The sequence below is a fragment of the Gossypium hirsutum genome, chromosome D05 (genome assembly GCF_007990345.1).
Source record: "Gossypium hirsutum isolate 1008001.06 chromosome D05, Gossypium_hirsutum_v2.1, whole genome shotgun sequence".
NCBI classification, from domain to species: Eukaryota; Viridiplantae; Streptophyta; class Magnoliopsida; order Malvales; family Malvaceae; genus Gossypium; species Gossypium hirsutum.
In genome coordinates this window covers 33,094,598-33,166,686 of record NC_053441.1, presented here as the reverse complement: position 1 = coordinate 33,166,686, position 72,089 = coordinate 33,094,598, and the positions used below count along the sequence as shown (strand labels likewise).

Sequence of the window (72,089 nt, the reverse complement as noted above, 5' to 3'; positions counted from 1 at the left end):
TGGCAGTTTAAAATCATGTTTTTCATATGGTAATGGATTCCAATCGAGTAGACTCAGATGATGTTGAGAGTAAAGCGTAGGCCTCTGTTTGAAGGGCAGCGTCGTCTGGGTCTAAACCTGTGTTTGAGGGGTCGTAGAGGAGAGGCTAAGGAAGCCTTCTTCTAAATGATGAATAAGTGGTCCACTGAGTTTGTCTGAACTAATCTGGCTACTCAGCAGCCTCCACCCCCACCTTTTCCCTAACCAGTCCTCGTAGCTCCTCAAATTTTAGAACCAATACGTATGAGCAAACCGCCAGTAGATAAAATTTGAAAATATAGGGCCGAAGAGTTTAGGGTTACAGTTGATGATGACCTAAAGAGAGTCGAGTTTTGGCAAAATAATACGATCTGGGTTTTTGATGAATTATCTTGTACACCGTGAGAATGTGTTAAATGTGTTGTGTCTCTTCTGAAAGATACAGCATATTAGTGGTGGAACACTCTAATATTTGTAGTGCTAAGAGACTGGGTTACATGGGAATTCTTTCAGACCGAGCTCAAGAAGAAATACATAAGTCAATGTTTTCTCGATCAAAAGCGCAAAGAATTTCTAAAGTTGAAACAGAATCATATAACCATAGCCGAATATGAAAGAGAATTTATGAGACTGAGTAAGTATGCCCGTAAGTGTATTCCAATCGATATGGTTATGTGTAAACGGTTGGAAGACAGGTTGAATGAAGACACCAAGCTCTTAGTCGGGATACTTGAACTAAAATAATTTGTGGTTTTAGTTGATAGAGCCCACAAAGGCAAGGAGCTTAGCAAAGAAAAGAGAAGAGTTGATTCTGAGGTTAGAGATTCGAGAAAGAGGTCAACAATAAATCATATCATTCTTCATCTAAGAAATCCAAGGATTTCCATAATCGTTTGACCGCTTTAGTAGGGTATTCTAAAAAAGATCGTGGAAAGCGACACGCGAGTCCAAAAGCTCAAGCCACTTGAGTAGCGAGCATTGGTAGTGTCAAGAAAAATAGGCCAGAGTGTCAACGATGTGGAAGACGAAATTTTGGAAAATGTTGAATAAATGACAGGGCCTGTTTTAGATGTGGTTCATAGGAGCATTTTATTAGTGACTGTCCTGAGTTATTCGAGAAAGACAAACTTCTGACTACTCGACCAAGCAATACTGCTGCTAGAGGGAGACCACCCTGAAATATTGGAAATGTGAGTAGTAGCCAAGGTGCAACGAGAGATTCTGCAGTGAGGTCTGAGGCACGGACGCCAACTAGAGCTTACGTAATTCGCGCTCGCAAAGATACATCAGGGACTAATATTATCACCGGTACTTTTTCTCTTTATAACATTTTTGTAACTGATTTGATTGATCTGAGATCAACCTATTCTTATGTGTGTACAAGTTTAGTGTCTACTAAGTGTTTACCTGTTGAGTCCACTGAATTTGTGGTTAAGGTATCGAACCTCTTAGTTCAATATGTTCTAATTGATAAAGTATACAAGAATTGTCCTTTGATGACTCGGGGTTACGATTTTTTTGTCGATTTGTTTCTTTTATCGTTTGATGATTTTGATGTGATTTTGGGTATGGATTAGCGACTCTACATGATACTATTGTAAACTATAGACAAAAGCTTATTGTGTTAAAATATCAGAATGGTGAGACTCTTCGTATTGAATCTAATTATTCGAGTGGTTTGCGTATTGTGATATCGACTATGTTAGCACAGAAATATGTGAGAAAGGGTTGCAATGCTTACCTTGAGTATGTACTTGATACAAAGGTGTCTGAATTGAAAATTGAACCAGTGCCAGTGGTTTGTGAATATTCAAATGTATTTCCAGAAGAGTTACCTGAGTTACCACCGATTCGAGAGGTCAAGTTTGCTATTGAGTTAGTACCGGGAACATCACTGATATCGATAGCTCCATACAGAATGGCTCCTACAAAGTTGAAAGAGTGGAAAGCTCTGTTGCAAGAGTTAACAGATAGAGGTTTTTGATGACCGAGTTTTTCGCCCTGGGGTCCACCAGTTTTATTCGTAAAGAAGAAAGATGGATCAATTAGATTGTGTATCGATTATAGATAACTTAACAAGGTTGCGATTAAGAATAAGTATCCCTTACCGAGAATTGATGGTTTGTTTGATCAGTTGAGAGGAGTGACAGTATTTTCAAAGATTGATTTGCGATCTGGTTATTATCAGTTGCGAGTTAAAGAAATGGATGTGCCAAAAATTACGTTCAAAACTAAGTACGTGCATTATGAATTTCTTGTTATGTCGTTTGGGTTAACTAATGCTCTTGTAGTCTTTATAGATTTGATGAATAGAATTTTCAATCTGTATTTAGACAGATTCGTCGTTGTATTCATTGATGATATTTTGATATATTCCTGAGATGAGTTTGAACATGCCGAGGATTTGAAAATTGTGTTACAAACTTTGAGAGATAAACAACTATTTACTAAATTCAGCAAATACAAGTTTTGGCTTAGAGAAGTTAGATTTTTGGGACACATTGTTTCAGTGGAAGGCAACAGAGTTGATCTGAGCAAGATTTCAGCGGTTGTTGACTAAAAACCACCAAGAAACATATCCGAGGTCAGAAGTTTTTTGGGATTAGCTGGCTATTATCAGCGTTTTGTAAAAGGGTTCTCAATGATTGCTATACCGATGACTCTATTATTGCAGAAATATGTAAAGTTTGAATGGTCTGAGAAATGCCAATAGAGTTTTAATCAGTTGAAAGCATTACTAACCAAAGCACCAGTTTTGGTTCAGCCCGAGTCGGGTAAAGAATTTGTGATTTTCAGTGATGAGTCATTGATCGGTTTGGGATGTGTTTTAATGCAAGAAGGCAAAGTGATAGCGTGTGCTTCTAGAAAATTAAAGTCGCATCAGAAGAATTATCTGACACATGACTTAGAGTTGGCTGCGATTGTGTTTGCATTAAAAATTTGGTGACACAGGGAAAGCAAATGTAGTAGCAGATGCTTTGAGTAGAAAATCCTTAGTTGCTTGTGAGCGATGAATACAGGACTGACATTGTCTGATAATGGATCAATTTTAGCCTATTTAAAGGCTAAGCCGGTGTTTTTTCAGTAAATTTTTAAAGCTCAAAAATGTGATAATGATTTACAAACTAAACGAGTACAGTGTGAGTCGACTTCTGATTCAGAGTTTCAAATCAGACTTGAGGATTGTTTGTTGTTCTGAGGTAGAATTTGTGTGCCGAAAAATGTAGAACTTATACAGAAAATTTTACACGAAGCACACAGTCGTAGTTTGTTTGTTCATCCGATGAGTACTAAGATGTACAGTGATTTGAGACAGATGTACTGGTGGTCGGGTATGAAACGCGACATTTCTAATTTCGTGTCGAGATACTTAATTTGTCAACAGGTTAAAGCTACATATCAAGTACCTTCAGGATTATTACAGCTGGTGATGATACTAGAGTGGAAATGAGATAGAGTTACGATGGACTTCGTATTAGGATTACCTTTATCTCCGAAAAAGAAAGATGCTATCCGGGTTGTTGTTGATCGTTTGATGAAGTCTGCACATTTTATTCCGGTACGTACAGACTTCTCACTTGATAGATTAGCCAAATTGTATATTTCTGAGATTGTCAGATTGCACAGAGTACCAATCTCCATTATTTCGGATAGAGGTCCGCAGTTTACATCACGATTTTGGAAAAAAGTTGTAAGAAGCTATGGGTACACGGTTGCATTTTAGCACTGTATTTTAGCACTGCATTTCATCCTCATGTTATGTTTTAGAGTTCGAAGGTAATTGGGAAAAATGTTTACCGTTAGTTGAATTCGCTTATAATAATAGCTTTCAATCGAGCATTAAGATGGCAGCGTATGAAGCTTTGTATGGTCATAAATGCCGAACTTCATTGTACTGGACCAATCTTAGTGAAAAAAAGATACACGAGGTTGATTTGATCTGAGAAATCAAAGAGAAAGTGAAAGTGATTCGTGACAGTTTCAAAGCCGCATCAGACCAACATAAATCGTACACAAATTTGAAGCGTAAAGATATTGAATGTTAGATTGACAATAAAGTGTTTTTGAAAGTATCGCCTTGGAAAAGAATTCTCCGGTTTGGTCGCAAAGGTAAGTTGAGTCCGCAATTTATCAGATCGTATGAGATTATCGAGAGAATTGGGTCAGTGGCATATCGACTTGAATTACCGTCAGAGTTGGAAAATATTCGTAAAATGTTTCATGTGTCTATGTTACGACGGTACGGACCAGATCCTTCGCATATAATTTCTCTGAAAAAGGTTGAGATTCAGCCTGACATGTCGTATAATGAAGAACCAATCAGAATTATGGCACGAGAGATCAAAGAATTAAGAAACAAAAAAATAGCCTTGGTGAAAGTTTTTTGGCATTGTCATGGGATTGAGGAGGCTACTTGGGAACCCGAGGAAGCTATGAGAATACAATATCCTGACCTATTTTCTACTAAGATTTTCGGGGACGAAAATTCCTAAAGGGGGAGAGTTGTAACGGCCCCTTTCCAGTGAAATCAGAATAGTAGTTTTAGGACCACAAATCTAATGTCAAAAAATTTATTTTAATATTATTTTAATATCTACAGCACGATAATATGGCAGTATAAAAATTTCGTTAAGAAATTTTATCGTTTGCATGCTCAAACTGTGAAAAAAGACTAAATCGCGTAAAATGCAAAAGTTGTGTTCTATTAGCTAAAAGTATTAAATAGCTATAGAAATTTAAATTGGAGGTCCTTATATGTAATTAGACCATTAATTGAGTTAATGGATGTGCACGACTTGGTAATTGAGTAATTTTTAACGTTAGGTAAGGGTAAAATGGTAAAAAAAAGTAATTAATGATAAATTAAATAAAAGAAAAAACCCAAAAAGCTATCATCTTCTACCATTTTCATGCCTTAGTTGATTGTCATCTTGGAGAAGAGAAAAATTTTGTTCCAGCCATTTCCCTTGCATATAAGTGATCCTTTGTCTCGTTTTTGTTAATTTTGATGTTTTCTTGACCACTATAGCTTAATCTAGCTAAATAGGGGACTAATTTGCAATATGGTTGAAATTTTAGGGTTTTTCCATGAGATCAATTTAGTTGCTTTTGAAATTTAATTAAAGAATATGAGTCTTTGTTGTTAATTAAACAACTTTTGTTAAGGAATTTTTTAATGAAATTACCAATTAGGGGTTAAATTAATAAATGTGAAAATTGTGTGTTAAATGTCTAAACTTGTGAACTTTATGGGCTGCTATGAGCATGTAGTAAATTCGGCTAGGCTTAGATGTGGATGAAATTGCATGAATTTCATTTTACAAGCCTAAGCACTAAATTGTAAAAAAATTCAAAGTATAGGGGCAAAAGGCTAATTTTTCCATCTTATGAATTTTGGATTGAATTGTAGTTAAATTTGACTATATAGATCAAGAAAAGCAACATTTGGATTTAAATCGAGGAAAAGACAAAGTAGTGGACTAATCGATCAATTTCTTCCGTATTAATTCGAGCTAAGTTCGTATGTTAATAAGCATTAAATTACATGTGTTTTAAATTTTTTATTATTATAATTGTGATGATACAACTCCACAAAAATATTCAACGAAGTTTCGATGACGTAAGGATCTCGGTTGAACCTTAGGAATAGATAAGATACAAATAACATGTCATTATCAGGTTACCGTGCTTTGGGTACTGGTCTCGTACATCCTACCATTGGCTGAGTTTTTGACATGTGTTGCGGTTACTTTACAGCTTGTGTGAACAGCACTATGTAGCTACGTCTTGATTGGCTGCTTGTGTAAGCAGACCCAGTGATGGCTCGAGAGTGAGCATCTATATGAGATGTGAAATAGATGTGGTTTTAACCATGTATTTGCACTTAGTGTGCGAGATACCCGGTATCTGATAGTATTCCAAAAGGTTCAACGGGCACAGTGATGGTACGAAGTTATACGAGTTTGGTACGAACTAGTACAAATATTTATGTGAAATATGGGAAGTAATGCATATTTGATATATTCATACATGACTAATATGATTGTGAATTATGTGTTAGGCTTTGGGCCAAATGGAGTTAATCTATGTTTTAATTATACATATCTAAATCGTGTATGAATGGTAAGTTGTATTTTAGTTAAACGAACTTACTAAGCTTAATTGCTTACTATGTTTATTTTTTGTGTTTATAGAGCTTCGAAAGCTCGCTCGATTTGGAAGTGGTCGGAGATTGCATCACACTATCAAACACTCAATCTAGTACTTTGGAATTTGTATATTTCAGTTAAATGGCATGTATAGGTGTTTTGGCTAATGTAGCCTATATGTCTTGTTGTGTTTTGACCATCTAATTTGGCTTGAAAATGGTATGTGTTTGGTTATGTAAATATGTATAAATGATCTTATGGTATGTAGTGTATAGTTGTTATGTGAATGCCTTGTTTGTGTTTCAGTATTTTAGGTACCAAATGGTTGAAATTAAGATGTGGTATGCATGTTGAATTTAGGCACAATGTCTCATATATGTGAGTTTGACTGTTTAGGTATATTTTGAAAGTGTGATTAGTATGTTTCAAAGTGGTCAATGGATGTGATTATGGATATCCTGTTGTATGTGTGGATAGTTCATGTGATAACTTGATATTGGTTGGTTTTGAATGCTTATCTATGACATGGTTGTATGTACATTGTTGAGCTTAGGTTGGTACCACATTGGGTGAGAAATATGGCTTGGAAAATGGCCTATTTTTGTCCATACGGGTATAGACATGGGCGTGTATATTAGCCGTGTGTGACACACGACCGTGTGTCTCCTGTTACTTCTATATTTATTAAGTCAGTAGCTTCACACGGCCTAGCACACGGCCTAGCAAACGGGCGTGTGAGGCTATTTCAGAGTAGGGGTGTGCAAAAATTAGGTAAAACCGAAAAAATTTGATTAACCGACCGAATTTGGTTAATCGGTCGTTTAACCGAATTTTTTCGATCGGGGTCGGTTAATTATTTTTTGATTTTTCGATTAATGGTTAATTCGGTTCGAAACCGGTCGGTGAATCAATTTTTTTCGGTTTAACTAAAAAAATTAATAAATTAAATTATAATATATAAATAGGCCTACTATTCACCTAAACCCAATCCAAACCCAAGTATCCAACCCGACCCAATTACCCAACCCAACCCAATCATAAAAATTACAAATAATTTATGTGTTAATTTCAAGACTTATGCAATGTTTTTAATTATGTAGTGATTCAATTCGGTTAATTCGATTAATTCGGGTAATTCGAGTAATTTTTAACCAAAAATAAAAATATACAATCTTCGGTTAATTCGGTTAACCGACTGAATTAACAGAAAAAATTTTGGTTCGGTTAATTTTTTTAAAAAAATTTGGTTCGGTTAACGATTAAAAATTTTGAAAGATCGGTTAATTCGGTTAATGTTATTTCTGGTCGGTTAACCAGTCGGTTAACCGATTGAACACCCCTATTTCAAAGGGTATATAGCTTCACACACAAGCGTGACATGGGCTGGGATACGGCCATATTATCCCATTTCGAATGCCCACACAGCCTGAGACGCAGGCGTGTGTCTTGGTCGTGTGAGACACACGGCCAGGCCACATTGGCGTGTGTCCCTTGCACTTTAAAAAAATTCCATGTTTTTTTAAAAATTCCTTAAGTACTCGATTTAGTCCCAAACCACTTTTAATGTCTATTTAGGGACTATATGAATGAAATTGGATGGTTTTTAATTTGAATGAGAAATGAATTCAAATTGTATGATTGTTTGATTTATAAATCTGGTAATACTTCGTAGCCCTGTTCTGGCGTTAGATACGGGTTAGGAGTGTTACAACTCATATACGTATTGTAACAGCACGATTTTGACCCTAATCGAAACAGTGATTTCGGGACCATAAATCTGAGTCCTAAAAATATTTTAATATTATTTTCTGTGTTTATTATGTGTGAATTTACTTGTGTGAAAATTTCGTGCTTTAATTTCGTCGTTTGAGTGTTCAATTAAATAAAAAGATTAAATCGCGTAAAATAAAAATTTAGTGGTTATTTCTAAAAGGACCAAATAGTGGTTGTTCTTTTAATATGAAGGTTTCATGTTGCAATTTTGCCATTGAATTAATGAGTGGACGGCACTATGTATATATTATATAGTTTTTATAATAATTATAAAAAATAATATATTATAAAGTTATTATAATAAAAAAAACAATCATAAGTTTTAAAAAAAAAAGGAGAGCCATTAACATCTTTTAGTTTTCTACCAACCGAATGTAAAAGAAAAGAACAAGCTAAAGGGTTCGGCCATTGTTGAGTTTGATTAAGGCATGTAACTAGCTCGGTTTTTGATAATTTTTACGTTTTTGAGATCGTTGCTTCGTGATCTTCGAAACCCATATCTTAATTTTGTGAATTGTGGATAATTTTGAAATGTGCCATTGATGAATGCTTGAGTTTTATGATGTTAGTAGGTGGAAAATAAATATATGTTGTTAGATTTTCATGTTATAATTAGAAATTTTTGATAAAAAAGTGTATTAAGGACTAAATTAAGAAAAGAGTAAATTGAGGGATTAAAATGTGAAATAAATAACATGCAAGGACCTATATGAGACAAAGGAATATTTGGCCAAACTATAGTGTAATTGATTTGGAATATTTTGTGTTTTTGTACAAATTTGACTAAATTGTAAAAGTGTAAAATGTTAGGGGAAAAATTGTAATTTGCCCATTCATGTGTTTTTAGGCTAAATTGAATAGAATGGTGATTAAATAAGCTTAATTTGAATATGTTTAGATCAAGAATTAAAGAAATCAGATTTGGATCGGGGAAAGACAAAAGTGGTCAAGTAGCCGATTTAACAGTCGACGATATCCGAGGTAAGTCTATAAGCACATAAATGTCGTTAAATTTGATAATATATATATGTTACATGATGAATGGAATTTTTGTGAATATAATTGAGTATGGTCGAATGTATATTGAGCAAAGGAGCGATATTTCGAGTTCGATTCGATCGAGATACGTTGTCTAAAAGTCCCATACGTCTGGGACGTTGGCATCAACTTGTGTTTACGTGTAAGACCCTATCTGGGACAGTGACATCAATATGTGTTTGCATGTAATACCACGTCTGGGACGTTGGCATTGTACGAGTTTTCGACTATCCACGTATCCTTTTTAGTTCCAAGTGGTTCAACGGGCAATGTTAAGTGATGACCGAATGTGAAATCGAATTAATAATGTTCAGGTATGTATTTATATCATGCTATGAAATTTAAGGTAAGTTGTATATTGAATTGATGATTCAAGGTTGATTGATATATGAATAATGTGTGAGCAGGTTCGTGATTATAAGTGATTTGGTGGTTTAAGGAGATCGGCCTATTATTATAGTTTTAAATTACAAAATGTTAAGTATACTAGTATTTGAGTATTTGTGCATTAAGTTTTATAAAGTTAAATGTTTACTTATATTTGATTTGGTTGGCTTGGTAAAGTAGTTTGATATTAACATTAAAATGAATAATGTTTGCTTATGACTTACTAAGCTTAAATAGCTTACTGTGTGTATGTTGCTTTTCATTTATAGATTTTGGAAGTTGGTTACGAGCTCGGGGACCGTCAGCAAAGTCTATCACACTATCGGCATCTTTTGGGTACTTTGATAAAAAAATTTTGAACTCGATATTATGGCATGTATAGGCTTGCTTATGTTTTTGGTTAGTTTTGGAACATGTATATAAATGGCCATGCGAAAATGGCTCATTTTATTTTGATCGAGTTTGGTGTTTATGCATATGGTCTTAATGGTCATGGAAATGGGGTTTATAATTATGCATATTGAATTATGGTATAAGTTTGTGATATGATAATAAATGTGATATATATATATGGTTTGGACATATTATATTTGGTTAACTGATTAGTATATGTATAATTGTTATGCATTGGATGATGGATTGATTTGGTTATGAGTTGAACTAAATTACCAAATGTATATATATATTGGTGCTAAATGAAATATATGTGTGGATAGATACTATCAAGTATAGTATACTTGTATCGAAAGTAATATATATTTCATACGTATGTGATATGTATATATATATGTTCGGTGTATGCTTATTGATAAGGTTTTGATATGTGAATTGAGTAAACATGTGAAATGCTAAGTATATTATAAATGAAATGATAATTAAGTTCAGTTATAAGGTATGGAAAAATATTTGTGATATCGATTATGATTTAGGTCTATTTTAGAAGCGTGTTTTAAGTTATAAATGAATGTATGAATTTGAATTTGTTAAGTGAGAAATATATGTACAATTTTAATATATGAATTAAGTATTATGCATGTCTTGGAAGTGTGTTGTGTTTCGGCAAAAGATAGGAAATGATTATAATTCGATTATGGTCTATTATAAATTCAATTATAATGTATAATTTGATTAATGGATAGGCTTGAAAGTGATAAATAATGTGTAGTTATATTCGACTAGTGATGGGTAAAAACAAATACATAAATCTATTATATGATTAATTGTGATTTGTTATTTAAATGTTGAATGAGTGACTTCGAAATGTGTTAAATATATGGTAGCAAATTCAACATTAGTACATGATTCATTTTGATGAGCAGGTGATTTTGGTGTAATATTATTTACCTATTTATGATCGATTATGATAAATTTTATCATTGAAAAATGCCTATGAATTGGTTAGGAACAAGGTTCTATTCTATTATTTGTAATGTTTGCTAATGTTGCATACATAGATTTAAATATGTTAAATGATACGTTTTCTTTTGACTTAATGAGTGAATTTGTAAAAGTACATAGATTGTTATGTTTGATTATTAGCTACATATATATATATGTATGAATTAATTTAGTAAATTTTTATAAAGAAGATTATATTGTTTAGTACCTGAATTCAATTGAATGTCTGTAATGCATTGTGTTTTGTTAGGTAATGCCTCATAACTCTAATCTGGCGACGGATTCGGGTTAAGGGGTGTTACACGTATAAGGTTCATCGGCAATGTTTTTGTGATGCTCAAATGTTATTGAAATGTAGAAAGTTGATTTATATTTTGTTTGAGTATCGACTCACCTATTCTGACTGCGTTTGATAGGAAGTTTTGATTATTGAACTTGTACTTAGGATTGTTTTGTTTAATTCGGTAAGCTTTATCATTTTATCATACGAAATAATTAACCTTTATGAAAGCTTACTTGTGTCCTTGTCTCTTTCTTTGTAGATTTCAGTTTTGTGGAAATCAGGAGGTCGAGGGTTCTCTTGGTAGATTTTGAATACATTTTGGCTTGGATGGCATCTAATAAAAGGATTTAAGTTTGATCATAAAGATGCATAATTTTTTATGTTGAATAACTTATTATGCTTTTGGTCTTGATGTGTTTTACAACTTCTTGATATATATGTATGCATGATTCCAATTTAGACACAAGTGGATGTAAATGTTTTGAGTCAATTAGAAACTTAGTTATCTTAACGTATGTTAGATGAGACTAAGTGTTCATAGCTTGGAAGTCTAACTAAGGTAATGAAATGTTAAGTGATTGAGTTGTGGTGTCTTTGATGACTTGTTGGTTAGATCTTTGGTTAATTGATTTGGCATGTTTTGAATGTTCATGAATGTGTTTTGAGGCCTTGTGATCATGTGTTAGTAAGTTGGTTTAGGTACCTAAGCATTTGGAGTGTAAATGGCATGTTTTGGTCATTTTTGGGCACACACAACCTGAGGCATGGGTACCACATAGTTGTGTGTCACACATGGGCAAAACCACATGAGCATGTGCCCCTAGCATGTTAGGTGTAGGGTTCACACAAGCGGGCCCACGGCTTGAGACACGGTCGTGTAACCCAAGTTAGTGAGTTACATAACCCACGCACACAGGCGTGTAAGGTCGTGCACGGGCATGTGAGGTCATGCACGAGAGTGTGGGATAGCCACACAGCCATGCCTTGAGCCACACGATTTGGGCTTAGTCACACGGCTTGGACACACGGTAGTGTGACCCCTGCTATAAAAATTTTCAAATTTTTCCTAAACTTTTTGATTTGTTTCGAATTGGTCTCTGATTGTTTCTAAACTATTTTTAAGGCCTCGTAGGCTTGATTTAAGGCTCGTAAGTGTATGTTTTATTGCAATATAAATGATATATGAATGTCGATAAATAAAGTGAAAATTTTTATGTTATGTAATATTACTTGTTTGGAATTGTACAATAATACTCCGTAACCCTACTCTGGCGACGAATACGGGTTAGGAGTGTTACACATCATCTAATATCATCTGGTTATAGTCCTTGCTATCAAACTTCCGCATCAATTTGGCTAAACCACCTAAGATCTGGTGTGACAACTCAAGCACAGTTGTCGTGGCTGCTAATCTTGTTCTTCATTCAAAAAAAAATCAAGCATGTTGATTTGGATCTTCATTTGTATGTGAAAAGGTGTTCAACAATCAACTACATGTCGGATATGTTCTTTCCAAGCACCAAGTAGCATATATTTTTACAAAGCCTCTCATGTTCAACTCATTCCAAGATTTACGAGACAAATTGTGTTGTCTCTTACAATGATGCATTTTCTTTGATGAACAAAAGGCCAGAAAACATGGTGAATATTAGCAAGAATTGTGAATAAGCTGTATATTCTCACAGCTAGACCATTGCCATGTTACAAGGCGGTTGCAACCTCTTTTGGGTTTATTCTCAAATCTATTAAAAAAAAGACATTTTTATGAATCTATTTAAAGGCACTAATTTATTAGTATAAAGAACATGGTTTTCTGAATAATAATCTAATGGATCAACTTTTTTTTTTGTGTTTATTTCCTCTATTTATCTATACCAACCGTTAATAACCTTTAATTCAATAGCTCAGCTCAATTTGAAGCAATAGCAACTTGCTAGGCTCTAACTTTTAATATGGAATTGGGTTTATGAAGGATTAAGTTGTTAAAAGCTGACAAATTAGTGAGGAGGATTTATGAAGCATTGGGATGAATATGAAAGGAGCAAAAATGGTGCATTTCTCTATCTAAATCTATTCCTCCACAAGCCAAATATTTCTATGTTTTTAGAAATCATTGTACTTTTGAGTATGTTTCATTTATGAAGCATTGGGATGAATATGAAAGGAGCAAAAATGGTGCATTTCTCTATCTAAATCTATTCCTCCACAAGCCAAATATTTCTATGTTTTTAGAAATCATTGTACTTTTGAGTATGTTTCTTGATGATTTTAATGATTTGAATTTTCATGTAAAATACTATTATTATTTTAATTAAAATCAAAAGCTATGATGAGTAAAAAAGTATGCAACAATGGCTTGTTTTTTTAATGTATTAACTTATTTTAAACACTTGTATAAGTTTTGGGTGAAGTCTGCTCTAATCCATTTCCTGATATTAAAATTATTAAAATAAATACATAAACCATTTAACAAAAAAAGTAAATAACACATTTTTTTGGTGAAAATAAGAAAAAAAAGTAAATAACACATTTTTTTGGTGAAAATAAGAAATACCAAACTAATTAAATAATAGGTATTTTGAAAAGGAAAAACACTCTTATTCTTGTCCAATCCCATTAAAGTGCTCGTCATCGGATGAGAAGCATCAAACACTTGTAAATTATTTGTTCCAATCAAGGCATAAAAACCACTACTTTAGACTCCAGATCAAATCTCACTTAACATCACGAACAATTCCTTCGGTGGCTGTATTTCCATATTCTAATTGCACTACGCCATTAATGATAAGAAAAATCAGATCTTCACAAAATTCCTCTTCAACAGGAGGTTTAAAGCTACCCTTAAAATCTGCTCTAAGAGCTGAAAAAAGCTGATTCCCCCAACTTAAAGAAACTTGAACAATCTCTCTCGAGCTCCAAGATCTTCAACAGGAGGTTTAAAGCTACCCTTAAAATCTGCTCTAAGAGCTGAAAAAAGCTGATTCCCCGAAACTTGAACAATCTCTCTCGAGCTCCAAGATCTTCCTTAAAAAATGAATAAGTTACGGTTCTTCCATAAGTGCCAAAGACAAGTCCAACTGGATCCTTCCTCGTGAACTATGCTATGATCCTACAAGTTAGAAAGAAGCCAATCTTATGAATTATTAGAGAAAAAATTTGATAAACAGCGTAATCTTTCAAAATATGTAAAATATCCTCTGAATGGAAACCACAGGTGGGGCAAGAAGGGTCAATTGCTAAACCCCTTCTAACCCGTTGCACATTACTAAGGAGCCTTCCTTGTAGAGCAGTCCAAATGAAAAAAACTGAACCCGTTGAAGACCTGGCAGCTTCCAAACACTCTTCCATCCTTTAACATCTTGTAAGTTGTTTTGACTGAAAAACTCTAGCCAAAGTGTGGCTCCTAGAAATTTTATCAAAGCCAGTAGATGGATGAGGAGGCGAAATACCCTTAATAAGCTGAATCACACCATCCGAAAGCCAAACCTAAAAAAGATCAAGGTTCCACGAATCGTCCTCAGTGATCATCTCATTAAAGTGGCAAACTGAATCTTGGTTATCATTATTCGGAATATGTCGAAACAAAGGCCCTACACTTGGGATCTAATTATCCCTCCAGCATCAAATTTTATTTCCATCTCCAACGGGCCATAAAATATTTTCATGAAATAACGGCCAAACTTTAGAAAAAGAAACTTATGTCCCAAGCAATGCAATCCGGCAAATCCTACATCCTTGTTAGAAACAATGTTGAAACCCAGCTTCAAAAGAAAGGATATGTTTTGATACCTAGCTTCAAAAGAAAGGATATGTTTTGATCATGAAGTCTTTTCCACTCTAGACCACTTTCAATCTCATCACTAATTGTCTTTTCCACTCTAGACCACTTTCAATCTCATCACTAATTTTCCTAAGAATCATCATTGATTATATAAAATAGCTAGGGATGGATAAAATAACCAACCGAGCTAGATAAATACGACTAGCAATGGAGACTTTTTTGGAGTCCCAACTATGTAGCTTCCCCAAACTTTTTCAACTACAAAATTCATAGTGCTATTTGTCAACCTTTGATGGAAAAGAGGAACCCCAAGGTAAATCCCGAGATCATGAACTTTTTGAAAGCCAAATATAGAACTGATCATATCAGTTAAAGAAATATCCACCCCTTTAGAGAAAAAAATGTTGGTCTTCCTTGCATTAATAAGATGCCCACAGAACCGATCCAGAATATTCCTTACATTAATAAGATGCCCACAAAAACCACAGAATCGATCCAGAATATCTTTTATGATCCTACAATGCACCAAGTCCGCTTTGCTGAAAATAACTAGGTCATCTGTAAAGAACAAATGTGAGATAGGCGACCCATATGTATTGGGTTCCACTTTTCCACCGAAATAGCTGAATGAATCAAATGACCAAGCCATTCCATGCAAAGCATAAAAAGATAGGAAGAGAGCGAGCACCCTTGTCTGATGCAGGTCTAAATTTAGACAAAAGAACAGCATTCTACATAACCTGCATAGTAGATTTGAAATAGAGGATATAATAACTTTACTGAGATACTCAGGAATACCTGCTGCTTAGAGAGAGACATGTAGTAGATTTGAAATAGAGGATATAATAACTTTACTGAGATACTCAGGAATACCTGCTGCTTAGAGAGAGACATGAATAAAATCTATCTACTCTATCATAGGCTTTCTCCAGATCAATTTTAATCGTCATCCATTTCCTTTTTTTTCTGACGTCTCATGGAATGAATTACCACTTGAGCGATGAAAATGTTATCGGTTATATTCCTGTCTGCAATAAAGCCAACATGTTCCTGCGCAATAATTTTTGGGAAGACATGCTTGCTTATTCGACAAAACTGTCCAAAGCCTTCTAGATTCGCCACATTAGGAATTAGAACAATCAGGGTGTTATTCAGCCTCAATAAAACCTCCATTAAACACCTTTTTGACCCAATCACAAACTGCCGCCCAATTTTACTCTACTGATTCTGAAAAAAGTGGGCATGAAACCCGTTACTTTTCGAAGCTTTTGGAGGAGCCATATAAAAAAGAGCATCCTTAATTTCATCATTAGTGATCGACTTCCTTTAAAAAATTAATATCACCACGCTTTAGCTGAGGAAACTTACTAGGAGGAAAAACACCAATATCACCAAGACATTCCCCATAGAGCTTTTGGAAAAAAGTATTCGCCTCAGCCTCAAAGCCTAGGTCAAAGATTCAATCCCCGTCGTCATTCTGAATAAAAGTTATGCGGTTGCTTTTCCTTCTTTGCAAAGTTCAAGAATGGAAGAACTTTGTGTTACGATCACCCAAATGCAGCCAATCACATCTCTCTTTTTGCTTCCAAAGGAGTTCTTCATGGTGTAAAACATTCTCAAGCTCCTGTCTAAGATTCAAATCCACCTGAGTTAACCAATTCGAACCAGAGAGATCCATCATTCTCTAAACATTAGCAATTTTAAGAACAATGTGTCTCTTTTTGGTAGTGATATGCCCGTAGACCTGTTTATTACACTCTTTTAAATTAAGAGTAAGCTTGGATAAGAAATCAGCCATGTATCTAGCGACAACCCAATTGTCATTCATAAAATCATCAAAATCAAGATGTTCAGTCCAACCTTCCAAGAATCGAAAGGGTCTCCCTCTGGGTAAAATAACCTTCGGATTTTGATTCAAAAGAAGAGGACGGGGGTCAGACTTGATATTAGGTTAGGGAAATTACGAATTCATGCTTTATTACCCAACGCACGATCTAACATTTCAAAAAGTGCACCCTGATTCCAAGTAAAAGGAGGCCCTATAAAACCCAAATCATGCAGCTTGGCTTTCTCCACAAATTCTCCGAACTAGGGACATCTCCTTCTATTAGTAAGACCACCAAAATTTTTAGAAGGATAAAGGATTGCGTTGAAGTCACCAAGAGCAATCTATGGAATATGACCTGACGGAATCGAAGACCTTATGAAATCCCAAAGATTTTTACGTTTTTGCCGATTGGAGTTGGCATAGACAAAAGAAATAAAGAACGAACTTGTAGAGGACATTTGCCAACCTTTAGTCAAAATAAATTGAGGATGACTACGAACCACCTCGACACGGATGAAATCTTTCCAACCAAGCCAGATACCTCCAAAGTAACCAATTGCCTCTACTCAATGAGAGAACTGGAAACCTATCTTTGCAATAATGCTATCAGCTTTAGCTCCACTGACTCTTGTCTCAAACAAACAAACAAGGGAAATTAACACTGGCACAACCCTAGCAATTCCAAGAAAAAATTGTAAAATTCATAATAAAAAAACAAAAGGCTTAGGAATCATACCATTACTGCTAATGGACTAAATCCCCATGAATGGTTAAACCTTTCGCCATCTCCTCCATGGACTCTGTTAAAGGAATCTGTGCCCTACCAGAAGATTTAAAACGACTCCCTCGTCCCTGAAAAGCATTTGAATTCTTATGGCTACACGGTTTTTATTAATTCTTACGCCACCCTTTCTATTTGTAAAACCGGATTTGTCCGCACCCGAACTTGAAACTAAAACCAAACCCGGCTTCTCCACTGACCGATTCCCAGATTTAACTTGTTGATCAGAAATAATATTTTTCTTAAAAGACACGGCAAAATGTTTTTCGGGGATCTAGAACACTTTCGAAAATTTGGATTTCAACTCATTCGGACACTTCGAAAGCTGGATTAAAATGAGCCTTAACCCTTTCTGAATTACCAGAAATAATATTTTTGGAAGCACCAAAATTTAAAGAATTTTGCTGATCACCTTCAACGCCCATTCCAGTAATTTTAGAAGTTTCCTGTTCACTACCTACATGCGCGCAAGAAAAAGAAATATTAGAATTTGATTTAAAAATTGGGCCCTCATTACTCTTACCATTTTTCGCCAATTCCATAGGACTTTTGCCCAAAAATTTATCCAAAGATTTCTGACAAAGAAATATTCTTAGCAGGCCCTAAAAGGGCTCCATGGCCCGTAGCACTCCCACGGCCTGCTTCAAATTTAGGCCCAGAATTCTTCTTAACACCTATATTAGCCCTAATCTTAAGACCCCCATCACCGACAGCCCCTCTCCCTAACTTTCTCCCGCGAAAAATCTCCATTAGCCACCTTCAAATCACTCCCCAAATCCCCAACCTGATTGAGCACCGAAAATCTAGATCCAAAAGAATCATTTCCAGATTTTTCCGCGCCGCTAGCCTGATGAACGTGTTGGCCACGCCGCGCCTTTCGTTCCACCAACATCCACTGCCCAAACTCTGGCCTCTGATCACCATCGGTTCTGCCACCAACGTCTCCTTGTGCCTCAACCACCACATTCGCAGATTGCCCCCGGGTTTGATCTACCACAACCATCGGACAAAACTCTTTAACATGGCCATATTTGCCACATGAGAAACACACCGTCAGGAGAGCCTCATACTCAAGTTTTTGAACGGTATTGTCCACCATCACCTGCGAAATCAACGGTTTATCAAGATTAATAAAAACGGCCAAACGAGCGAACCGACCTCTGGTTCTGTTGTCGGTTTGAAAATCTAGCTTGACAACTTTCCCAATGAGTCCGCCAATAGCTTCTATAATTTTTCGATTGTACAGGTACCTCGGAAGCCCCGGCAATCGGATATAAGCCAACACCACACTGGGATATGGCTGCAATGGATTAAATTCCCTAGTCCACGGTTGGACGGTAAGATATTGCCCGTAGATAATCCAAGGGCCTTGGGTTAAGACTTTGTTGTAATCGCCGATATCCTGAAACTTAAGATGAAAAGATTTAGCAGGTTTCCAAAGACTAAGGATACGGTTGAGGAGAGAGTTGTATCCGATATTATGCCCTAAAAGCTTGAGAACAATCGTTAAATCCATTTCTTTGAAAAGAATAATTTTAATACGTTCCGAAAAAGCAATAGTAGGCATCCCGTCTACCATGGCCGTACTCACGTCCCCTTCCAGTAATTCAAAATCGTTTTCACGTCCCTCAGAGGAGCCATTTCGATCTGATACAGAGGGAGAAGCTTCTCCCCCCAAAAGCATATCCTTCCACGACAGTTTTGGAGACAGATCTGGATCTACAGCCATCACAGCAGTCTCCTCTTCCACCCCTTCCTTGAATCTAACTTTCTTTGTGTTCCGATCCCCATCGGAACAAAGCACACCATCGCCACTGAAACCGGAGTCTATGTTTAGTTTTTTTTATCACTCAACTATCAAGAATCTAACTTTCTTTGTGTTCCGATCCCCATCGGAACAAAGCACACCATCGCCACTGAAACCGGAGTCTATGTTTAGTTTTTTTTATCACTCAACTATCAAATATATTATGATTATCGACATTATTGAGTTGTAAATTGATATTTTGTATAAAATATTCTCATTAATTTATGATATTTCTTCTTGAGTTTTATAGTTTTAAATGCAAAACAGCCTAAAGTGAGGGACCATTTTAAAAATATATATAGTATTTTAATAATTATAAATGAAACGTTGCAAGTAATAAAAACTATAATTTTTTGTTATTAATCCAGAGTTATGACTATTCATAATAATAAATTGGGTGTTTTAAACATGGGGAATTATATCACTTGATTTTTTTAACAAATAATTATATCTATTCAAGTGATATTATTTGAATAATTATATCTATTTAAGAGTTGTGATTATATAGAAAATTTCTATAAATAGGAGTGAAAATTTTTTTGGACGAGATATAAAAAATTCAAAAACAAAACTCATTTCTATTCTTTCTCCATCTTTTACTATTCTTAGATTGTCATGTAAAGAATTGCTACACAATTTTTATAGAAATTGATTTTCTTGCTATAATTTGCTCAGTCATTAGTAGATTATTTTCGTTAGTAAAAAAGATAAATAGTTATTGAACTTCATTGTATCATTAAGGTTTATTTTTATATAATCATTTTCACACGATGAGAACAAATATACTCTTAAAGATAGTGGTCAATGCACACCTGAAAGCCTTGTTGTATTGATGGGCTTTCTCTATTTAAATACTTTTTTATGTTTGGTCGATGTGTTTGAGATCTTCCTCACCAATAATTCAAAAGTTTCGCACTAATAATTTTTAAAGTTATATTTTATTTTGTAGTTTACCCTTATTAAATTAAAATTTATTTAAATATTTAATTTAATAAAACTTGCTAAAAACTTACTTTAATGAACCAGAAATGATATTAGATGAAATGATATTAGATTTTAGGGTTTTAAAATGAAATGATAAAAAAAAAAGTAAAAGTAAAACAGTTATATAATAAATTTTAATTGGAAATAAGGTGGTACCACCCAACTCAGCCATTCAGACAAGAATGAGATTTGAATTTTTTTTCGTTTTTGGGATATATTCATTAATTGACTCCTTAATAAAGGTGATCATGGGCCGGGTAGCCCGGCCCGGCTAGACGGTCAGTCCGAAATATGAGAGGGTTCGGATAAAAATATAGGCTCGAAATATGTGTTTGGGCAAAAAAACGAGGCCTGTTTAAAAAATGGGTCGAGTCTCGGGCACCACTTTTTGGGCCCAGGCCCTGCTCTGCCCGGCCCGAATAAATAATAAATATATTTTTTTATTATTTTTAAAATATTTTTAAAATACTTTTTTATTTTTAAAATAAATTTTTGGTGTTTTACTTAAAAAATAGGCCGGGCTGGGCTCGAGCTTAAGAATTTTTTCCGGGCCAGACTTGGACAAAATTTCAAGCCCATATTTTGAGTCGAATCGGGATCGGGACTAGGACTCGGGCTGAATTTTTTTGGAGCCCGGCCCGGCCATGAGCACCTCTACTCCTCAACTATTGACAAGCATATAAATAAACCCTAATTAGTTTTATTCTTTTTCTAGGTTAGTGTAAAATTTGCAGAATAGGCCCTTCAACTTTTTGTCACGCTTAATTTATTCCTATAACGAAATCTAATTCCGTTTTAAATCATTACATGATTATAATAAGTATTAATATTTGCTTATAATAATTTTTAAAATATACATATATTTTATTTAATTTGCAACAATTTTTAATAAATAAAATATTTAAAATTTATAAAATAAAATTGTATTTTTACATATGGGGAATGAAGTTGGACAATTGATTGTCTAGGTTCATTTGCATATGGACAACCATTTGTCCAACTTCATTCTAGACATAATTTTTTTAAAATTTTTATATATTTTAAATTTTAATTACATATTATATTTTTATATTTTAAATATATAAAATCTAAAAAATTAAATATATATAAATTTGTAAAAATATTAAAAATAGTTTTTGACACTAGAATGAACCGAAACAATTGGTTGTCTAGATTCATTTCAAACATGTTTTTGAGTACTTGTATATATTTTTAATTTTCATAAAATATTATATTTTATATTATTATGAAATTAAAACATATATAACATCTTATGTTTATAAAATATATTATTTCACATAAAAATTTATAAAAATAAAAATATATTAGATTTTATAAAATATATTTGTCCAAATATATAAATATATATATGATTTATATAAAATAAAACTATAAAAAATGTATAAAATATAAAATTTTATAAAATATCAGATTTTATTTATTTTTAATTTAATAATATAAAAATATGGTCATAATATGAAATATTAAAATATATAAAATTACTCAAAAAAAACATGTCTAGATATTCATTCTAATGCCAAATAATATTTTTAATATTTTTGTAAATTCATAAATTTTAATTTTTTTAGATTTTATATATTTTAAATATCAAAGTAATAATAAAATATAAAAAATCTGATATGTCATAAAAAATAATATATATACATATAAATACTATAAAGGGATTCTAAAATGAATTAGACAACCAATTATCCAAATTCATTCTGTATGTGTAAAAAATTTTAAACACCAAAAATATGATATTACCACGTGTTACCATACTATTAATTGCCAGTTACACATTAATATATTTTAAGAATGTTAATTAAGTACTTAATCCCAACTCTCCCTAACGGGTATATACCCCTTTATGCTTTTGCACTGACACCGAAATCACACTTGGGAAACAAGTGCAATCTCATCACACCGTCAATGTCTCGTAACCATTGAAAGCTCCAGGGCCGATTCACTTTAAACCTCCCTCCCAGCTAATAAAATTATTACAAACCCAAAAAACAATTTAAATATTTTCCATAATATATTTTTAATAAAGTAATAATAGAATTTTTGACATTATGAATCATTATTTAACATAAATATAATTTTAATTATTTATTTTTAATGTATTCACATTTTAATTTAATATCTTTAATAATTATTTAAATTTTAATTTCACCATTATCTTTATTTTTATATTCAAACACATATCACATTATTAATTTTAATCTCAATTACTAAAATAATTAATCTCGTGATAGCTATTTTTAATATTAGGCGATGCAAGTTTACCGTGCAAGGAAGCCTAAGTCTGAAAACTTTTTGTACAGAAAATAGTTACAAGTTTAGCAAGTCGAAGAATTATAATAAGAGAGAAGGTGGGTCCAATCCAAATCCAACAAACCAAAATCTAGTAGGCTTCAAAAGCCTTATATACGTGTGACATGAAAAGCCACTTGCACTCTTTCTCAACGGATAACAATCCAAAGATGAACAAATCTCCACCACAAAACCATCAATGAAGATTTCTACTTTTTTTTTCTTCACTAGTTCATATGAACTGAAACACAGAATATTAAACAATGGCAGCTTTGCAGAATTCTATGCCATCCCTTCATCATACATTGTTCACTAATTCCTTTCCCCAGGTTTCTTTTCTCATCAACATTGTCAATCTATTTTGTTTTACAGCTTTGGGTCTTTTCTATTTTTTTTTCTTTATGATTGGATTTTGCTCCTTCCATTCGTTAAACAGAGAGGGTTGCAGAAGCTTTCTCATGGAGCATTTCTTTGCTGTAAAACAAGTGTTCCTCTTCATGTCCGGGGTGAGCATTTATCATCTCCACCTGCCGCTGCTTCTAGCTCTTCTCAGTTTCAAGGTGAATTTAATTTCTTCTTCTCCTTCTTCTTCTTCTTCTTTTAATTTTTTTTTCTTAATCCTGTAATTGTAAATTCTGGCATAGAGATTAGAGGTATTTGTGGAGATTTTATACAGCATTTCTTTATTATTATTTTTTCTATATATTAATGCTTATATTGTATTTCTTTTTTCTTTTCTTAATTTTCAGATAGTGGTGGGAGACGCCGAATGATTGCCGTTGGCATCATTGCTCCTTTGGTTTCAATTGTCGACCGAACTCCTATTGCGTGTATGTATATTCGATCCAATGTTATTATCCCATCTAAGGTTTTTGGATCTAATTAAAATCAAGTCCACTTGCTTCTTTGAATAAAATTTCCTGATATGCTAAGAGGACACATTCATATGGTTCAGTTGCTGCAGAAACTAAGAAGGGATTTCTTCCAGTCACTGACAAGAAAGATGGATACACATTTCTCTATCCATTTGGGTGGCAGGTAAACTTTGTGCATTTAATTACCTCTATTCTATGTTACTCGGATTCGAGAGTGAGTATTAGATACAGCTATGTCTCCGATTCAGAGTAACATAGTAATTTACGGATTCGATTTAATGAAAATTAGAATTGACAGTAACTAGTCTCTCTTGCAATTGTGTAGGAAGTAGTTATTGAAGGTCAAGACAAGGTGTTCAAAGATGTTATTGAGCCATTAGAAAGCGTTAGTGTGAACATGATACCAACTAGCAAACAAGATATTCGAGATTTCGGATCTCCGCAAGAGGTTTGCCATGGATAGCCTATATTATATATCATCATATTGAGGACATAAAAAAAAAAAAAAGAGAGAGTGAGATCTTAGTTCTCACGATAAATTCTCACAGGTTGCTGAAACACTAATCAAGAAAGTTTTGGCTCCTCCAACTCAGAAAACAAAGCTAATTCAGGCAGGAGAGGTTTGTTTCCTGCCTTTTTGTTTGATTCAAAGATGGATTTGTTACCCTTTCTTTTATTGTACTGCCTTTATTATTTTTGACTATATTGCTCTGATTCTTCATTCTTCTTTAAATATTCGTGTCCAACACTTGGTTCTGACGATGTATATCCAGACATGGATACAGGGCCTCGTACATGAAAACACATCCTATGATAGTGTTTATATTTTCCTGGAATGCAGCCCTACTTTTATCTGGACAAGTTTCTCAACTAGTTCATCTAATTACCCTCTTGTAGTGTTGTAGGGATTGTTAGGATATGTTGTTTGGACCTGCATGTTTAGGTGTCGATCATATTAAGATGGTAGGTTTAACAATAAGCATATTTATGATGTGCTCATGTTATTTTCACATTTTACAATCATGTTTGATGCATCAATATAAACTTTGACAAAACATAAGATTTGAATGGATTGATGTGTTCATGTTTGGTCATCTTTTAGTTATTTTCATGTAATGAATTAATGTTCTGTCTAATTAACAGATCCATTCGTATCATTTATAGTATATGGAATGGCTAAATAGACTTTGAGCTTTTGAATGTCAAATGCTCTCCTAGTTTATGTTACTCTAACTCTTAATTTTTCTTGAAATATCTGTATTTGATATCTGTACGGGATATATTTTTGGACATAGGTATGAGGATATGATCATTCAAAACCCTTAAAATACATTAGAAGGGATTGTATGAAACTATGATTCTATCTCATCCTTATCCCTTTCCAATAGGATAATGACAAATCAGATTTTTCCTCCTTATTTTCAGCTTTTTTAGTTGGATTTGAATTTTTTATTGGAGACAAAAAGCTTAAAATCAGGAGGAAAAATCTGATTTGTCATTCTTCTATTGGAAAGGGATGAGGATGATGTGGAATCACAGTTTCATACAATCCCTGCTCAAAATACATAGATAAACTTAGATAAAGTTGAGCCCACTAGTGTCACACATACTTGTATCCAACACTTACACCCTAGCCCGAGTAGCATTGACCCTAGTCATATAGATATTAATATTCTGTTTGACAAATTAGAATTTGTATGAAAACATTATGGACTGACATGTTTTGTACATATCTTACAGCATGATGTAGATGGAAAAACTTATTATACATTTGAGTTTGTCACTCAGGCTCCAAACTACACTCGGCATGCTCTCACTGCAGTTTCTATTGGAAACGGTATGTATTTTCTATATATATGCATGGTTACGATGTTATTCCATCTCTTCATTTTTCTTAAAATATCGTTTCCAACGGTTGGGTTGGATACAATTTTGGACATGGTTTCAAGGATATGATCCTCCAAAGGCTTAGATAAAATTGACAAACACTTGTTTGACACATACTTCTAACCCACACTCACACCCAAGTCTGAGTAACATAGCATAGTTATGAAATTTGCTTATAGCATCCATAAATTGTCTTATTGTTTAATTAGTTCTCATTGGAAAAAAATAAAAGTTCATAATTTTATATGAATACTTTAAGCACATGGAAAGTACTCTTTGTTCATTAAGTCTAGAACTTAGCTCAATTAGTTTATGCAGTTATTTATAAGAGTTAGTATTTAGCTGGCCTTAGGTTGGAATCTTATCGTGTGCAACCCATCCAAGGCTTCAAATTATAGACTTGTAACCCTGAGACTAGCTTAATTGATTCAAGTAGGCATTTTTAAGAAACGATGTTTAAAAACAATTTCGATATTTGAATGCCAGCATCTGCAGTCCTCCTTATCCCAAACCACAACTTCTTTGGTATCAAAGAAACAAAAATGGTAAAACATAAGAGACTACGAGTACTTTCAATCCATTAGAACTAGAGATTTGGAATCTGAGATTGTCAAATGGCCAAGTGAATTTGTGTCCTCGAGAGTAAATAAAGTATTGATCTTTGTACATCATTTTCGTACTTTTGTTTGTTCCATCATTTTCCTATGAACAATCAATAGATTACATATGTTCTCGTCTTCTTTTATGGCATGTTTTATCAGGTAAATTTTATACACTGACAACCGGAGCAAATGAGAGAAGGTGGGATAAGATGAAAGAGAGACTACTCACTGTGGTAGACTCTTTTAAGATATTCAATGTTTGAAGCATGATTGTGCAAAACTTTTAAAACAATCATATTAGGAAGAACAACATATATATACTTCTTGATTGAGAGCATTGTGCATTTTTCCGGAATTGTATAAAGTCCCAGTTCAATCTATTTCTTCACTCTTTTCTTTTCTTTTTTTCCATTATTTTCCTTCCCAACTCATTAATCATGTAAGTCAAGATTTTGGTTGTGTCAGATAGGTGGTTTTTGTGCATCTATATCAGCATTTAAAATCTAAATCATATTTTCCTCTTATAAAGTAAAAATGATTTAATTACCTAACGTTTCATCGTATGACTTTAAAAAAAAAACATTTTTGCTTATTCATTTCTAGCCTTAAATATTTTCATACCGTAAGAATAAGAGGGGATTGGCGAGAGTATTTCTCTTCTTTTTTTTTTTTTTTTGAGTCTTGTTTAGGGAATGTAGAAGATTCTTTTGGTAAGGTGAGGAGACGTTACTATAGAAACTAGAAGGGAAATAAGAAAAGAATATTATTTCTTATATTTTTACAATAGTGATACAACACCTATATATAGGTGATAGCAGCCCATCAATCTAGGAGTAATTAAACATTTTCTATTCTATACAAGTTGGTTATTCTATAATTACAATAATCTTACAGCTAACATATCTTAAATTAATCTACTTTTCTTTTCAACACTCCCTCTCAAGCTGGTTGAAAAATCTATTCCATTACCAACTTGCCAATTAAGTGATCAAACTTCTTGTAAGTATGGCTGCAATTTGTTCAGTGGTTGGTACATATGACATACAAATCAGTCCCTTTTCAATTTTTTCTTTGATAAAATGCTTATCAATTTTACATGTTGCATTCGATTATGAGGAATAGGGTTGTGAGCAATTGCAATTGCAATTGTAGCCTTGTTATCGCAATAGACTTTAATGGACAAAAAACATGAAACTCTTAAATCTTTCATTAGCCTTTTAATTCACAAAACTTCACAAATACCATGGGCTATTACTCTAAATTCAGCTTCAGCACTACTTCTAGCTACCATATTTTGCTTTTTTACTTCTCCAAGTGACTAAATTTCTTTTGCTTTTTTACTTCTCCAAGTGACTAAATTTCCTCCAACGAAAGTATAATAACCTTATGTAAACTTTCGATCAATAGTGCTTCCAGCCCAATCTACATCAGTGTAGACTTCAACTAGCAAATGTTCATGCCTTATAAACAACAGCCCCTTATCAGGAGTCCCCTTCATATATCTTAGAATTCTGTATATAGCTTCAAAATGATCTTGTCTTGCTGAATGCATGAATTGGCTTACTTTACTTACAGCAAATGTAATATCTAGACGTGTATGGGATAAGTAAAGTAACCTCTCAACAAGTCTTTGAAACTTGTCAACATTCACCACATTTTCACCTTCAGCATGCTCTAATTTCAGGTTGGGTTCAAATGGGGTTTCAGTCGATTTACATCCAAGCAAACCTGTCTCCTAAAGCAAGTCTAAAACATATTTTCTTTGAGAAACAAAATTACCTTCTTTAGATCTAGAGAATTCCATCCCAAGAAAATATTTCAGTGCTCCCACGTCTTTTATCTCAAATTGTTTAGCTAATCTTTTCTTTAGCTTCTCTAGTTCAATATGATCATCACTTGTCAATATTATGCCATCCACATAATTAAAATAACTATTTTTCCTATATTTGAATGCTTGTAAAACACAGTATGATCTATTTGAGTTTGACAATAACCAAGAGCTTTTACCGTCCTTCCAAATCGTTCAAACCAAGTTCTAGGTGACTGTTTGAATCCATATAAAGACTTTCTTAACCTACGAACCTTACTTTCTCCTAACCTTTTATCAAAACTCGGAGGTAAACTCATGTAGACTTCTTTCTTCAAAATCATCATTTAGAAAAGCATTCTTAATATCCAACTGCTATAAGGGCCAATTTTGATTCACAGCCAAGGAAAATAAAATTTGAATTGAATTGAGTTTCGCAACGGGAGCAAAGGTTTCTTGATAATCAATGCCAAAGGTTTCTTGATAATCAATGCCAAACGACACTTGCCTTATACCTTTATATATTTCCATCAACATTGCATTTCACGTTGACCATTTACATCCCACAATTTGTTTATCTTTGGGTAAATTTACTATCTCCCAAGTATTGTTCTTCTTCAAAGCATTCATTTCCTCCATAATTACTAACTCCATCATTTAGAAAAGCATTCTTAATATCCAACTGCTATAAGGGCCAATTTTGATTCACAGCCAAGGAAAATAAAATTTGAATTGAATTGAGTTTCACAACGGGAGCAAAGGTTTCTTGATAATCAATGCCAAAGGTTTCTTGATAATCAATGCCAGACGACACTTGCCTTATACCTTTATATATTTCCATCAACATTGCATTTCACGTTGAATACCATTTACATCCCACAATTTGTTTATCTTTGGGTAAATTTACTATCTCCCAAGTATTGTTCTTCTTCAAAGCATTCATTTCCTCCATAATTACTAACTTCCAATTTGGATAATCTAAAACCTCCTGGATAGTTCTTGGAACAAACACGTTAGGCAATTTACTAACAAATGTTAAATGACAAGTTGAAAGCCTATGATAGGATAAATATTTACTACTAGGATGTTAGGTACATGTTCGATTTTCGTTTCTAAGGGTTATTGGTATGTCAAAATCAAAAGGTTTGTTGGAAAGAGAAGAATCAGAATTAGAGACATAAACAAAAAAAAATAAGGTGGAAAAATCAAAATAAGATCGAGATTACTAGAATTAGGTGTAGAACTTTTCCCCAAGGATTTTGAATGGTTTTGTGGTAGAGTGATAGGGAACTCATTACCATTTTTTGAGTTTTTTTTTCGTGAATAAATCAAGAGCTTAGGTTTAGGGTTGAATTCGTCTTTTTATAGTATTTCTCTCATTGTTCGTGACTCACATAACAGATTAGGATGTCCCTAACCCCAAACCGTCGCCGAAACAAGGTTACAAGGCATTACCGGACATTTCAGACAATCTACAAATAATTCTTAAATAAATAACAAACATATATAAAAGAATCATAAATTCACATAAATTTTACTAATTGACTTCATTCATTTTTTTTAAAAAATTTCGGCAGCACTTCATCTTATTTTTACATAAAACCTCCTGCAATTAAAACCATATCATTTCCAAATATAACCAAATCAACCAATTCATTTACATTCACATTTTCTATTCTAAATACTTCTAATCAAACTCAATCAACATAATATCAATTTAAATTTAGCAAGGTACTAAATAAATCAAAATAGATAAACTTTTTTCTTTATAAATCTTAAACGTATAATACTAACATTTTTTAATCATTTATATTAAAACATAATAACCTTTATACACATCCTATGTACATGTCACATTTACCAAAGGAAAAATATATCACCAAAGTTTTGCTGAAGCCGGGATTAATCTGGATGCTGAACCGAGACCTTTGACTTCTATCGACCTGCGCACGGAAACAACCGTATGCTGAGTATTTCATACTCAGTGGTATTACCATAATTCAAATTATAACAATAATGAACATATAATGAATAAATCGTATATACAAATTTAAATTTAAATTCCATATTTCAACAATAACAGTTCATCAGTTAATATCATACATCCACAATTTGAATTTGAATATATCATGAACCTTAGATTCATTCCTCTATCTCATATCACATTTCAATTCACAATTCAACTTTTTCATTTCATTTCAGTAGCTCGTTCGATCAACTCGTTCGGTTTATCATTTCATTAATTACCCTATTAACAAAACTCGGACTTTGGCGGATACACGGATCCAACCAAACACACCAGTATGGCACCCAGTGCCTCATCAGATAGTTCGAAGCAATAATTAACACCCAGTGTCTCATCGGTAGAGCCGAAGAAAGTTGGTACCCAGTACCTCATCGAATCTATTCGAAGAAATATAGTGACACCAAGTGTCTCATCGACTCAAGGTCGAAGTATCCCTGAACTCTTCCAATCCTATGGCATGCCAACTATATCCGACTCAACCCGACTAGTTAATAGGGTATTTAAGTCACATATAATCCCAATTCGATCACAATTTCTCACATTTTCAATTCAATCATTTTTCCACCTTTCAATCAATAATTAATCCACAATTCACACATTTTCACAACCTAATACATTTCTATTCAATTTAATATCAGTCACTATTCGATTTAAATTCACTTCCCGCTTTCAATCGTCAAACAATTTAAATATTAATTCATATCAATTATTCAATTTAAATCCCACTCATAATAATAATAATAATAATAATACTTACCTCACATTTCATTTACCAAACACATAAATTAAAATTTAACATTTAATAATAAATAACTTGAATTATAGTAATACAAACCGTAAATCTCTCGTTTTAGTCCTCGATAGCTTTCTCCTTTCCTTTTGATGCTGATGCCTTGGGTTCTTTGTTAGCTACGAAAATAATAATAATTTGTACTATTAATTACAACACTAATTATAATAAATAATTAAATTTCTAATCGATCCCTACCTTGTTCTCAATTTAATCCTAACTAAGTTTTCTTACTTTCCTAATTCAATTCACACTCTATTTTTATTCAAATTTCATCCAAACTCAAATTTAACTATTAAAATTTCAGCATATTTTCCTAATTTCGAATTTCTCTAAATTTAGCCCCTAAAATGTAGAACTTATAGTTTAGTTTACAATTCAATCCTTTATTCAATTCCAATTAAAATTTCTATCAAATAAACCCTCAATTCCCTCATTTATTCAACATAAACCCTACTAAAAAATCTATTAACTTTCAATTTTCAACTTAAATCCAAGAGTATTTCACTCTAAGATTCCAAAAACATCAAATTTATGAGAAAAGGACTTGATTTAACTTACCAATTAAACTTCAAGCTTCAAATCCCTAGTTTTCCCTTTTATTTTTCTTTCCCTTTTCTTTCTCCCCTTTTTCGAATGGTCTTTCTATTTATTCTTTTGTTCTTTTCCTTTTTATTTTAACTTACTTTATTTATTTCCTTTATTTTATTTCTTTTATGTTTAATTAATTATTATTTATAAAATATCTATTTTAATAACAAATATAATTAATACATTTGTACCATATCATAACCTTACATTTGTCTTAATCTAACTACTTCATCAAAAAAAATCTTTTAATAAGTAAATAAATAAATGTAATACACTTGTATTTTATTTTTACCACACACTTGGCAAAATCATAATTTATTATTACCCAAAAATTTTATACTAATTATTTAATTATTAAATATATTTAATTTAATAATAACTAATAACTAATAATAAATATCTTATACTAATTAATAAGCAAATTAAATTTACAAATTACAAATATATACATATTTTAATTACACATGTATTATTTTATCACCATCCATTTGTCTACCATTTACTTTATTTATTAATAATAATAATATAAAACCATAACAATGGTTAATAATTATAATAGTAATATATATAATATTTATGTATAACTTAAATAAAATCTTAGATTTTAATGCTTGTATGCCGTCTCATTTCATATAAATGGCTTAATTGCCATTTTAGCCCTTTTTACTTTCTTTTAATCTATAATTAGGCTTTCATTCTTTTGATCCTTTTCCTAATTACTTTAAATTAAGCTATATTCACAAATAAAAATTTACTTAAACACACAACTAGCCTCGTAAATATTTCTAATAATTATTTTCGAACTTAATTTACTAAGACAGAGGCCCGATATTATACTTTTCCGATGCCCGTGAATTTTGGGTCATTACATTCCTTATGCCTAACATCTTGAGTAACTTTTTCTAGAGATGATGATAAATCATTACAAACATGAGTTGACAAGAGTGGAGAATTTTTCCAAAAAAAAATCACTTCTCTTTCTTGCTGCCCCTAGAATAATTTTGTAGGAAAATAAGGTTGGTTTTCAAAAAATGTGACATTTATGCTTACAAAAAAATTTTTAGTTACTGGATTGTAACACTTATAATCTTTTTTGTTCAGAGCATACACAATGAAAACACACTTTTTCGCTCCCGGATAAAGTTTAGAACTTGTTAGGCATGTGAACAAAAACAACACACCTAGAAATATTTAATGACAAATCTGAATAAATTCTATACTCAGGAAAAACCCTTTTAAAATGATCTACAGGTGTGACATATTTTAGAACACGAGTAGACAACTTACTGATAAGATATGGTGCAGTCAAAATAGCTGCTTCGCACAAATATTTTGGAACTTGCATAGAAAACATAATGGCATGAGCCACTTCAAGTAAATGTTTAATTTTCCTTTCTACAATTCCATTCTATTGAGGAGTATCACGACAAATAGATTGATGTAAAATGCCTTTTTCTTTTAAAAAAGTTCCCAAAAGATCATTGAAATATTCAGTTCCATTATTAGAATGAAGGATGTTGATTTTAGACTGAAATTGATTTTCAACCATTTTATAAAATTATTAAAACACATTCTTTAATTTTAAATTTTCATGCATCAAGTAGGCCCAACATAGACAAGTATGATCATCAATAAAAGTTATAAACCATTTTTTCCAAACATGGTGGTAACCTTGGAAGGTCCCCACACACCATTATGAATTAGGTAAATCAATTTTGATGCACGATATGGTTTTGTAAGAGAAGTTGCACGATGACTTTTAGATAAAATGCAACTCTCACATTGAAAAGAAGAATAAATCAAAATTTTAAATAAATCTGGAAACAAGTATTTTAAATAGGAAAAATTAGGATGTATTAATCTATGATGCCAAAGCATAATTTGGTCATGAACAGAACTTGAACTAATACTACTCAAGCCTTGAACTGTTTTATTTGTGGAACAATTATCATCAAAATAATAGAGGTCGTCAATCATCCTAACATTGCCAATCATCCTCTCCAGGTTGGCCCCAAACCTTACAATGAGATTCACAGAAAACAACACAACAATTAAATTTTTTAGTTAATTTGCTAATTGATAATAGGTAGCAGGAAAAATTAGGAACATGTAAAACAGATTCAAGATGTATATCCTTTGAATTTTTTATTTTTCCTTTTCTAGCCATAGACGGGAAATTATTGTCTACAACCCTAACCTTTTCTTTCAATGAACAGGCGTAATAGGTATCAAATAAGTGTGACAGAGAGGTCATGTGATCAGGAGCTCTTGAATCAATGGTCCATGGAAATGAATTTTGACTACAAGATAGAGCATTAGAGTTGCTATCTGTTTGAGCGAGAGAATCAATAGGAATACCATATGAGGAATTGGATTTTAGCAGTTTCAGAAGTTGATCAATTTGCTCTTTACAGAAAGGACCTGTCTCAGCTTCACTTGTAGAGGAAAAAACATTATTAGGCTTATCGCTGGATCTTTTTCTCTTCCAATTTGTTGGTTTGCCATGAATTTTCCAGCAAGTTTATTGAAGATGGCGTGGTTTTTTACAGAAATCATACCACACTTGAGACTTTTGTCCTTGCTGCCTCAGTTGGGCTTTATTGGCATCAAAAGTCATTTGGGTTGAACTCTCAAGTAGTATAGAAGACTCTTTTTCCAAGCAACGTGTTCCTGCGACTTTCTTCTCTTCTAACTTTTGTAAATACTTTACCAATTGGCGGTAGAGGTTTCTAACCTATAATTATCCTCCTTACTTTATCAAATTCAACATTTAATTTAGCAAGGAATTAGTAAATGCGATGGTCTTTTGCCATCTTTTTATAGTTCTTGCAGTCTAGTCTTTTGGAGACTTCCATTAATAATCATTAAAAAAATCCAAATCTTGCTATAATCTTTTCAATGAGTTGAAATACTTGGTGATGTTGTCCTCTCCTTGACGAATCTTTCCAAGTATTATAGTTAACTCATAACATTGGAACTTATTTTCCAAATCAGAATACATTTAATTAACATTATCCCAAAGTTCTTTGGCTATAGAATAGCATATATAGTTGGAACTGATATCTTCCTCCATGTAATTTTCAGAGTCATAAAGAGCATAAGAGGGGTTTAGCTTGTTGATGTTTCCTTATCTCCTATCAAGTAGCCAATCTTTTCTTGTCCCCAAATATACATTCAGATAGATTGAGACCAATGCAAAAAATTATCACCATTTAATTTGATATTGATGATTTGAATAGAATGTGATTTACTAGTAGTAGATAAATGTACCGTCCATCCAAACCCACTCTTAGCTTAAGTTTTGATCTACCCTTGAACTGATCCACTGGTTAACTTTAAATTAAAAAAAATTTAATTATTAAATACGAATTCAGACCCTAACATGTTAACCCAAATTCATAAAAATCTTGTTCAAGACCCGATGTAGTAAGTTTTAGATTAGTATATATAGGCAACCAAGTAAAATCATTTCAATTTGGTTTCCCTCTTTTAATCAATTTTACGGATATCTTGCTATGATTTCGTGTGGGAAGTTAAGAGAGGCCGCTAAAGCAGGAAATATAGATAGCTTGTATGCGGTAATTTGGAAGGATCCATATATTTTAGACCGAATCGATCAAGTTCCTTTCATCGACACTCCTGTACAAGTAGCTGTAACATCGGGGCAGGATGATTTCGCAGTGGAGGTTATGAATTTGAAGCCATCACTAGCTAGGAAGCTGAATACAGATAGCTATAGTCCGATTCACTTGGCAATCCAAGACGAGAGAATGGTACTTTGCCTCTTCGAAATAGATAAAGATCTTGTTCGTGTCAAAGGAAGAGAAGGCTATGCGCCTTTACATTACGCAGCTGAACAAGGAAACCTTCGTCTTTTGGCCCAATTTTTGGTCGATTCTCCTGAATGTGTGCGGGATGTGACGATTAGGAGCGAGACTCTTTACACATTGCTGCAAAGAACAACAAACTAGAACCTGTTCAAGTGTTGGCGCAATCGCTACGAAAGACTAATTGTTGGATTTTTAGCAAGCAAAGATGAAAAGCGATCGAAGCAAAAGAAAAGAAACTTGAAAGAACAAAAACTCAGCAAAGAATTGTAATTGAAAGTCATATATTTTTCATTCAAATTTTGAATATATGAAGGTTACAAAAATATTTGACAGTTACCTACTAATTTAACTGCTCTTACTTAACACTTACTAAAAATATAGCAACTTGTATACAAAACAAAGCTGGCATATTAGCTATTACATCAGTCAATCTTTCCTACTAACTTAGCTAACTCATTACAAAGATTTAGGCTAAGTTCCATAGGAACAAAATATTCAAAAAGTAATTCTATAACTGAACCAACTCCATTTCTTTGCTACAAAACAGTATAGCAGCTAAACTTGTAAAATTTGCTGCTGCTGGTCTTTTGACCAATTTGTTGCTGTTGGTTCTTTATGGCCACGGCTTCAACACTCCTCCTTGGACTGCATGCAACAAACACCAACCCTTTCCTTCAAAGCATTAAATCGGTTGGCTCCCAATGGTTTAGTTAAAATGTCAGCTAACTGAATTTCTGAGCTGCAATGAACTAAGCTAACCTCCCTCGATTGCTCAGCTTCTCTAACAAAATGGAATTTAATTTTAAAGTGTTTAGTCTTACCATGGAAGACTAGATTCTTGGCTATGGCTGTGACACCCCTAAAGTGACCCTAGTCGGAAAGTGGTTTCGGGACCACTAAACCGAGTCATAAAGATAATTAACCGTCATAGTTGATGCTCATTATATGTACATATGCATGTGTGAAAATTTCATGTTTGAATTTTGTTAATGGTAAGTGAATTTTATCAAATAGGACTTATGTGAGAAAATTTGAAAATGTGCTAGGCAAATGTAAAGTGGCCTAATAATGCATGTTGTGAAATGATGGGTTTGCATGTCAAATTCCCCACCTTAGAGGAAGTGGCCGGCCATGAGGGTATGGGATACAAAGCATATGCATTTTGTATTAATATTATAACGACTACATGGTTTTGTAATAGGAAATAAGTATTAAAAAAAACATATTAAAGACATTTTATGCTAATATGTGTGGGAAGAATAATAAAATATGAGGGGAGTGGGAGGAGAAACCAAAGTTGTCTCCCCCTTACTCCCCATTGCCGTGACTAGAGAAAGGGGAGGAAAAACAAAATTCTTCCTTTGTTGTTCAACATGGCTGAATGGAAGGAAGAAGAAGAGGGGAAGTTCGGCCAAGGTGGTTCTTGAGATTAAGGTATGTTCAATGTTGCTTTTGGAGGTTTACACATCCTTTGGAGGGTTAGCCTACTTCTATTTATCTCATGGATGAAATTAGAGTTGTTGGAGAGTTAGGATTCGGCTAAGAGGCTTCAAAATTTTAGTTGATGCCTTGATACTACTAGCATGTTAGCTATATGGATGTGTTAAATTACTTGAAATGCTAGATAAATTTGAACTCCCTACCAAATTCTTTAGGCAACCCATGTTAGAAATTTCGGTATTGAGATGTCTAGATCTTTCGGCCATTGTAGCTATGGAGGAATAAAGTTTTTGTTTCTTGTTAAATTGGATGAATCTTGTTGTATGAGTGCTTAAACAAACTATGATTAAATGGATGCATAAATTCAAAGTGGGAAGAAATGGGCTATTATATTTGATGCTAATGCCGAATATGAAGATGATGAACTTGAATAAATAATATTCAGCTAGCATGATAAGTTATGAAATATTAAGTAGATGATATAATTGATTGATGAAGTGGCTAATAAGGATTTCTAATGAAATTGTTGCCAAGGCCGAATGTATCTTGAAGTAAATAAAAAAATTCTAAATGTGCATTATGTGCTTATATGTGTATTCGGCTAGGGAAGTTTGACATGAAACTTTGATAGGTTTGAGAGATGAATGACCGAATGAGCTAGAGGTTATGTATGGGTGAATTTTATGCACATGTGTGTGTGTGGCATTAGTAGCTAATGGCATTCGGCATTGTTTAATTAAAATTAGAAATGAATGCTTGAAAGTTAAATAGGTCACTCTAATGACCAAATATGCTAAAAGCTAATATATGGACAAATGATACGAACGAATCGGTTTTTGAAATGTATATGGTTGCCATATATATGTGTTTGATTGAGAAGTAAATTTGTTTGATTTAGCTCAAGAGCCTAGAGGATCAAAGTTGGATAAGGGAAAGGAAAAAAGTGATCGAAGAGCCGTCGTAATCGTTCGGCAACTTCCGAGGTAAGTTTTAAGTGTTTAAACGTTGAGTAAATTCAATTATAATAGGACATGATGAGCTGATTTAATAAGATATGATGTGGCCATGATATGTTCTAAGCTCAAATGGTAAGTTCTTAAGTGTTTGAGCTTGGGAATTTAAAGGTAATTTGAAATAGTCTGCTTCGGACAGCAGCAGTAACGTGACTTTAGAAAATCACCATAAATTTATGGACTTGAATTAGAGGCTGAATGAGACATGAAATTAAAGCTTAATGAGTCTAGTTTCTTATAAAAGAAACCGTGTAAGCAAAGGAATTTCCGATAATGAGATATTTAAAGTTGTGTGAGACGGTGTCAGAATGACTCCGAAATCCCCTGTTCTGTTTTTAGAAAATCATTATAAATTGTACAAAAATGGTTATAAGATAAAATTTATATGCTTAGACTCCTTAATGAGTCTAGTTTCAAATAAAATCAAATACAACACATTTTGAATTCTGTAAAATGAGAAATTTGATTTGTAGTGAAGAGTGGTCAGATTAGTCAAACAGTGGAACAGGGGAAACTTTAAGAAAAATCTGGTATTGATTGGCCAAACCTAAAATTCTAGAAATTTTATGGATGGAAGATATATGAGTCTATATTCAGGAAAAATTAACGGAAAGTGATTTGGAGTTTTGTAGCTCCAGTTATAAATGATTTAGTGACTATTGCTCAGGAAAAACAGCTTGTGCTGAATTTGAGATTGTGTTGTAAACCTTGATAAACTTGTTCTAGTTGCTCATGAGCTATCGATTAAACCCATACGTGAATTCTAAATTGTGATATTGGAAAATGATAGATGTAGATTCAGCCAAGAGAGTGTATATATGTGATAAGGCCTAATGGCCGATGTGATGAATGTGAAAGTGTATGTATGTAATAAGGCCTAATGGCCAATGTGATGAATGTGAAAGTGTATGTATATATGTGATAAGGCCTAATGGCCGATGTGATGAATGTGAAAGTGTATGTATGTAATAAGGCCTAATGGCCGATGTGATGAATGTGAAAGTGTATGTATATGTGATAAGGCCTAATGGCCGATGTGATGAATGTGAAAGTGTATGATGTGATGAATGTGAAAGTGTATGTATATATGTGATAAGGCCTAATGGCCGATGTGATGAATGTGAAAGTGTATGTATATCTGTAATAAGGCCTAATAGCCGATGTGATGAATGTGAAAGTGTATATGTGTGATAAGGCCTAATAGCCGACGTGATGAATGTGAAAGTGTATATGTGTGATAAGGCCTAATGGCCGACGTGATGAATGTGAAAGTGTATATGTGTGATAAGCCCTAATGGCCGACGTGATGAATGTGAAAGTGTATATGTGTGATAAGGCCTAATGGCCGATGTGATGAATGTGAAAGTGTATATATGTGACAAGGCCGAGTGGCCAACGTAATGGATGTGAAAGTGCATAAATGTGATAAGTCCCGAAAGGCATTTGTGTCAGTACTATATCCGGGTTAAAACCCCGCAGGCTTTATGCGAGAATATTATCATTGATTAATGTCCTTAAGCTTCGTGCTTGTACTATATCCGAGCTCTAAAGACCCGATGACTACGTGTGGGGATTTTGTCCGGGTAAGACCCGATAACTTCGTGTGGAGATTATGTCCGGGTAAGACTTCGTAATAAGAATTGCTTATAAATATATTCAATGCGAAAGGTTAAACAGGTATGTACTTCAAGTTTATATGTGAGCTTGATTTGCACTAAATCATAAGGTAGTTATGTGATGCATACGAAAGCAATCTATGAGACTATTCCTATGATTATGTGACATCGGATCAGTGTGAGAGGTGATGTGAAATCATACGATATATCTATCTCACATGAGCTCACTTTTATGTGAAAGTTTATCTGCCTATTGTATATGATGAGATGTGCAGATTCGGTAAAGGGATGGTATGCCCGAAGGAAGAGTGAAATAAAAATACGAACAATTATGTTATAATTTGATTGTTATCTGTTGACACTGCTTAAAACTTACTAAGCATTGTAATGCTTACTCCGTTTACTCTGTTTCCTCTGTTTTATAGATCTCATTGCGAAGCTACAGGCTCGGGGATCGTCAGCAACTAGTCACACTATCACTATCCACTGTTTGGTACTGCTATGTTTCAGATTGTCTTATGGCATGTATAAAATAGACTAGTGGCGGAAGAATATTTTGGTTAATGTATATAGCCATGCGAAAATGGCTTATATATGTTTGAGCATAATGTTATAATCATTTGGTATGGAATGGTTAATCGCTATCATGATTTGTGCTATTTATGCTAAAAGGGCTAGTTGAATCATGGAAACTATGAAATAGGTAAAGTCTACCTTAAAGGCAGATGCTGGCAGCAGCAGTGATGTAGATTTGGAAAATCACTAAAAATAGTAGGATTGGAATTAAATAGTGAATAAATTATGTAAACGAACCTTGATGAATCTATTTTCATAGGAAAGTAACGAAATGATCATATGAACAGTATGTTAAGAGATATTCAGGTTCTTGTGAGAAAGGGCCAGAACGGTTTCTGGATTCCCTGTTCCGACTTTGGAAATTCATTATAAATTAACCAGAGATAATTAGGAGTCATGCCATATATGTATGGATTCCTCTCTGAGTCTAGTTTCTATAGAAACAAACGGCATCAGTATTGAAGCCCTGTGCAGGGAGATATCCAAGTCGTAATGCGCAAAGGTCAGTGTAGTCGATCCCTGTAACATGGGAGACTTTGACTAATAAACTGTACTAATTGGCCTGACCAAAAATTCTAGAAAAAAATATGTAGATGGGAATATGAGTCTAGTTTCAGGGAAAAATTACAAAACTGATTTTCAAGTTGTGAAACTCAAGATATGATTTTTAAAGCAACTAGTATGCAGATTGGCAGTGTCTGGGAAATTTTTTTTTATAAGTGATTAAAGTCTGCTAACACCTCGTGTTCGACTCCGGTGACGGTCTCGGGTTCGGGGTGTTACAATGGCCATAGCTGATTGATTATCCACACTAATCTCAGTAGGCTGAGCTTGATTTTCATTCAAATCATCCAAAATCTTCCTAAGCCAAATGGCTTGATTTACTGCTGCTGCTGCTGAAATATACTCAGCCTCTGCTGTGGATTGTGCAACAGTTTGTTGCTTCTTTGAACTCCAGCTGAAAACACTCGAGCCTAAGGTGAAAAAGTAACCTGAAGTACTCCTCATGTCATCAACTGACCCTGCCCAATCGCTATTAGAATAGCCTACAAGTTTCAGCTCCTTTGCCCTCCAAAACTTCATACCAGCATCGATGGTTCCTTTGACATACCTTAACACTCTTTTTGCTGCCTTCAGATGTGCCACATTACTGCAGTGCATAAACCTTGAAAGTAGACTAATAGCATAGACAATGTCTGGTCTAGTTGCTGTTAAATAAAGCAAACAACCAATTAAGCTTCTATATGCTTTCTCATCTACACGATCATGTTCACTGGCACTTGACAATTTTTCCCCCAATGCAACAGGTGTAGTGACTGATTTGCATTTTGACATGCAAAATTTTTCAAGCACCTTGGAAGCAAATGTCCGCTGACTTATGAAAATACCATCACTTCCTTGTCTGATTTCCATACCAAGAAAATAGGTCATTAGACCAAGGTCAGTCATCTCAAAGACATGTTGCATCTATTTCTTGAAGTCTTCAATAAGTTCATCTTTACAGCCAATGACCAGCAGATCATCAACATACAAGGAAACAATTAACAAGGTTTCCTTATGATCCTTCTTAACATAGAGTGTAGGCTCGCTGACACTCTTTACAAACCTGAGCCTTGCCAAATAGCCATCAATCCTTTCATACCAGGCTCTTGGAGCCTGCTTTAGGCCATATAATGCCTTTTTCAATTTGTAAACCTTCTGTTTTTCACCAGTGACCTTAAAACCCTCAGGTTGCTCAATGAATATTTCTTCATTAAGAAAGTCATTTAGAAAGGCTGACTTAACATCTAAATGATGCACCTTCCAGTGCTTTTGAGCTGCCAAAGCAAGCAGCAATCTGATAGTATCCAACCTTGCAACAGGTGCAAAGGTTTCAGAAAAATCAACCTCTTGCTGCTGACTATACCCTTTCACAACCAATCTGGCCTTGTGTATGTTCAAAGTACCATCAGCATTGTTTTTAGTCCTAAAGACCCATTTGACACCAATGATTCTTCTGTTTTCAGGTCTATCGACAAGCTCCCAAGTGTCATTCTTCTGAATCATACTCAGTTCAGTTTCCATAGCCTCTTGCCAGCACCTTTCTTTTGCAGCTTCTTCAAAACATGAAGGCTCTACTAGAGTTACTGCACATCTTTCATAAATGTTTGCTAATGTCCTAGTGCCTTGAATAGGTTCATCATCATAGCCATCTTCAGTTATTGCTTCATTTTCAGCTTCCTGCAAATCAATATCAATCTGATCTGCCTCGGGCAAATTTGCTTCAATTCCATCCCATTTTCAGCTACTTGCTTCACTGAATTTCACATCTCTGCTCACTACAATCTTCTTGGTCAGTAGATCAAAGACTCTGTATCCTTTCTTCACATTGCTGTAGCCAACAAACACCCCTGGCATGGACCTCCTGTCCAACTTGGTTCTTTTCTCCTCAGGTACCAACACATAACATAGACAGCCAAATATTTTCACATGAGAGACAGATGGTTTCTGTCCAAACCAGGCTTCAAAGGGTGTTTTACCCTTGACTGCATTGGTAGGAAGCCTATTTAACAGATAAACAACTATGTTCACAGCTTCTGCCCAAAAAATGTTTGGCATTTTAGGCTCAAATAAAAGACACCTAGCCATGTCAAGGATTGTTCTATTTTTTCTCTCACAGACTCCATTTTGCTGTGGAGTATAAACAGTGGTTAGCTGGTGTTGAATTCCAGAATCATCACACATCTTTTGAAATTTCTGAGATACATACTCAGAACCATTGTCAAACCTCAAGCATTTCAACTTGCAGCTAGCTTGGTTTTCAGCTTAAGCTTTAAATTTGCAGAAAAAATCATAAACATCTGACTTGTGCTTCAAAAAATTTATCCAACAGAACCTAGAATAATCATCAATGAAAAGCACAAAGTACCTGCTGCCATTTAAGGAGGTGGTCTTCATAGGTCCACAGATACCAGTATGAACAAGCTGAAGCTTTCCTTGTGCTCTCCATGCCTTGTTGACTGGAAAGGGTAATCTGGTCTGTTTGCCTAGTTGACAGACCTCACATACAGCATCCTTTGGCTCGATTTTGGACATGTCACTGACCAAATTCATTTTGTGCAACATGTTCAGTGAATTGTAGTTCACATGCCCCATCCTCCTGTGCCACAAGTCTGTCTCATCAGACTGAGATGCATATGCCTTGGCCTGAAGCTGATTCACATCTACAATGAAGGTCCTGTCTTGCATAGCCACTGTAGTTAACACTTCACTAGCAGAATTTTTGATCAAACAGTTTTTGCCTTCAAAAATTAGAGAGTAGCCTTTTTCCAATAGTTGGCCAACACTTAATAAGTTTTGGTCAATGTCAGGTACATAGAGAACCTCTGAAATGGTTTTAATACCTGACTTAGTGCTTATCAAGGCCTTGCCTTTCCCTTTTGCCTCCAGCAGCTCACCATTGCCAATTCTGACTTTGGAATTAAAGGTGGTGTCAAGCTCCTTGAATATACTCTTCTCAGAAGCCATATGGTGGGTACATCCACTGTCAATCAGCCATATTTTACTAACTTTGCTCGAGCTTGCAAAGCATGATGCTGAAAAAACATGCTTTTCTGGTGCTTCAACCTCTTTTGCAGCTTGAGCTTGGCTTTGAAATTGTGGTTGTGGTTTTGACTTGCTCTTACAGACCTTTTCAATGTGGCCAAATTGCTTGCAGGCTCTGCATTGAATGTCTGGTCTGTACCAGTAGTATTTCTCAAGGTGAGTAGTCTTCTTGCAATAAACACAAGGTGGGAACTTCTTTTTGACAGGTTCTTTCTTCTTCTTCTCAGTCCAAGGCTTCTTGCCTTTGGCATTTAAGTTTGCACTTGAGCTTTCTCTGCCTCTAGCCTGAAAAGCTCCTTCATAGTGGTCCTCCTGCCTATTTGCCCTTCTATGCTCTTGAGCATAAAGAGCATTTATAAGCTCAGTTAAAGGGATCGTTGATAAGTCCCATGAATCTTCCAGGGAGGAAATTTTTACCTCATACTTCTCTGGCAAGGTTGTTATGACCTTCTCAACCACTCTTTGGTCACTGAATTCTTCCCCAAGCTGCCTTATATTGTTGACAGTAGCCATGATTCTGTCAGCATACTGCTTGATGGTTTCTGAGTCCTTCATCTTGAGGTTTTCAAAATCTCTTCTCATGTTGATCAGCTGCTGTTGCCTGGTCTTGTCAGACCCCTGAAACTCCTCTTTGAGTTTGTCCCAAGCCTGCTTTGGAGTGTCACAAGCCATTATTCTTGTGACAATAACATCAGAGACTCCACTTTGAAGGCACGACATAGCCTTGTACTTCTTGGCACAGTCTTCATTGTGCTGCCTGATCTGGGCTATAGTCGGGTTGGTTCTCAGTGGTGGTGGCTCAGTGTCATTGAGAACAACATTCCACAGGTCATATGCCTGCATGTATGTTCTCATTTTTACTGCCCAGATGTTGTAATTTTCTCCAGCAAAGACAGGTGGAGGAGGTGGTGTAAAACTCATTTTCAGCAACCAAAAACAACCTTTGCTTCTTTTGTTTCAAGTACAGCTTGCTTAATGACAGTGTACAACCAAGGCCCTCAAAGATTGAAAGCTCTGATACCATTTGTTGGATTTTAGCAAGCAAAGATGAAAAACGATCGAAGCAAAAGAAAAGAAACTTGAAAGAACAAAAACTCAGCAAAGAATCTTAACTGAAAGTCATATATTTTTTATTCAAATTTTGAATATATGAAGGTTACAAAAATATTTGACAGTTACCTACTAATTTAACTGCTCTTACTTAACACTTACTAAAAAATATAGCAACTTGATTACAAAACAAAGCTGGCATATCAGCTATTACATCAGTCAATCTTTCCTACTAACTTAGCTAACTCATTACAAAGATTTAGGCTAAGTTCCATAGGAACAAAATATTCAAAAAGTAATTCTATAACTGAACCAACTCCATTTCTTTGCTACAAAACAGTATAGTAGCTAAACTTGTAAAATTTGCTGCTGCTGGTCTTTTGACCAATTTGTTGCTATTGGTTCTTTGTTGTAATGCAGGCCACGGCTTTAACACTTATTTTTACTGCTCCTCTATGAGGAAAAAGCTATTGAATTGGAAAGACAAGGATGGTAACACTGCGTTGCATGTTGCTGCATATAATCAACCTCAGGTACGTTATTCTTTCGGACAATTAGTCTTAGTCAATGGTGTTATTTTTTTGTCGATTAATTGATGTTGATTTTTATATCAATTAAGAAGATGATCAAATTCCTATTAGACTGCAAAGTTAAAGTGAATGAGATCATTTCAAGTGGTAAAACTCCACTGGATGTCATACAAGAACTTCAAACCCTAGACGAAGCTTCAAAGAGAGATTCCATGAAAATTCTTCGCAATGCCGAAGCTTTGAATGCTTCCTTAACTCCAAGACCTCGACACTTAACACCAATTATTGAGAACAAATATTACAGGCCTCGAAAGAGCATTGGGTGAATTATTTCTAGATATTACAAACATGTCTACCGAAAGAAGCAGTGCAGTTCTTGTAATATTAGTCTTGATTCTAACATCAACTTACCAAGCCACTCTTAGCCCTCCCGGCGGTGTTTTACAAGCTGATTCCAAAGATCCAACCAACCAAGACTTTCACAGTTTTGCCCCACAAAAAACGCTTCAAATTTATGGATTCAAGTCTCGATATATGTACATATATCATAGCCGATGTTCAAAGTTTCGGATTGAAGAACCCAACTCTAGTGACAAAAAATCCAATCATATGAACTCCAAATGTGGGAAATCGACTTTAAAATATTCAAGAGATTTTCGTCTGTTTTACGTTCCAAACACTATAGCATTCATTGTGACATTTATTCTGACACTGGGGTTGCTTGCAGTTGTTGCCAGTAGGATAACTTGGCTTCTTTTACCGCCATTACTTCTTTTATATTTTTGCCTATTGAGTTCTACTTTTGACATATCTCCGGAAAATGCTCCTGTATTTATTGCTTTTGCTCCTTTACTTAGTCTACCTATAATGTTTAGGGTCATCAGACATGCAAAATGCCTTGGGAAATATACGGGTGAAAAACTTTAAACATGTTTTTCTCTTCATACCAAAGAATGTATTTTTCTTAAACATAATCTTCAACTCTAAATTAGATTTCAGATATTGGCACCAGCAATCCATTGCCTTTATTCTCATAATGCAGATTCCTTTGTCCCATTTTGACACTTAAACTTTGCGTACCTAATGGCATTAAAAAAATCAACCATTTAGAACACGTCACATCATTGATGACATAACAAGTTGACTGGTGACATGGCACATTGATCAAGTTGACTGGTCGTTAACCCATTGACCCACCATTCATTGACATTGGCTCACGTTGACCTTCCATAGACTAATGTTGACCAGTCGTTGTTGGTATTGATCCGTATTAACAGGCCATCGACCTGTCCAAATTCATTAAAAATTATTTTAAGATTATAAAAGTATTTAAAAATAAAAATTGCAAAAATTATGAAAAATACGTAAAAGAATATTTAGGAAATTTAAAATTTATTTTAAAAATATAAAAATTATTATAAAATATTAAAAGTTCTAAAGTTCTTAAAATGTAAAAAAATTGTTAACAAAATATAAAAACATCATTAATTTTTTAAGAAAATGATTAAAAATTGCTTTAAAATTGTTTAAAAATTGTGAAAATCCAAAAAGTTTTAAAAAATATGTAATGATTTTTACAACATTTTAAAACTAACTTCTAATATTCGAGTTGAATGCTTATTTTTTCAATTTTCAATCACAACAAGAAATATGACCTTTCGTAGCTTTTCTCGGGTAATTTACCAATAAAAGCCCTTTTTTTCAAAATTCACCGAAATGGGCCAACTATTTAATTATTTACTGGAATGGTCTATTTTCCGCGAAATCACTTCCACGTCAGCGGATGTCAGGGTGCGTGCCAGGAAATCACGTCCACGTCAGCGCGACTTGCTGACGTGGAAGGAAATCGCGCCCTCTAGGACGCGATTTGCTGACGTGGCATGAACAGTTTATGTTTTTTAGCTTGGAAAACTTTGAAAGGCCATAACTTTTGGCTCGGTTGTCCGATTGAGACGATTTTTTTTATTTCGAATAACTTTTTGAGATCTACGCGCTGGCAAACTGTCGGATTGCCGCAGTTTTCATCTAAAAAGATCATTTTTTGCCCCTAAATTTTGATTTTTCAGTTTAAAATTGAATTTTAAAACATTCAAATCATTATTTTCCTTATTTATTTGAAGTAAACACCGGATCTTTTTTTACAGAATTGTTGTATTATTTTTTCTGATTTGACATGTGTATGGAATAGGTCCGATAAATCGTTAGAACGTAAGTGATATAATTAAGATAATAACATTATTTCTATAATATGTTAATTAATTAGTTTAGCTTAGTTGGTTAAGATACTTGCTCTTTTCCCTTAGTACCTTGGTTTAAATCTTGTTGGTAACAATTTTGAATCTTTTTTGTACTTGTTGCATTTATTTTTTAAATCAATTAACTGGGCCCATTTCGGTAAATTTTAAAAGAATAGGGCTTTTTTTGGTATTTTACCTAGTTAATTGATTAAAAAAATAAATGCAACAAGTACAAAAAAGATTCAAATAAATGCAACAATTCTGTAAAAAAAGATCCGATGTTTACTTCAAATAAATAAGGAAAATAATGATTTGAATGTTTCAAAATTCAATTTTAAACCAAAAAAATCAAAATTTAGGGGCAAAAAAGGATCTTTTTGGACGAAAATCGTGGCAAACCGGCAGTTTGCTAGCGCGTAGATCTCGAAAAGTTATTCGAAATAAAAAAATCGTCTCAATCGGACAACCGAGCCAAAAGTAATGGCCTTTCAAAGTTTTCCAAGCTAAAAAACATAAACTGTTCATGCCACGTCAGCAAATCGCGTCCTAGAGGGCGCGATTTCCTTCCACGTCAGCAAGTCACGCTGACGTGGACGCGATTTCCTGGCGCGTACCCTGACATCGCGCTGACGTGAAAGCGATTTAGTGGATAATGGACCATTCCGGTAAATAATTAAATAGTTGGCCCATTTCGGTAAATTTTGAAAAGAAAAGGGCTTTTATTGGTAAATTACTCGCTTTTCTCATGACATTTTTCTAAATGTCACGAAAGATGCAACTTTTAGTGACTTTGGTAATAAAAGGTAGAATTAATGGAAACGTCACGAAAGAGTGCATTAAGCTTATAGGTCGTGGTCAGTGATGTTTTAAAACGTCACAAAATATTGACTTTTCAGTAGCAGTTTAAGATATATCGTGATGTTTTTAAAATGTACCAAACAAAACATTTTTGGTGATTTTTTTTTTCACATTTTTTCGTGATTTATTAAATCTTACCAAATTAAAACATTTTTTGTGATGTTTTTCACATCTTTTCGTGATGTTTTTAAATTTAAAAAAATTAGAAAACTATAAAAATTATAAAACTTGTAAAACCTTTCAAAATTTATGGGGAAATTAAAATTAAAATTATAAAAAGTATAAAAAAAGTTAACAAAATTTAACCGAACAAATAATATATGACAAGTATGGTGACATATAGAGTGATTACATTTGTAATTTAGAACACATTATAATTAGATATTTTTTTCATTTTTACGTTAGAGTATATAATGTACTATTTTTAAATATGTCAATTCCAGTAAAATCTTTAAACACCATTTGATCATGCATGTGTAAAAATTAAGTCCCTCATCAATGTTAATCAACCGTGCATGTAAAATTATATTAAAATTTATAAAAGAAACATTTAAAAAAAAAAGAAAGTAATGAAAAAGATGAATATGTGTGTGTATATATATATATATATATATTTCAATTTAAACAGGCAATTCAGATTTGAGCCCTAAACCCCTCTTTTAGTAGTCTGTTCTATTTGATTCAAAGTTTTCAACCATTTTTCAGCCTAAAGATTTCACAGCTACTTTCTTTTCCATTTTCTTTTCTTTTCTTTTTGAAGATTTCAGCCTTAATCTCTTTTTTTTCTTTTTGTATTTTTTCATGTCTAATTTTTACTTGTTATTCGACATTGATGGTGACAAATTTCAATCTTTTTCTTTGTCTTATCACTGTTTTTTTTTTTAAATTTTGAGAATTTGGCTCTAAGATCTGTTTGGGATTTTGGGTTGTGGCCGGATATGCAAAATTGTTGAATGCAATGCAGGTTCATGCCAGTGAACCTGGAGAACATGTTCACCAAGTATGCTCTCACAAAGCTCGACAAGTTATCTCTTAGAGAGTTGTGGCAGATGACTGAGGGAAATCGGGTCGCTTTCGACTTCATTGGATGGTCTTCCAACCACCGCCCCTTTTTCTTTTTCTTATTTTCAAGCTCTTAACTGTGATCTTCTGGATTTGCAGGATTGTATCCAAGTGGAAATGTTGCTGTTGTATTATGTAGCGAAGGACGAGAAGGGGTTTCTGTCCAAAGAAGCTGTTAGAGGGTCTTGGAGCACATTTCCAAAATGTACAAGGACCCTGACAGAAAGACCCATCAACTTTCATTTCCTATTGATATCCCCAAAATAAAGCATTTGTATTTCATACATTATCAATGCTTAAGTTCATACATCAACTTAAAACAAAGCAAAATTTGGTCTTTTTTCCATCTGTAAATGGGATGAATAAAAAGAAAAGCTCAAGGATAGTAGATATTAGGTGCCACCAAAATTTGGTCTTTGCCCATCCCTACTGCCCCTGTAAATGTGAGTGCCTAATATATAATTATCTCTTTAGTGTAGCCGGACATTCTTTTTTTCTTTTATTGCCTTCTATTGATATTTGTTGTATGGTGGTTGTTTCTTCCTTGTAGAAACATAGATGAATGAGTATTAACACCAACAAAAACGAAGGAAAGTAGTGTCATTTTTTTAGATATGATTTTATAATAGGATTATTTTATGTACTGGAATGTTAAAAGTTGGGATTTTTTTCAAATTTTGAGGTCAATGGGTTGTTGGATTGTAGTGGACGTTATATATTTATACTTGTTTGGTTGTTTTATTTATGTTATGTTTTTTTTTTCTTATTATTCATATAGTTTTTGTGATATAGTTACCTTTGTTATGAAAACAAGACTAACCAAAAAAATTATTTTGTTACTTTCAAATAGACAAATAATACTTTTCCCCCCCAATATTTTGTGACATTTCACATTACTTTTCCATGATGTTTTAGTGCACCACAAATAACTAATGTTTTTGGTGAGTTTTCGTTACTCAATGCACACTTAGCAATGTCACAAAAAGTGAATTTTTAGTGGTGTTTTTAGACTTAATATCACAAAAATTAACTTTTCGTGACACTTTCTGATACGGTTAATTTGTAACGCGTCGCAAAAAACGTCATGGAAAGCCAATTTTCATGACTTCACGAAAATACTGTTTTGGTGTAGTAAATTAGACAATGAGGCCTACTTTTCCCAATAATGCATGGATTTCATGACATTGCCAACCCATGGGCATGGGGATGAATATTCAATCCCTTAACTTAACTTTTAATATTTTAAAATAAATTTTAAATTTTCTTAATATTCTTTACTAATTTTTTCTATTTTCTATTTTTAAATATTTTTTATAATTTAGCTGTTACACACCAAAACAAGTAAAGATGCAAAATTTAGATGCCAAAATGAGACAAAAAAAATTAGATACTAAAATGGGAATACGAGTCTAGTTCGATGGGTAAATCGTAAATAAAGCCTTATTTCTTTATTTATCTAGACCATAAATAAAATATTTGATTGGTGTCATAAATTAATTGTATATAATTTAGTTAAGAAATTACAAATGATAATAATTTCAAGTATTCTAAAATAAAATAGAAATCACCCTTTATGTGACCTAGATAACTTAGGATTGTACTCTTCCTAGTATAACCAATTTCTCATTAAAAAAAATATTTATATTTGGTATAATGATAAATTTAATTCTTAACATTTATCATTATCATTTTATTGTTTATATCATTTTGGCCCACAAATTTTAAAATTTAGTCAAATTGTTTTTATTTGATGAAAAAACTAATTGATTAATTAAAATTTTAATGACATGGACTTGGCAATTTAAGTGTACTTTATTGTTGAATCTTTATTATTTTTTAATTTGTTAAAATTTTAAATATTTATCATTATTTTTTGGAATTTTTATAAAGTATACTTGAATTACTATGTGAGTTATCATGTCAATGCCATTAAAATTTCAACAGCGAAATCTTTAGGCTTAATTTAAGTTTCATATTATTAAATTAATATATTACATCACTATATATTTTATATAGTCATTAACTTTAAATTTGTAAATTTGAATAATTATCAAATTCGAATATTTATTATACATATATAATAATCGTATTAAAAAAATTCTATATTTATAATTAATGTCTTTAAAATTTATTTTAATTTATAATTTAAATAATTATGTATTGTTATTTATATATTTTTTAATATAGTTATACAATATTTAAAATATGTGTTAAAAAATTTGGGTTTTACATTAGATCCATCCTGGGCTTGAATTTGAGTCAATTTTGTGTTCAGATTATTTCATGCTCGAGCTTTCTTGGACTTACATCAACTCAGGCTTGAATTTTCTCAAACTCAAAAATATTTTAGACTTAAATTTTTTAAATTCGGATTTTTAGTGGTCGGATCAATACAAATAGACTCTCAAGTTAAGACTTATTTTGCCTGCCTAGGTCAACTTGCAAAAATAGTGTCTGAAATTTAATTTTTATTAAATTTAGTCATTGCATTTCACTTAGTCTTATTAGGTTGTGCCAAAATTATAATAATGTAAAATTATGTAGTTTTTTTTAGAAAAGAACCTAAAAAGATTAGAAAATTCAAAGAACAAACTCAAACAAATTCAGAATATTTTACAAAATTATTAAAAAAAACTCTAACAAATTCAGAATCTTATACAAAATTATGTACACATGCCGCACTTCTATTCGCTCTGTATTGCCATGTCATGAATTTTAACAGCATAAATTAGCAAAATTAATGATTGGAGTAAGATTCACAATGGTTAACTTTAATATTAGAAATCAAGTAGGTGGTTAAATTGGTCTAATCAATTCAAATTAAATAAATAATTAAAAAATATAAAAATATAAAATCTGGTTCAATCGATTTTTTTATTGGGTTCAAACGGTTTGTACTGGTTTATGGGCAATGGTGGAGTCCAGGGTGTTGACAGGGCCTCGACCCCCTAAAATAGAAAATATTTTATTTAGGCCCTTTATAATTTATGAAATTTTAAATTAGTAATAGTAAAGTTATACTTTGGCCCCTAAAAATTAATAAAAATTTGATTTAATCCTTTAAAAATTATAAAGATATAAACTATTAAAATGGTGAAATTATATTATTACTATTGTAAAAATATACCGTTTAATTCTACCCCAAACAAAATTTCTAGCTCTGCCACTGTTTGTGGGTAAAATGATTTTATATCTCTCATCCAATCGATATTCCGATTAGTTTCTGATGCAACCGGTGTGACTAATTGATATAGTCATAACACTGCTAAATTTACTAAAATTAAATCATAAAGATTAATTCTGCAAATTAAGTAGAGGGGCTAATTATAGAATTAGACCAAAAGTAAAACACGTGAAATTGATGAATTGACCTTTATTCGAAGCCCTGGAAGCATGGTGAATAAATGCAATTTTATAACTTTATTTAATCTTAATCTTAAAGAAAGGAGAGTTTCTGACAAAAATGCTTTTAATTAATTCTTTTCTTTGAGGATTAGGTAATAAAATCCCTCTAAACTGTCTACCATGTTACTTTGCTTTTCATCTTTGAATCATTGTTTGCTCAAACTGAAGCAACAACCATATGTTCTTTACAATCAAATTTTGTACTCTTTCATTCCATTAATTCACAAAAATATATGTATTTATCATTTCAAACCGATTATTGAGAATTTTGTTTTGAGAAGGGTAGAATCATAAAAGCAAAATTGGAGAAAATGCTGATTTAAAAAAATATTTAGGGGAATTTTTTTCGATATTTAAAGAAATAAGTTGATTTTGGATAAAATGCGGCGTTAATTTCCCTACTAAAATATCGCCTGTCTCCACCCAAGATCCCAGCATCACAATTCCATTTTTGTCTAAATTGCGGAGTAAATGGGCTTCTAGGTGCGGTATTTTGTTAGTGATTCTTTCAGGACCATGGCTTGTCACATGAGTCTAAATTTCATATTTTCGTACGCTTTCTGAATCTTTTAACACATTAGCTCTTTTGATTAAATGGTTAAATATTAGTAATTTTGTCTTTGAGTCTTGGGTTCAGTTCCTCTCCTACTTACATTTTTATTTTTATTTCATATTATTTCAAGCTTTGCTTTTATTTTTAATTATTGTTTTAATATGTTAGTTTCTTTGATCATATGGTTAAATAATAAAGATTTTATTCTAACATCTTAGATTTGATTCCTCTGCTAAGCACATTTATATTTTTTATTTCATGTTGTTTCAAGCATTTTTCTAATTAATTTTTTAATTAATAAATGTACTTTTTTCAATTTTTTTATTTTTAATTAATTTTTAATTGATAACTCTTTTGTTTAAAAAATCAAATAATTACTGCCAAATATCATTTTCTTAGTAAATATAAATTTTATATGTGTAATATTTATTTTTCAATCCATATCACGAGTATAGTAAATTTTAGTATTATATATTTTTGTATGTGTATTTAAAATAATTATTTGAAATATTTCACATGTAAACATAATGATATTTGAAATAATTAATTGAAATATTTCACATATAAAAACATTTGAAATATCATATCCACAATGTAGATGAAAAAATAATGATATTTAAAGTATTTTATATATAAAAATAATAATGATATTTGAAATAATTATTTGATTTTATAATATTAGGAATCACCATACCCACAATATAGGTGGAGAAAATAAATATATATAGAGAAAAATATATAAAAAAATTAGTTGATGTTTTAAAAAAATAAAATATATTGATATCAATTTTATCAAAAAATATTTTTATATAATTTGAAATAATTATTTAATTTTATAAATAAAATATTTATTAATTAAAAAGATGAATTAAAAATAAAAAACTTGAAAATAATATATTTATTAATTAAAAATAAAAAAGCTTGAAACAATATGAAATAAAAAAAATACAAATATGCTTAGAGGAGGAATTGAATCTGGGACTCGAAGATAAAATTAATATTATTTAACTATTTAACTAGAGGAGCTAATATGTTAAAATTAGTAATTAAAAATAAAAGCAAAGCTTGAAACAACATGAAATAAAAAAAAAACAAAAAATATGAATAGAAGAAGAATCGAATCCAAGACTAAGGACAAAACTACTAGCATTAAACCATATAACTAAATGAGCTGATATATTAAAAAGGTCAAAAAACACGTCTTGTAGAACACGTTTTCATCTTCTCTTTCTAAAACCAACCTATTTCCCTAAATATCACATAAATTGACCCATTTCTTAATTTTCTTTAAAATTATCATTTTCATCAAATTTGGCCCACTCATATAATATACCTAAATTATGATAATAAAAATTAATAATTAAAATGATAAATCCAACTTGATATATATCAGAGATTGGGTAATTCTTGAATTTATTCTATGAAGTAGAGAGGTGTTTCTATGAAGACTGTTATGCTCCAGTTATTTTCATCGTAGCCATCACTTTGGATCATTCTTTACTTGAAGTGAAGCAATTAGGACAAATTCTTTACAATCAATTATTTTGCAATTTACGTTACGTTGCATGGGAATGGCTATATAAGTGGACGTCACTCTCCTAATTTCAACATCATTTGCAATACTTCTTTCTTTTTTCGTCAATTGCTTCCCATCAAATATACACATATGGTGGAGATGGATCCAAGGTTGAGAGATGCAACTGAAACAGGAAAGATTGATGGCTTGCGCGTTCTAATTCGAGAAGATCCATACATCTTTGAACACATTGATAAGATTCCTTTCGCAGATACTCCACTTCATATAGCAGCAAAGGAAGGGCAAATTGAGTTTGCAATGGAGATGATGAACTTGAAGCCTTCTTTTGCTAGGAAGCTAAACCCAGATGGGCTTAGCCCCATGCACTTGGCGGTGGCAAATGGGAAGACCGAGCTAGTGCTTCGACTGTTGCAGACTGATAAAGATCTGGTTCTGGTCAAAGGAACGGAAGGGAAGACTCCTTTCCATTGCGTAGTTACAATGGGAAACTCTCAGTCTCAGCTTTTAGTCGAGGTTCTTGAAGCTTGCCCTGAATGCATCGAAGATGTGACGGTTCGGAATGAGACTGCGCTGCATCTGGCTCTGATTAAGGAGCAGATGAAAGCTTTTAACATCCTAATTGGATGGCTTCAAAGGCTTCAAATGAGCCCTGATACTCCTCGTAGTATCTTGGCCTTTGAAAAGAAAATAGTGAATTGGAAAGACAAGGATAACAACACTGTATTGCACATTGCGGCTAAAAGGGGACAAGATGAGGTACATGCAATTCTATCCGTTCCTATAGCTAAATAGTGGTTGCAATGCATGCAACTGTAGTATGCGTATATAATCCTTACTTATCTGGTTGCGTTAAGTTGCATTCCCTCTGATCAATGATGCAGGCACTAAAACTGTTGTTAGATTCACAACTTTGGTTAGAAGTAAAAGCTAAGAACTCGGAAGGTTTGACAGCTCTGCAAATAATAGAAAAGGCTGAAAGACCAAGCATGGACATCAACATGAGTGGCAAAGATGATGATGATGATGATCCCAAGATTAAGCAGTACTTGAAAAAGAAAGTGAACTTTTTCAGAAGAATAAAAGTGCTGGCAGATCGCTTAAAGAACACCATGTCGGTGGAAGTAATCAACACAATGCTGGTGGTTACGGCTCTAGTTTTAACAGCAACCTACCAATCATCGTTAAGCCCCCCAGGAGGTGTTTGGCAAGATAGCAGCGAACCCAACACCACCACCATCCCAAACATAACTGTTACCAATCACTTCCTCCCTGACAACAACAATAATTCCATTTTAAATTTTATTTACGGTTTGGAATCGAAAAAACCCGGTACGACGGTCATGAATCCGCAGTGGTTCGGTTTGTTTTGGTTCTTGAACTTCGCGACCTTTGTCCTTTCAATTTTTCTAACGGTATTCCTACTTTTAAAATTCCGTCTATTCGTAATCCTTTTGATCCCGCTTTATTTGTTGGTCATCTCCTACTTCTGCTCCATGACAGTCTTATCGCCATCCACTCCTTGGTCAATATGGAACCTTTGTCTCCTCATTATTTTTGAAATCCTCCCATTGTTTACACTCCTTGTACTATTGTATGTGATCCGCAAATCTGTTATGCAAATGAAAGCCGAAATCCAGTATCGGATGCAGATGCAGATTTTTATTCACAAGGACACCAATGTTGGCATCATTAGAAGCTTTGCAAGAGTCTTGGCGTTCGGGGTGTTTCTTTTGCCATACATACTTGATACCATCTTTTAATTTTTTTTTCACAAATATTTGATTTTACACATATATAAATGGTAATGATTCCTGAATTAATAAAAAAATGGATGAAAAGATAATGGATTACATCTTAACCCATTTTATCAATGGATTTTTCATTTATTTGACTTGTGAATAAATACTTATTATATATATATTTAATTGAATTTATTGGTTTTTATTTTTTACCTCTATTTTATAGTTTATTTTTCGGTATTTATGGAATATATTAGAATTGATTTATATTTAATTCACAGAAAATTATTTGGCACACTGCTAATAAAATGTTTTACTCTACAATTGAGTTGAGGGGTTGACAAGTATATTATAACATGTAGTAAAATAAATAAATAAATAAATAATTATATAAATAAATGTGATGCTTATATCTCAACTTGCTTGTGGAGTCTAATTACCCTTAATTTATAGACAGATGCAATCGTAAACCAACTAAAAATTTAATAAAGGCAAGTGCACCTATCAATTAATAGTATAGTTATGGTGAGTAAAGATATCGTTCCTACGAAGATTAAAAGTACTAGTAATTACCTTCTTTCTATTATTTAACCGAAAAATTGGAGTGATTGATTAAAAACTAAAATTAACTGATTAAATTAATTGAAGAACACGACAAAGAACAATACAAAGGAAAATAAACGATTAACAATCAAGAAGCGAAACAATACACATGAAAAAATTTACCTAGACTTCATCCACCATTATCAATTTAAATTACACAATTTCTTCACTTAGTATCTTGACCCATAGAAATCTCAAAATTATGCTAATATCTCTTTTCAAGACTAAAAGCAATTGACTCTAGGTTGACTAATTGAAATTTCTTTCTAATTAAAACCTCTATTGTCGCATTAACTCAATCTATGGATCCCCCTATTAGATTTGACTCTAATTCGGTAGATTTATGTTGTCCTATTTCTAGGATTGTATGCAACTCCACTCAATTACGCTGGATCTACTCTTAAACAAGGTCTATTTCTCATCTGATTAGAAATATTAAACTAAGAATTAAGCACACATAATTGAGAACAAGATCCAAGTATTTATTGTATAAAAATAGAAATCAAATAACATAATTCATCCTAGGGTTCATCTCCCTAGGTATTTAAAAAAATAGTTCATGATAGTAAATAAAAACATCTCAAAGATAGTATAACCACAAGAAAAAAAGAAAATCATAATAAACTCCTAAGAAATGAAAAGAAAATCTTCAATTTTGATAGAAATCTGCTTCAAAATCCGCTTCAATGGTGTTTTTCAAATTGTTTTCTTGAGTATTCTATGATAACTCCCTCATCTCTTCTTAAATTTGTCATATATATGTCTTAGAATACCCAGAAAACCTAAAAATTATGTTTCTCCGCTGTTTGGAGTGCAAATCGTGACTTTGACACAATATGACACACGCCCGTGGCTTACACGGTCGCGTGCCCTCTGTATCTTGCTCTGATTTTCCAATTTTTGCTCGTTTTTCGCTCCTTTTGCTCCCCAAATGCTATCCTAAGTATAGAAACATGATTTTAAAGGATTAGGAATATACAATTCACCATTTTACATTAATTAATCATCTAAAAACGCATTAAGAATGAGATTAAAACATGTTATTTTTGGCACTTATCAATATTGTTAGAATTGTGTTATCCAAATTCTAAGAGATTGCTTGCAAGTCAAGTTAAACAAAAATATATTTTTTTTCTAGAAGATTTAGTATTTATTAGTATAATATATTTAGTATTTATTAGCATAGTTTATTTAACTTACTAATTTAGCCTATAAATAGGCTCTTTTACAATCTTAGAAAAAACACCCATTAGATTAGAATTTTGTGTTTTCGTTTTAAGGGTTTTTTATTTTTTGGGTTTTCGAAGTTTAGTTTTTATCTCCATCTTTTGTACTCTTTATTCTTTTTCCATTATAGTAAAATTATCTTTGCCCGTGATTTTTTATCCTCTTTGGAGGGGTTTTTCCACGTTAAATTTCTGTGTTCATCTTCTCAATTTATTCTGCTATTTTTACTTGTTCGTTGCTTAATCGGGACAATCCTAACAAGTGGTATCAGAGCTAGTTCAATTTTCATAGATCAGTCCGTTTAGATATAGCAGCAACAAGGTTTGAAATTGAGAAGTTCGATGGTGAGACAATTTTTAATCTATGGCAAGTTCAGATGATGGCAATTCTAGTTCAAAACGGCTTGAAAAAGGTTGTTACGGAGAAAAAACCTGAGAATCTAAATCAAAAAAATGGGAAGAGCTTGATGAAAAGACCTTGTCTGCAATTCAGTTGTGCCTTACGAATACAGTATTGTAGGAGGTATTGATGGAGAAGACCTCATCTGCCTTGTGGAAAAGGTTAGAAAATCTTTATGCGACTAAGTCTCTGGCTAACCGTTTAGTGTTGAAATAACGTCTATTTACGTTTCGCATGAACGAAAGTGAGCTTCTTAGAGATCACATTAGTCAATTCATTACTCTTTTAAATGATTTAAAGAACGTTGAGGTTCATATTGACGATAAAGATCAAGTTATGTTATTATTGTGCTCTTTACCATCTTCATACAAGTCTTTCAAGGAGACCATGATTTATGATAGAGACAAACTCTCGTTTGAAGATGTGAAGGGTCATTTGTTTAGTAGAGACAAACTCGACAATGTGTTTGGTTTGAATAGTAAAGCAGATAGGCAAGCTTCCGTTTTGGTAGCATCAAAGAAATAAGACAAAAGGTGTCGCTATTGTAAAAAGTTAGGTCACATCAAAGCAGATTGTTATAAACTGTGAAATAAAATAGCTACTGAGAGAACGAGGAAGATGTAGCTGGTGCTAATTTGGTCGATGAAAGCGGTGATGATTTCTTATTAGTGTCAATGAGTGATAACTTCAAGCTTACGTCTGAGAGGATCCTAGATTTAAGATGTTCTTTCCACATGTGTCCCAACAGACACATACAGTTTAGTTGAAGGTGGAGTTGTGTACATGGGAAACGATTTATCTAGTAAGATAATCGGTATTGATACTGTTAATATTAGGATACACGATGGGACGATTATGACACTCTCAGATGTCAGACATGTACCTGATTTACGAAAGAGTCTTATCTCCTTGAGTATTTTAGACTTGAAAGGATGCAGAATCAACATCGAGTCGAGCGACATTAAAGTATCTCGTGGAGCTCTCGTTTTGTTAAAAGGTAAAAGAATTGGCAACCTTTATATTCTGGAAGGTTCTACAGTGACCGGTGAAATCGGACGTCCCTCGTTTGTTACGGAGTCAAAGTTAACTCAGTTGGAGCGGAGGTAACTTAGTCATCGGAGGGAAAAAGGTATGACCATTTCGTTGACGAAAGGTTCTCTTTTGGATGCAGGTTTTGAAAAGTTAAGGCAACGTGTTTGTGAAAATCAGACCCGGGTTAGTTTTGATTTGGCTGCACGCAAGTTGAAGGCTAGAAGTCTTCCAGCTTTTAAGCATAGATTTGACTTAGTTAATTCCCTGCATAGTTCAAGATAGGCCCGTGGCGGGTTTTGACAAAGATTGCGTTGAAAGAATTCGTGTCAATGTGGAGATTGTTAGAGTTGTGTAACCCAAATTCTAAGAGATTGCTTGCAAGTAAAGTTAAACAAAAATATATTTTCTTTTTAGAAGATTTAGTATTTATTAGTATAATATATTTAGCATTTATTAGCATAGTTTATTTGACTTACTAATTTAGCCTATAAATAGGCTCTTTTACAATCTTAGAAAAGTACACTCATTAGATTAGAACTCATAACACATTTAGAGAATTCTGTGTTTCCGTTTTGAGGGTTCTTTTGTTTTTTGGGTTTTCGGGGTTTAGTTTTTATCTCCATCTTTTGTACTCTTCGTTCTTTTGCCATTATAGTAAAATTATCTTTGCCCGTGGTTTTTTACCCTCTTTGGAGGGGTTTTTCCACGTTAAATTTATGTGTTCATTTTCTCAATTTTTTCTGCTATTTTTACTTGTTTGTTACTTAATCGGGACGATCCTAACAAATATCCTCACACTTAAGCGTTTGTTTGTTCTCAAGCAAAATCCTCAACCCACATTCAAATTAAGTTTTCTTAATTTGTCATTTTCATCAATAATGTTTTAAAATAATTCGCAAGCAATCATGCATTGGAAATTCAACCAAAAGGACAATAAAGAATCAAGCAGTCTAAACCGAAATTTTTAAGTCCCAAAAACGTAGGTGTCTCCCCTTATCTAAACAATTACATTAAATTCAAAATCAATAAGAATTGAAATCCTCACTCAAGATCACTCAAATCACTTAAAGTGTTTAAGGGTCAAATATTGTGCACTCAATAGTTGAACGAGAAATGCTATTACCATAGGCTTACTTGAAAACCAAATCTCCACCACTAAAAAAATGAGATGATACACAAACCAAGAGATCTTTACAATGTTGTAATGGGGCTTAGGTTAAAGGTATGGAAAAAAGGTCAGAAAAGTTTGTTATAATCGAGAATCGAGTTGATAAGTTACTAAACTAGAAAGAAAAATTAATTGCTGAATTAAAAGAAACTACATCAACAAGAATAATCACAAATGGAACTGAGCTTTTCAACAGAACATGAAATTAATTATTCAAGCTCAATCAAATAATTTTTTTGATACATATTTTTTATTTTTTATTTTTTTGATATATTTTTTTAACAAAATAAAATTCAGTGATTCAAATAATGAAACATAATTAGGCAATTAATCAAATTGAATATCGTACTTAACATAGTTAGGCAACAACCTAAAATATTAATTTCTAAAAAACAAATAATCATGCTTGATTCTCTCGTGTCTTAAAGTATAAATTAACCAATTCCCAAATATCCACAAATAAATCCCAAAACAAAAACAAAAACAACTCCAAATTAAAAGAAATTACTTCAATGTTAAGTACGAAAAGATTACTTAAACACAAACAATAATTCAGGGCTATATTCCATAAACATATAAAATCTTTCCTACACTTAAGATGTACATTGTACTCAATGTAGAAATAGATATAATCACAGAATAAACACAATATCATAAGGGATAGAGAGAATTGAATCTGCCTTGAATTGGGATGAAATTGCGATAATAGTGAAAACCAGAATCATAGGCGATTTTAAATGAAGTGCATGTTTCTGAGCAAACTAATAAGAAGTTAAACAAAATAAATAAGAAGATAAAAAAATTACAATCTCAAACAAAAACAACCATCAAAATAATAAAAATAACAAGGTTCAAAATAAAAATAAATAAGTTTCACAAATAACATAAAAAATAACTAAAAATAAAAAGAAAAGTACAAACAAAATTAAAAAAATTTGTAACACCCCAAACTCGACCCAGACGTTATAGTCGAATCTAGAATGTTGCGTAAAATATTTATAAATCTGACTCTCACTTTGTGAAAGATATCGTAAACCTTTGGTATCTAAAAGCATGTTTAATTTGAAAACGTTTGTCATACTTATTAGCTAAATATTGTTTGTTGTTTACATTTTTAAATAAATCGTATAATTTGCAGTGGAAGTTCTTAAGACATTACATTTTGGGAAAAAAATGAGTTTCTTTTCTTAAAAGTAATCAATTGAATAAACATAGTCATTTTTCGAAAAATCGTTTTATCAAACGTCATGCTAAAACTCAAATTAAAAGTCCAAACACAAAATAAACCTAAATGTCTAGAGAGTCCCAAAATTACAAAAATCTCAAAATGAAATTTTAAATAAGCAAATTTATGTAAATAAAGTTTTACGGAATTGTGGACATATCCAAGCTCTCGTTGCACCGACCCGCCTAAGTTTGAGAGTTACCTGAAAGAATAGACAAACAGAGAGTGAGTTTTATAACTCGGGGTATAACTTAACAGAAACAGAATCACAGATTTAATACATACAGAATAGATAGTGACGGATGTCTCACGCAGAACCAGAGTCATATACAAGTTACAATCCTACCCCCATCCGCTACACACCATCTTCGATCATCCCAACACACCATGTGTCGTATAAAATACCCACCCAGACTTACACACCACTTAGTGTCCTAACGACACTTTTCAAAAAAATCGCAACAGTGTTGACAATATAATGGTGAGTTAACGTCTCACACAAAACACTTCTTCCATATAATATGAAGCCCCCCATAGTAGATACAAACAGTATACCAGGTATAACAAAAATAACATATACCAGAATCTATATATCATGCATGCTCGTATAACAGATATTGAACATGCTTATACATAATAGATCATACATATCACATCACATTATATGCTTTTGAGCGTTACTTACGTCAAATTTCATAGTAACGGGTTAGTAGATTTCATGCTTTAAGGATTATATAACACATACTGACCCCATAGAAGACCCACAGTCGATCGAGACGGCATGTATGACGCTAGGGAAAATTTTTAAAATTTAGGCCCACACAACTCGAAATGGCTTACCCGTGTGGCCCACATGGCCCAAAATGGCTTAAATCGTGTGTCACACACGGCCGTGTGGCGTTGACAGCCCCCCACTTCAGCTTTCGCTATTTGCTATTTTTTGAGTTTCCTGTTACACAGTTGGTTCGATTTCGACGAGAATGCAACCACAGGATTCCCAAGATCTAAATACGAAAAATAAAATGGTTAATTGTAGTATCTAGGCATAAGATAGTAAAAAATCAAACTCTTTAAAAATACAAAAACTCCTCATAACCTTACCGATTATCAAACCACAACCATACAAAATTACGATGTTAAAGGAGTGCAAAACGTCTCATGACTTTCACCTAAATGCAACGACCCAGTTAATCAATGATAACAAAATTTCACATCACCAATTGCATCCCAAACCCCTTAAATTAAACAATCAAGAACTTACAAAAAACATTACCTAAGAGGAGAGAAATTGAAGACCCAACGAATAGCAATCCAATGTTTAGAGAAGATTCTTAAAACAAAATTGAAAGAACCGACGAACAGATGAAACAAGAAAAATAAGATTTTGCAATTTGAAATTGTGGCGTGGCGTGGCTTGGGGAATAGCAAAGGGAAACGTGGGTTTTGGGGTCTTTTTTGTCCTTCTTTCTAATTTTTTTCAAAAAATAAATAAAATAAAAAGCCAAGCGTAAAATGGAATTAAACCTAAATTAGACACATGTTTTGTTTATTTCAAAACAAGCCCAAAAGTTAAAGCATTTTAAAATTACTACTTGATTTATTATAAGCATATATTATTATTTCCAACAAACTCTCTTAAACAAGGCATGCAAGCAAGTCAAGCAGTTATACGACCTAGCACACGGGCGTGAGAGGCCATTTTGATGGCGACACGACCTAGCACACTGGCGTGTGACTTGGCTATGCAACCCAAGTTAGTGAGTTACAAGAGCATGGGCACGGACTAGGACATGGTCGTCTGTCCCTATTTTGAATGTCCACATGACCTAAGACACAGGCATGTGAGTCACTTGACCAAGCCACACGGCTGTGTGACCTCTGCAGTCTAAATTTTTTTTACTTTTTTCTAAAGTTTCCAAAGGTTTTCGATTTACTTTTGAACTGTTCCTATAATATTTTTAGGGCCTCGAGGGCTCGATTAAGCGGCATTATGAATATATTTGATTGTAATTAGATTATGTTGCATTGATGTATGAATTGAATGGTTCACATGTAACGTCCTGAATAATTTATTTCTATTTTTGTAAATCTTGACACAAATAAGTATTTACTTCAGCGGTTAAGTGTTTTGGGTGTATGTGTGTGAGGTCTTGGGTTCAAGTCTTACTTTTGACAAATTCTGTTATTTTTTTATCCTAGCCTTATCCCTGTTGGGTGGACTTATGTAGTATTGTTTGTAAACTCATATCAGAACGAGCCTACTGGTTCGAGTGGTAAGGAGTTAGTGTGCTGAAGGTCTTGTGTTTAAATGCTTACGTGAGCGTAAGTGTTAATTTTTATTTCGGTTATTTGATAGAGGTTCAGTGGAACTAGACCTGTCCATGGGCCGGGCCGGGCCCAGAAAAAAATTCGACCCAACTCTTAGGCCCGGGCCCTGCCCGGCCCAAAATATGGGCCTGAAATTTTGCCTAGGCCCGGCCTGGAAAAAAATAATAAGCCCGGCCCGGCCCGGTTTTTAATAAACACAAAAAAATATTTTAAATATAAAAAAATAAAAAATATTTTTAAAGTATTTTAAAATTAAAAAATAAAAATAAAAAATATATATTTATTCTATTCGGGCCGGGCCTGGGCTAAAAAAGTTGAGCCCGAGCCCGGCCCATTTTTTAAACGAGCCTCATTTTTTGCCCAAGCCCATATTTCGGGCCTCTATTTTTACCCGAACCCTCCTATATTTTGGGCAGGCCGTCAGGCCAGGCCGGGCCGCCCGGCCCATAGACAGGTCCAAGTGGAACTGGAACTCTGAGGTTGTTGGATGAGAATCTGATGTCGGTTTTGGTGGGATATATTATTAGTGGGGTAGTAGGGGAAGTTAGGATTTTTCTTAATTTTGATTTATTTTATTTTTAATTTTTATCTTTCCCTAAAAAACCTCTCCCCTTTCTGACCTTTTTTTTGTTCCCACTATCAAATTTTAATTTTCTACCTATCATTTTCTATCATCATCTCCCTGTTAAATTGCGGTACTTCAGTTTCCTATTTTTCGTACGATTTGGTAAGTGGTGGTAGTAAGGCTTTTGCTTTAGTTAGGGAGAATTCTCTTAAAGCCATTTTAAAACGATGTTGTCTTTTCCATTAGTTTTGATTTTTGGGTTGTTGGTAGTAGCGAATTGCGAGGAACGAAGCTCTCCTCTTATAGAATCGTAGTATCAAATCGTTCTGAAAGTTGGGTAAGTGATGAATACTTGGGTTTCACTATAGTCAATTTATTTATTTCGGTTTAATTGAGGATTTAGACTGAGTTTGGGATTTTGTATTATCGATTTTTAGGTTCTGGTGGTCTCGGGAGTGGTTTCGCTTCAAAATTGTACCAGGTGTGAACCTTAAACACGAAAAGATCAAGGTTTGGTAAAAGTTGAAAATTAGGTTTGCTGATGCCACACGGGTGTGTGTCTGGCCGTGTGGCTATCCATGTGTGAGACACGGTAATGTAACTGACGAAGGTGTGGCTGTGCACTTGACACAACCATGTGACAGTGTGTGTGTGGTCATGTGGGCCACACGGGCTAGGTCAAATTGGGCATGTGGGTTTTGGACTAGGCTGTGTGGGCCACACGGGTAAAGGCCATTCTGGGCGTGTAGTCCCACGCGGGCATGTGGGCCCAAAGTTATGAAATTTTCTTTAGGGTTGCACGAGTTATTCCGATCGACTGTGGGCCTACCGTAGGGTCGGTAAGGGCTAACCAAACTCTATTTCATGCGATTTGATATTCTGATAGATTGATCTAAGTAGGATACTGATATGTATGCTTAACTGTACTGTTAAATATGTATTTATCCGTATGCAGGCATGTTAAGCATATTTATTCTGTTAACTTTGCATCTGTATTTTGTATATGTGTTTGGGGTGGGATTTGTATATTTGAAACAAGTGATTTGTATGGCAACCTTTCGCCTATATTTTGGCAGCTTGTCTGCATATTATTTGTTATGTGTCGCATCGACACTATATGCTGTGTAGGGATGAGTGGGTGTTTTTAACCCCATATGGTGTGATAGGATGGATGGAGATAGCGTGTAGAGGATGGGGGTAGGATTCTGTATGTCTGATGTGTTATCTTATTCTGATATATGTTACTATTGTGAACTTATTCTGATATCTTTAGTCTGATGTGTTATCAAAAACTCACATTTGTTTGTTTGTTCGATTGAGGTAATCCACAGACTTAGGCGAGTCGATACGACGGAGGCTCAGCAATGACTACTCGAAAGAGAACTATTTGTATTTAGTAGTAATAGTTTATTTTAAAATCTAGTTTTTTTAATGTATGATTTGGGCCTCGAAGGCCCATAGAAGGGATGATATAGTTAAATTATAATTAATTTCTGATACAATTGTAAAATAACATAAAATATCTGAATATGATTTGTAAACTCTGGTAATGCTCTTAAACCCTATTCCGGATACGGGTTAGGGGTGTTGCATATCCATCTAGAGGTACTATTGGCAACTGATTCAGAAAACATCCGAAAAATCCTTTACAGTCCAAATATCAATGACAAAAGTTTTTTAGAACCAAAGTTAGACACAAAGGCAAAATACGCCTCACAACATTTTCGAACTAACATTTCGGCTACCAGAGTGGAGAATACATTAGAGAGATAATCTTGATGCTTGCCAATCATAACAATTTCAATATTGCCTTTAGATTTCAGAATTACCCTCTTAAAAACACTATCTAAATTGAGATGATGTTCCACGAGCTAATCCATTCCTAGAATCAGATAAAACTCTCTAAACTCATCTATACACTTTATCAACTTAGGCCGACTGGCCCAAGGGACTAATTATAAAAAATTCTTTAGCAATATCTTCAGAAGATATACCCAATTTCACAGAAATAGTGCTAGTTACGTATGAGTGGGTGGAACCACTATCTATCAACTTAAATACGAAATAGAGTGAATAAAGAATGTACCCACTATAACATCAGCGTCGTCTCTATCTTCACGATGCCTCGTCGCATAAGAAAGAGTAGGCTGTCGTGCCTCAGTTTGACCCACACCTTTTACCTGGTGCTCTCTGACCTCAGTTAGAGCCATTACCACCTTTACTTGTACCACGGTTCTTAGGTGGCTGCTGATATACTCTCAGCGACTAAACGAGACCCGGAGCCGGAGCTGTGTAGAAGCTTGCATCTAATCAGATCACAAGGGACAGTCCTAAACACAATACTCCATCGATCCATATTGAAGACAAGCTCCCAGTTTTCTCTAACACTTGCCCAGGTGACATCTCCCAAAATCACCATAGGTCTCAATCTTAGTCGCTGCAACCAGTGCCTCAGTTCTTGGAGGCCAATCAAATCTAACCTATTTCTTAGGGCGCGTAACAGAACTAGAGGGACCTGGATCCCTCTTGAGCTTACTTTGACCTCTCGCGTTCAGTATGCTTCACCTCTGCTGTTTTCACCTCGTCAACCAAGCTGTAAAAACCCACTCTCTCTAATGAGCTATCAGGACTCTCAAATCATATCTCAATCCCTTGTCAAACTGAATACTCCTCTCATAGTTATTCAGAACCAGCCTGCGAGCATACCTGCTCAATCTAAAAAATTTGGCCTCGTACTTGGCCACAGACCTCTCACCCTGAACTAAACTCTTAAACTCATGTCTATGAGCCACTACATAACTTGTCCCTACGTACTTACTCTAGAAGGCGCTCTTGAAGAAATCCCAAGTGATCTGTTTGGAATCGGCACCTTGCTCAACAATCAACGACAACTAGTAAGCCTCATCTCGGAACAAAGATATGGCACCCCTCAATTTCTGTGCAAGAGTGCAATCAATGTCGTTTATAATACGCTTGGTGGCTTCTAACCAATACTCGGCCACTGTAGGGGCTACTCCAATGGCACCCCTAAACAACTTAACACCATTTGACCAGAGTTATTCAATAATTGACCCTCGACTCTCGGATCTAAATTGGGTCATAAAAACCCTCTTTAACACTTGCAAAATAGCCTAGGATAGTACGTCGTCCTCTATTATCAGAATCTGAGACCTAATCTTAGTAGTAGAAGTACCAATAGTCTAGCGGGTTTCCAGACTGGGTGTGCTGCCCATAGAGGATGACTCTACTTGAGCTCTTCCTTGATGCCCACGACACTCATGAGACCTACATCCATGACTACAGCGCAAACTCATTATCTCAACTTATCTACTATGCTAGAAGTTTACAGATCAGTTTAGAGTTCTCATCAAATATATTATTTCATAATTGATATCACAACCGTTAATTAAACCAACAATTTCAGAAACCAACAATTCATATCTCATCAGATATCTTAATGCTATCACACTTAGTTATCAGATCTCATAACAAATGTATATACTAGAATAATAGATTATTCAGTAGCAAATTGTCAAATAACAATTTCAATGTCTAATTTTGATCAGAAGGACCCCATGGTAGGCCTATGTTCGATTTGAATGATGATTACAAACCTAGGGAAAAATCTTAATCTTTGGCCCACATGCCTATGTATATTCACACGGCCAGGGTGGTTAGCCCGTGTGGCTCGAAATAGTGAGTTACACGATCTGACACATAGCCAAGCACACGTTCGTGTGACTCATAACCTAAAATTTCCCTCATATGGCCTAGACACATGCTGGTGTCCCTGGTTTGTATGACCCTAAACCCTAAACAGTGAATTACACGACTTGGACACAAGCTCGTGTGACCCTAAATCCAAAACAATGAGTTACATGGCCTGGACACACACTAGTATGCCTCCAATTCAAAAATAGTGAGTTACACAGCCTGCCGCACGTCCTAACACATAATCGTGCGACATCGACAGCAATGTTTTTTAGCGTTCAAAAATCACAGAAATTTGGGTTTTTGTTACACACCTGATACAGATTCAACGTGGAAATAATAGGAGTGATTCCAAAACCTAAAAACAACAACAAAAGGTTCAATCAATAACTTAAGCAAAGCAATTCGCACAAGAACAACAATCAACCCAACATGTCAAAAACTTTAACACAAACCCCCATATTAACCTAACACTTATCGACGAATCAACAACAATTACTCAAACTTAGATCGTTGAAGGAACGTTTCCCGCAAGACCTTCGCGTAGCAAAACCACAATCGCACAATTAACAAAAATTCAAACAAACAACAGTAATTTCTAACTTCGAAGAACAACAACAAAATTTCGCAAAAAGAAAACAGAATAACAACAGAACTTATGCAACAACCTTTCAAATGACGCAACAAACAATGTAGAATTCCCAATTAAAACCGGTAATAGTTTACAGAAGCAAACAAAAGAAAAAGAAAAAGAAAAGAAAAGTGAAAAAAGAAAGAAAGAAGAAAAAAAATACATTAAAGAGCATGGCTTTTAAGCAACAAAAACTAACAGGCTTTTACCAAGTGACATAAAAATATTTCATTAACGCATGCGTAGAGATTCAAACATTGAACTTGAAAGTTTACAGAAACTTAACCATTGAACCAACATGCTCATTCTTAACACAAATTAATGTCGAAATAGACTTAAGTCAAACATTCAATGATAAGGGTCAAGTCAAACAAAATAATAAAAATTTCAAAAGTAAGGTTTGAACCCCTAACCTTTAACATATAAACAAAGCACTTAGCCATAGATACAAAGACTTAATTATATCATAATTTAACAAACAACACACAAATTTTTGGCGTTACATAATTTGTATCACATTTGAAAAGTTTAGGTACCAAATTAGATAAAAAAAAGTTTATGTATCAAATTAGGAAAAAAAAGTCAAGTTCAAGTATCAAATTAGGTACCAAATTAGAAAAAAAATCAAGTTGAAAGATTTTTTTCGAAACTAACCTAAAACAATTGATTAGTTATGAAAATGACCCAAATACAAAACGTTTTATGAGAATGACCCGTTTTCTACAGTGGCTCTCGGTGCCACCATTTCCATTGGCAGCACCACCCCATCATTAGCCAATCATTGCCGATTTAAAAAAATAATTTTTTTGGGTGCCGTCACTCCCATTGACAGCACTAGCATGTGTTTTTTTTTAAAAAAAGAATAATTTTTGTCATCTATTCTTTAAAATGAAGACCAAGATTCGATGCAAAAAAAAAAAAACCCAGTACATTCATCATTAAGTGAAGAAGAATGAGGACAAAAAATAGAAACATCATCACTATTACTAAAAGGGTATCGCTAACCCCCCAAACATATTAAAAAAACACCCTAATTCTTCTTTTCCGTGTAATTGATTACAACATTTCTCATTTTATTGGATGAGTGTCTTTCCCATTAAGTCTTTTTATTAATACAATAATTAGAGTCAAGATCTTAAATTAATGTGGTCCAAAAAATTAATTAGTACATTTTCCAAATATCTTCATTTTCAACAACTTAAATTAATTTGTGTAATCAGTTTAGTCCAAAAAATTAGAGTCAACATCTTAAAAAACGAGAAAAATTAATTTTGTTGTAATTAATACAATAAATAACCAGAGTTATATATATGTTTATTTTGATGAACATTAACAACACCCTAACATAAACTCATATTATTTTTAACAAAATTAAGTAAGTCCTTCTCACTACATTGTAAAATTTGTAATTTTATTTTTTATAAATTTGTTCTAACTGTTTTTTATAAAAATCTATTTTTCTAATTTTTCTTTTTTTATTTATTAATTCCTGTATAAATTAAAATCTGTTGTAAGTTTTTATAACTACTGATTTTTTCGTCATAATTTATAGTGTTCAACAAAAGATGTCGAATTTTTATGGAAGTAACTTAAATGAAGGCAATGAGATCTCTACGGTGACATCACCATTTTTTACCGATTGGGTATAATATTTATCATGATGTTAATATTTTTTATCTTCATAACATTTAATATTTGTTAACAAAATTATTTAAATTTCAGGTGTTAAAGTCTCGAGAAGAGCTAATGCAATAGGTGCAAAACACGACATTCTCTCTTGGTTATATCATCGTCACGAGAAGATCAAAAGCAAAGGAAAATGGTGTGGTGTCTTACGTTGCACTTATTTCTGATCGTGGCGGTGAATACAAATTTAAAGAATCAAGTAAAAAGTCAGGCACCAAAAAGACCAACTGTAAATTCTGATTGGTAAGTTTGTATTTAAAACAATATGATGGGTGGACGTTGAGGGTGATATGTGATCAACATAACCATCCACCTGCACAACATATGGAAAGACATGCTTATGCAAGACGGTTGAAAGAAAACGAAAAAAATTGTTGGTTGATTTGACGAATAAGAATGTTACACCACGTGACATATTATCGACACTGAAGGTGCAGGGCGAGAATAACGTTTCTACACTAAAAACCATATACAATGCACGGAAAAAGCTTCACTCATCCCAGAATGTCGGTAAAACTCCGATACATGTTCTTATGTTGCTTTTGAATGATAAATAATTTTTAATGAGTTTTCAGTAAAGAATATTTCAAATGAATTGGAAAATCTATTCTTCATTCATCCACGATCATTTGATATATGGCGTGCATTTCTGCACGTTTTGATTGTAGACGCAACGTATAAAACAAACAAATATGATCTGCCTTTTACTCAAATTGTTGGCGTGACTTCAACCAACAAGACATTTAGTATAACTTTTGCCTTTATCATTAACGAAAAGGAGAAGAACTATAATTGGGCATTAACATGTCTAAAGTTGACACTAGAAGAGTGCATGTACCCTCGTGTTATTGTGACGGACAAAGAGTTTGCTCTGATGAATACATGCCAACAAGTTTTTCTCGATGCCACTCGGTTACTATGCAGATGGCACATTACTAAAAATATTAAAAAGCATTGTAGACAGTCTATCAAGTCGCAACATAAGTGGGACTCCTTTCGTGTTATGTGGACTGTACTCGTTGAATCTCCAACGTGGATATTGTACACCGAAAACTACAGAAAACTCCAATCAATGTTGAGCGAATATCCAGGTACAAACCTTGTTATTCTATAAATAATTGTTTATAGTTTTAGAAGACTTTTTATACATAACTAACATTTATATAAATTCAGGTGTTTTAAAATATCTAGATCAAGTGTGGTTAAGCAAATATAAAGAAATGTTTGTGTCAGTCTGGATTGATTGGCATCTCAACTTTGGAGAACGAACTACGAATAGAGTTGAGAGCCAGCATACAAAGCTAAAGAAATACCTTTGTGCAAAAAATTCTTTTCTAGATAAATTTGTTGGTTGTATCGATC

At 33.4% G+C, this 72,089-nt stretch overlaps 4 protein-coding genes across 11 annotated transcripts; 2 read left to right on the top strand and 2 right to left on the bottom strand.

Annotated features, from left to right (window-relative positions):
* Nucleotides 1–13,553: 13,553 nt before the first annotated feature.
* On the bottom strand, nucleotides 13,554–19,433 carry LOC107904112 (uncharacterized). 8 transcript variants are annotated; one of them, XM_041094750.1, is made up of 3 exons: nucleotides 16,196–19,433; nucleotides 15,701–16,054; nucleotides 13,554–15,567 (listed from the first exon to the last, which is right to left on the bottom strand). In XM_041094750.1, the coding sequence occupies exon 1, from the start codon at nucleotides 19,163–19,165 to the stop codon at nucleotides 18,140–18,142; it is 1,026 nt and encodes a 341-aa protein (XP_040950684.1). In that variant the 5' UTR covers nucleotides 19,166–19,433; the 3' UTR covers nucleotides 13,554–15,567; nucleotides 15,701–16,054; nucleotides 16,196–18,139. The 8 variants fall into 8 exon arrangements, with proteins under 8 accessions (XP_040950684.1, XP_040950685.1, XP_040950683.1 ...); XM_041094751.1 differs by having other exon boundaries at nucleotides 13,554–15,625; nucleotides 15,701–19,433; XM_041094749.1 differs by having other exon boundaries at nucleotides 15,701–19,433.
* A 3,090-nt stretch (nucleotides 19,434–22,523) lies between these two features.
* On the top strand, nucleotides 22,524–26,287 carry LOC107904111 (psbP-like protein 1, chloroplastic). The gene is made up of 8 exons (XM_016830378.2): nucleotides 22,524–22,872; nucleotides 22,980–23,103; nucleotides 23,293–23,373; nucleotides 23,499–23,581; nucleotides 23,744–23,866; nucleotides 23,967–24,038; nucleotides 25,159–25,255; nucleotides 26,067–26,287. Exons 1-8 carry the CDS (start codon nucleotides 22,807–22,809, stop codon nucleotides 26,168–26,170), a joined length of 750 nt encoding a protein of 249 aa, XP_016685867.2. The 5' UTR covers nucleotides 22,524–22,806; the 3' UTR covers nucleotides 26,171–26,287.
* Nucleotides 26,288–35,578: 9,291 nt separating this feature from the next.
* LOC121217156 (secreted RxLR effector protein 161-like) lies at nucleotides 35,579–41,063 on the bottom strand. Its single transcript, XM_041092703.1, has 2 exons — nucleotides 40,380–41,063; nucleotides 35,579–35,596 (listed from the first exon to the last, which is right to left on the bottom strand). Exons 1-2 carry the CDS (start codon nucleotides 41,061–41,063, stop codon nucleotides 35,579–35,581), a joined length of 702 nt encoding a protein of 233 aa, XP_040948637.1.
* A 13,428-nt stretch (nucleotides 41,064–54,491) lies between these two features.
* Nucleotides 54,492–56,362, top strand: LOC107903003 (ankyrin repeat-containing protein BDA1). The gene is made up of 2 exons (XM_016829081.2): nucleotides 54,492–55,169; nucleotides 55,295–56,362. The coding sequence occupies exons 1-2, from the start codon at nucleotides 54,543–54,545 to the stop codon at nucleotides 56,171–56,173; spliced, it is 1,506 nt and encodes a 501-aa protein (XP_016684570.1). The 5' UTR covers nucleotides 54,492–54,542; the 3' UTR covers nucleotides 56,174–56,362.
* The last annotated feature ends 15,727 nt before the right edge of the window (nucleotides 56,363–72,089 follow it).

Excerpts from the sequence above, each read along its gene's own strand:
- LOC107904112 (XM_041094751.1), bottom strand. The coding sequence starts at position 19,165 with ATGGCTGTAGATCCAGATCTGTCTCCAAAACTGTCGTGGAAGGATATG.
- LOC107903003 (XM_016829081.2), top strand. The coding sequence starts at position 54,543 with ATGGTGGAGATGGATCCAAGGTTGAGAGATGCAACTGAAACAGGAAAG. Across the intron at positions 55,170-55,294 it reads CTAAAAGGGGACAAGATGAG|GCACTAAAACTGTTGTTAGA; the intron begins GTACATGCAATT and ends TCAATGATGCAG.
- LOC107904111 (XM_016830378.2), top strand. The coding sequence starts at position 22,807 with ATGGCAGCTTTGCAGAATTCTATGCCATCCCTTCATCATACATTGTTC. Across the intron at positions 23,104-23,292 it reads TAGCTCTTCTCAGTTTCAAG|ATAGTGGTGGGAGACGCCGA; the intron begins GTGAATTTAATT and ends CTTAATTTTCAG. Across the intron at positions 23,582-23,743 it reads TCTATCCATTTGGGTGGCAG|GAAGTAGTTATTGAAGGTCA; the intron begins GTAAACTTTGTG and ends GCAATTGTGTAG.
- LOC121217156 (XM_041092703.1), bottom strand. The coding sequence starts at position 41,063 with ATGCAACATGTCTTTGAGATGACTGACCTTGGTCTAATGACCTATTTT.